The sequence below is a fragment of the Nicotiana attenuata genome, unplaced genomic scaffold (genome assembly GCF_001879085.1).
Source record: "Nicotiana attenuata strain UT unplaced genomic scaffold, NIATTr2, whole genome shotgun sequence".
Classification (NCBI taxonomy): Eukaryota; Viridiplantae; Streptophyta; class Magnoliopsida; order Solanales; family Solanaceae; genus Nicotiana; species Nicotiana attenuata.
The window spans coordinates 58986-129596 of NW_017670903.1; the positions used below are offsets into that span (position 1 = coordinate 58986).

The window sequence follows — 70611 nt, forward strand, 5'->3', positions numbered from 1 at the left end:
TTTAAGTTCTTATTCAACTGTGGTTGAAGTGCATCCTGTTCAAGGAGGACCCTCCTCCCAAGGCTGCTACTGTCTTATTCGTGTGGTTTGAATTTATTTTATCATACTTTGTTCTAATTGCAATTTAATTTATCGCCTTGCGTCAATTTAATCCGCGTATCCTTAAAATCACTTACAAATTTAATTGTTATCCAATTTTGAGGGTAAACAAATTTCTTTATGTATGTTGAACATTTCTAGTTATGTTACGTTCTATGATTTATTATGTCGAATATGACTTAATCTTATTTCACCTTTTTAAATCTATAAATCATATTCAGCTAAAATTAAACTTTCATATTTGCTAAGTTCATCTCAAAAGAAATATATGTTGAATTTTACAAGTGATGGCAAACAAGCAAAACACTATAGAATATACATTCGACGAGGAAAAATCATGGCGTCTTCCGTCAGCCATCATATGATGAACAATTTAGTATTTTAGTAGTTTTTGTTGTTGTAATTATTAGTATAAATATTTATTACAATAAATACCTCCTAAGCTCATATTTAACTATTTTATATACACATGAGTTGGTGACAATATTGCTTAGTTGGAAGTTCAACCAAACATGACAATGAGAATTACATTGTAATTACGTTTTGGAAAACAAACATACATTGTAATTACTATATTGTGTAATTACTACTCTAAAGGCTGCTATTTAAAAGTAGCCAGTACATCTTGAATTTCAATTTTTCGGGGTTTAAAATTTCAGAACAAAATAAGTATTGGCTAATCTCTAAATAGTATCCATGAGAGTGGCTATCTGTGCACTTGCCCTGAAAATATTCGTTGATAAATTGGGCTGACTTCACAGTCCGGTCCAATAATTTGAAGCTGGGAGGCCCAATAGGGCTTTCTGTATTTCGGCGCGAAAACAAAACCTTCCCGCCATTTATGTCATCATCATCTTCAACCTCATTTTCAGATCTCAAAGCGAGACAATTTCAGCTTACAGGGCACACACACACAAAAAAAAAATGTCGGAGGAGCAGCCAACAGTAGAAGGAAGGCGCTCGAGCAGGAAATCGAGCGGTGGTAAAAGAGCAGAGGCACTCGAGCGGATCAAAGCTCTCAGAAGCGGTGGTCGTCGGTCCACTGAAAACGGCGGTTTACAGGTTAAAATAGAAGAACCGATTTACGATATAGTTGAGGACGACGAGTACAATGACATAGTTGCTAAGCGCCGTGAAGCGGCTCAGGGATTTATCGTTGATGATAACGGTTTAGGGTACGGAGATGAAGGCCAGGAAGAGGATTGGTCAGTTTCCGGCGTTTTATCTTCCGACGGATCAGACGGAGAGAATGAGAAGCCGAAGAATAAGAGGAAGGCCTCGGAGAAGAAGCAGCAAATTACTAAAAAGCCATCGGCAGCTCTTTCAGCTGCTGCGGCATTGATGGGTAAGCAAAGAATTTCTAGTTTGTTTACCTCTTCAGTGTTCAAGAGAGACGATAAGGCGAGGAATTTGTCATGTGATAGCATCGTAGATGATGTTATAGCTGAATTCGCTCCTGATGAGGCTGATAGAGAGCGAAAGCGAAGGGTAAATTCTAACTCTAACTCATTGCAGGCTTCGAGGAGTTCAATTGTTAATTCCAACTCCTTGAATGTCAAAATTGAGAAGCCTGTAGTAGAAAATGTCGATTTCATGGTTAAGCAGGAAGTTAAGAGTGTTACTGTTCAAAATGATGAGACTATATCAGATTTAGCTAAAGATATTCGAGATAGTGAGGTTTTAGATGGTGAATTGAAGCGGGAGAAAGTGGTAGAATCAGGTGATTTGGTTAATGAAACTGTAGTAAATTGTGCTGAAGTGAAGTCGGAGCCCTTGGTGGAAGAGAAGGTGTTTGCACTCAATGCGAAAATTAAAGAGGTAAAGGATTCAGGCTTGAGTGCTACGGCTGGATGGCAGGCTTTAAGGAATGCTGGTAGTGGAGTTTCGAACTGCAATGACTCAGGGGCAAAACTTGTGGACACAGAAGAGAAAACAGATTTTGAGTTGGATTCTGATGGATCATTGCCTTTCTTCATACTTGATGCCCACGAGGAGCTGTATGGTGCAAATGCTGGGAATCTTTATCTCTTTGGGAAGGTACTTCCAAAACCTTTTGTTTATTTACTCTTTCTTTATACTGATTTACATATGCTTGATTCTACCTGAAGATTATACCACTATACAGTCAACTGTTGCTTGGAGGACTTTATTCAGTCTTGGGGCTTGGGAAGTTTGTATGATCAATCTGAAAGTAACAATTGAACAGTATAGCATATATTTTGATAGCTGACAGATGAAATCTGTTATTTGAGCTTAGGTGAAAGCTGGAGGTGCATACCATAGCTGCTGTATCGTTGTGAAGAACATGCAACGATGTGTTTATGCGATTCCAGATGGTTCTGTATTTTGTACTGACACAATCTCAAATCTCTCTAGAGATGTAGAAGAGTCTCGAATATCTCCCTCTGACTTCCGCAGTCAGTTGCACGTAATATCTTGAAGTGCCTTCTCCTTTCATGTGCTTGTATTTTTTCTACATATTGCTCATTTACTCACCCTTCCCCTCTCATATTCGCCTCCAGGAGATGGCATCAGGATTGAAGGCTGAATGTAGAAATAAGCTACTAGAACATAACATCTCAAGTTTTAGTATGGCACCAGTGAAGGTTTGAAGCATAATTACTTGCAAATTTGTTCTGTAAATTGCAACTGCAACTTGCAATATTCTTGTTTTCTTTTCTTTCTCTTCCTTTTTGTTATTCATTGCGTTCCTCTGCTACATTTGCAGAGAAATTATGCATTTGAACGATCTGATGTACCTCGCGGGGAGAATTTTGTCCTTAAGATAAACTATCCATTCAAGGTACATTTGTCATTTCTGAATGTTTTACTTAGTAGTTAGAATATTAAATAACTTACTCTAGCCAAAACATTATGGTTCTCTAATTCCAATTCAAACTATCTTCCAGATTTCCTCTGTTAAGTTACATTTTGGTGTAATGTCTTCGAGTTACCTGTTTTGAATTTTGTCATGCCATGCCTTCCAGGATCCACCACTTCCATCAGATCTCAAGGGAGAAAAATTTAGTGCTTTGCTTGGTACTCATTCCAGGTATGTTTCGGAGGACATTTCAAGTTTACAAGCTATGCATTCACGGTTTTCTAACGTGTATGATATCTGTCTTTACGAAGAGCTTCAATTGCAAAAAGTGACTACTTGTTATATCAATTCAACCGGGTGCTGCATTCTTTAGTGGAAAGTATTAATTGAAAGAGTTTAAGACCAATATTATTTTTTGCATTTTGCCTTAATTTCTCTATGGAGTGTGGTGTGCCTCCAGCTGTGCATCCATCAGTTATACATAAAGACCTCACACCCCTCTCTCTGTGGGCGTGCATCAATATTTGGATATTTCCTTGTTCACTTCTGCTTGCTTTGAATCTCTCGAGTCTATGTGATGTGATCCAACCAGCATTTACTATTTGCAGCGCAATGGAGCTGTTCCTGATCAAGAGGAAAATAAAAGGACCCTCATGGCTATCAATTTTGAAGTTCTCTGGTTGTCCTATTCCTCAACGTGTAAGGCCATCAAAGCGGTTTTAAATCCCCTAATTTGTCTTCAGGTGGTTCACCTGGTCTATACTTCTGAACTTCTTTTTGATCTGCACAGGTGAGCTGGTGTAAATTCGAGGTCATTGTAGATAGTCCAAAGGACATTCAAGTCTCCACGTCCTCTAAGAATGTTGCTGAGATTCCTCCAGTGGTTGTTACATCGATAAATCTGAAAACTATCATCAACGAGAAGCAAAACATAAATGAAATTGTCTCTGCATCTGTCATCTGCTGTCAGAATGCGAAGGTAAGGTCCATGAGGCTAATAACTTTTACCAATCACGGTCTGATCAAAGACATTTGCTTTTAGGATTTCAGAAGGCAAATTTTTCTTCTTTTTTATAGTAAAAGGAATTATTGGATCTTCTGATGGTATTGAACTCATGCCATGCATTTAAAAATGTAAATGGACCTCAACCATGTGTAATACCTGAGTTGCCATCTGTAAATTCTTTAGTGCATCATGTCTGGAAATTTAGTCTCTACATGAATATGAGTTATGAAGTAATTATGGTAAATCAGGTCGAGGGAAACGAGATTTAGGTTGCGGAGTATCTTTCAGCATAGGGTCTTTTTCCTAGGGGTAGTTAAATCTTTGCAGTTTACTGGGGATTTTTTGGCTTGGTCAATCTTGTATGACGCACATGATGGTAAATAGGGAGCCCTGCATCATTTACTTGTATGATGATCGGAGTGAAACAGTACTTGTATCATAATCACACACATGAGTTGCATTCTGATGTATTAGGGTGTGCTATCTTCTTTCACACCCAGATAATCAACTTGCAACACACATGCACATATTCATGAGGTAATTTTGAATTGCAATTCTGAAATTAATATCCTTGCTTGGTGATCAGTAAAATAAGAATGTTAGAGCGGGTACCGGGCCAAGGAAAAAAGACACTTTTAGTTTGCTTGATGTGGAAACTGCTTGACAAGAATTTCCTTGAAGTTTCACTAAAGAGAGCATATGTTGATTTTGCAGATTGATGCCCCCATGTTAACATCTGAATGGACAAAGCCTGGGATGCTTTCTCATTTTACTGTTGTGTGTAAGCTTGAGGGAGGCATATTTCCTATGGGATTTACAAAGGAAGCAGCAGAGAGAAATGCAAAAGCTGGATCAAATGTTATTAGTTCCGAGAGCAGGCAAGTTCATTGGGTAATCATGTTATTGTCTATACCTTTATCTGTTTCTCCCTTGAGTTACTTAAGTGTTGCTTTCTCTCTTTGAATACCAGTGAAAGAGCATTATTGAACCGGTTGATGATCGAGTTGCATAAACTGGACAGTGACGTGCTTATTGGCCATAATATATCTGGCTTTGACTTGGATGTTCTTCTTCACAGAGTTCAGGTTTGTATATATTTGATTGGCTCCACCTTTCATAGTAGTAATTTCTCAAAAACTATAGAAGACATGATTCAGCAGAATCTTCTGTTTCTATTTTGAATCTTCATAAATTACTCTCACTGAGTTCAAGTCAGCATTGGTAGGTAGCTTTTCTTCCTACTTATGCACAAAGGTATTGAAATTTTCAGATTAATGCTTAGCTTTAAATGCTATGAATTTGCAGTATTCTTGGAATAAGAAATTAAAGGTTTTCAGTAGTTCTTGATTCTGAGAATCAAACATGTAGGATATATCTGCCTGCTTATTGTTGCTTGGCTGCTATATATTATTTGATTTTCTGCAGGCCTGCAAAGTCCCAAGCAGTATGTGGTCAAAAATAGGTCGCCTTAAGCGTTCTGTCATGCCAAAACTTACCAAGGGCAATACAATTTTTGGCTCAGGAGCAAGTCCAGGGATCATGTCTTGTATTGCTGGGCGTCTCCTATGTGATACCTATTTATCTTCTCGTGAATTATTAAAAGAGGTAGAATTCCGATTTGTAAACTATATTTGGGATAACTGCCTATAACTTTTTGACTCACGTAACTTTTGGTTTAACTATATCCAATTTCAGGTTAGTTATTCATTGACACAACTTGCAAAGACTCAACTGAACAAGGATAGGAAGGAGATTTCTCCACACGATGTGCCTCGAATGTTTCAGGCTGCTGATTCACTTGTGGAACTTGTAGGTTCTGATTCTGGTTTATCAACTTTTCGAATCCTATTGCTCTCATTTTTATTAGCATAGCGATAGTGATCTGTTGTTTAGGTTTAGTATGGGATTTTCTGTCAACAATAAGAGAAGTATTAACCCATTGCATAACAGATTGGCGTGCTGCATTGTGCCATTTATTGTCTTGCTGAACGAAGTTTAGAATCCATTGTACCACTCCATAACCAACGAAAATTACTGCTCATGGGCTTTTCAACAGCTAGAAACAAAATAATAATGAAGTTCACTTGTCGAAGAAATATAACATAAGCACGCCTTTATGCGGTTTACATACCTGAATAAACTAGCAGAATGATCTTTTTACTAACAGATTGTCATGGATCAGTTGCTTTGCAGCTCTGGATTTTCTATTCATTTCTAGTTAATCTTTAAGCCTGTGCCTTGTCTCGTCCTTCTGAAATGAAGTGTTGACCTAATAATTTTCTCTAATACACACACAGAACTGATATCCTTTTGGGCATTTGTGATCTGCGCAGATTGAATGCGGAGAAACTGATGCATGGTTATCAATGGAACTCATGTTTCATTTAAGTGTACTTCCCCTAACTCGTCAGTTGACCAATATCAGTGGTAATCTTTGGGGGAAAACTCTACAGGTGAATTATTAAAAAACCTACTTCATGTTCATGAGACCAACTTTGTGGATGTTATTGTGGGTATAGTCAACGTTATCTTTTTATTTCAGGGTGCTAGGGCCCAAAGAGTAGAGTACCTCTTGTTGCATGCATTCCATGCCAAGAAGTTCATAGTGCCAGACAAATTTTCCTCTCATGCAAGAGAAGCTAAAATTACAAAACGAAAGTTGAACCACGGTGATGAGGGAAAAGAAACTGTTCCTGTTGATGCTGATGATCCAAATATTGAAAGTGGGATTCCAGATGTCCAACATGGGAAAACAAAAAAGGGGCCTTCCTATTCAGGTGGATTAGTTTTGGAGCCAAAAAGAGGTTTATATGATAAGTACATTCTGCTACTGGACTTCAACAGTCTATACCCTTCCATTATTCAGGTTAGTTATTTTTAATACATTTCTCTCATTCCCTCACTCATATTTACCCCTCATTCCTTCTCCTCCCCTGCCCTCTTTTCTTTTGAAAGGGGGAGCATTACCTGAACTTCTGCTACAATGTGAGCTACTAGGTTGGTTGGAAGGTTCAATTTTTTATTTATTTATTGCCAAGTGATGTCTATTGCTCGAACAAACCCTTGTATCTGATATTGCAAGTTTTATACTTTAATTTCCTCTTTATTTCTTTTCCTCTACAGGAATACAATATTTGTTTCACAACAGTTGAAAGGTCTCTGGACGGATCAGTTCCTCGCTTACCATCAAGTAAAAGGACGGGACTTCTACCAGAGGTAAGCACAGTCTATTGCATATTTTCGTAACTCCCTGAGTAGAATTTGGAAGAAAGCGCAAATTTTCCAAATTGGCTTCTGAGAAATAATTAAACTAAACGATTTTGCACCTCCTGATCTTCTATGATCATCAAGTGAATGCCTTGGATAATTCACCCCAAAAAAGTTAAGGGCTATTTGGTGCCTTAAGTTTTACTCTGAAGCACAATTTGACATACACGTACTCTGTGTATGCGAATTTTTGTTGGTTTTATTCAAAATACTGTTTCAATATTCCATCGCACTTTGAGCTGGTCTTTCTTCGGTTAAATCAAGACTTCTTTTAAGTCTATGGTTACTTGCAGATAGAAGTAATTATACAGCTCCAGACAAAATTTGAAGGTGATACATACTCACGACTTTTTGCGGTGAATCTTGCAGTTGCTTAAGAATTTGGTTGAGAGGAGAAGAATGGTCAAGTCATGGTTAAAAACAGCATCTGGCCTCAAGGCCCAACAGTTTGACATACAGCAACAAGCTCTGAAGCTTACAGCAAACAGGTCTTAGCCTGTTTTTGTTATATACACACGCACATTGTATATACTTGTGCTACTTGATGCATCATTATCATATTATTGGAGATATTTTTCCTGAGGTGATAAATTTTGCTGCAGTATGTATGGATGCCTAGGATTCTCCAATTCCAGATTCTATGCGATGTCGTTAGCCGAGCTTATAACCTCACAAGTAGGAAGCTCACTTTTCCTAAACTGTTGTATGTTTTATTTAAGCAGATTATGACTGCATGTCTGACATCTCTATTTTGTTTTGTAGGGAAGGGAAATTCTACAGAGTACTGTTGACCTAGTTCAGACTTCACTAAACCTGGAGGTTTTCTTCTTGTGCAATTTGCTTTATTTGCTTATCCTGCTTACATGTCAAAATTGGTCCTTGAACCCATTGTTCTTTTATGAATCAGGTTATCTATGGTGACACAGATTCAATTATGATTTATAGTGGACTTGATGACATTGGAAAAGCTAAAGCAATAGCAGCCAAAGTTATTCAAGAGGTTAGTATTGGCTGCATACTTTCTTTCTTTTGGGACTAATTCTGTATGTCGGGTGACTTCTTAAAGAAAAATAAAGAAACTTGTACTTTCTACCTCATGTACTGTGGAAGCCTACTTCTTGTCTCACTATTCTATGATAGCACTTGCACTTTTTTACCTTTCTTTTCTTTACGAGCAAAGCATTTTTCATTGCCTTATATTAGATATCTATTACTTAAGGATTTAAGATTGTACATACTGATATATTTGTAAGGAGACTTTGTCTAGTTGCAGTCTCACCATAGGGATATAATGTAGTAGTTATACTGACACTAGAACAATGAATTCGTCTATATATTTGTGTTAGGGAGATCCAATAAGCCTTTGTGCTTTTATTCACAGTTGTTAGACTCATTATATCACACAAATCAACATCGCAGGAAAAGGTATCCAACCAACTTGAAAGCAGAAATGGAATCCGCACATAATTTTACTGGCCAGAATGGCGTAAATTGTTCTAATTATTTTGTGCTCTACCATGAAATGATACGATATGCAAAACTGCATACTCTCTTGTATTTTGAGAAGATAGATTCTTGGAAATTGATCTGCTAGGTTTTAATTATCTTCTAAATCAATTAGAATTCATCACGTTAAGTTCCTCCTCTTTTATAGGTTAACAAGAAATATAGGTGCTTAGAGATTGATCTTGATGGTCTGTACAAGAGAATGCTGCTTCTCAAGAAAAAGAAATATGCAGCTGTAAAGGTGCAGTTTAAAGACGGGAGACCCTATGAGGTAGCTACTGCATGCTACTTAAAGTTGAAATCCTTTTGATATTCTTTCAAATAATTCCCTAACTACTCCATGTCACTGACTCTTTGGTGTAGGTCATTGAGAAAAAAGGTCTTGATATGGTGCGTCGTGACTGGAGTTTGCTGTCAAAGGAATTGGGAGATTTTTGCCTGAGCCAAATACTGTCCGGCGGGTACATTTTGTTGTGAACTTGTTTCTTTCTCCTATTCATATCCTCATATATGTGATTTGCTCAGTACTGAATGGTTTACGTGTCTTTAATGGTTGCAGGTCCTGTGAAGATGTTGTTGAATCAATACATAATGCACTTATGAAGGTAACATTCACGATGATATGGAAAATCATAAACCAGGAGCTGAATGGCTCCTTAAGTTTTCATAGTGAGCACGGTTTAGTTTATATTATAGGTTATACACTTTAGAATTGACACTATTTCCAGGAAGGCTCTGAGCTTGTGGCGTCTCTTTAGGGAGTTCCACCTTTATAAAGTAGGTTCCCCCTACCCTCTTTGCCTCAATCATTGAGCGGCGACTGCTTTCTACCATACATCCTCTGTGCATCTCAACTATTTTCTTGCTAGTGCATTGTTCCAAAATTTGATGTGCTGCCTGGAATCTATATCTACAGCCAGTCTTCATTCTAGTAGAGGGAAAATCCAGCTGCTACTGTTAGCAGCTTGAGAGGCAATCAGCACAATTTAGTTTTATTTTTGTGAACTGGTCCTAATACCAACTTACTGTGATTATCCTTGAATTTCTCTGTTCTACCGCAGGTACAAGAGGATATGAGGAATGGGCAAATTGAACTGGAAAAATACGTGATCACCAAATCGTTAACTAAACCACCTGAAGCCTATCCTGATGCTAAAAGTCAACCTCATGTTGAAGTAAGTACAAAAACTTCTTTGTCAATTCATGTGTCACCATTTAGCTTAATTTCAAACTAAGATTTAACATTGTCGTCCTCTACGTCTCCTGTAGGTAGCACTTAGGTTGAAGAAAAGTGGCTATGTCACTGGTTGCTCTGCTGGTGATACAGTACCATATGTCATCTGCTGTGAGCAGGTCTATTTCCTATTATTGGGTCAATGATTAAATCCTGCTTATTCTTTTCGCTTCTGTTGACTTAAAAATGCAGTTCTTTCACACATTTGCAGGGGAATGGTTCAAGTACCTCTGTGGGGATTGCTCAGCGGGCAAGACATCCTGATGAACTGAAAAGAGACAATGGAAACTGGATAGTTGACATTGACTATTACCTTGCACAACAGGTCTTTGCAGTCTACTTATATTGATCTTCAATTTTACTGGGTTTGTGTTGGTTTCTTATGCTGTGCATATTTCATCACTCCACCTAACTGTGAACCATTTTCAATGTCACAGATACATCCTGTAATATCTCGTCTATGTGCATCAATTCAGGGTACTAGCCCGGCACGTCTGGCTGATTGCTTAGGACTAGATTCATCCAGGGTAGGCAACTTTTCAATGACGTATTTCAACATGGCATAGTCTTGACAAATAGCTTACTGATTTGGCTTTCTTGGTCAGTTCCAAAATAAATCAAGTGAAGCCGTCAATGATGATCCCTCAAACTTGCTTTTGTGTGCAGCAGATGATGAAGAGAGGTATCAATTTCTTTCAGAGAAGTGTTCTAAACAATTTAATAAACTTGACGCATGATCATGCATTTGTTTTTTGAGAGATACATCACAAAATGCTTTTGGGGGGTGTAAGCGGCATTTTTTCTCAATCATCTTAAGTGTTTCACTAGTTATAATAAAATGAATTTTAGGCTTTAACAAGTTTACTTTTTCCTTTTATCTTTAGTACAGGTTGAAGATGTTTTCCTTTCACACTTTTTTTCCTGCTTCACCTCTCTCTCTCTCTCTCTCTCTCTCTCTCTCTCTCTCTCTCTCTCTTTCTCTCTCCCTAGTCTCACTCAGTTTTGAGTTTACATTTTAAAATGCTATCTTGTGTGCTATATGAACATTCAAGAAAGAAACATAATTTTCTTCGGACAATCCTAAATGCAGATATCGGGGTTGTGAGCCTTTGACTTTGACATGCCCCAGCTGCTCCGGCTCTTTTGAGTGCACACCTATATTTAGTTCTATATGTTCATCAATTAGTCAAAAGCCAGCAGACACGCAAGTAGGAGGGGCTCCCAGCAAGTTCTGGGAAAGATTTAGCTGTCCCAAATGCCCAGAGGAGAGTGAGGGGAATATATCAGCGGCGTTGATAGCAAACCAGGTACTTCTGTGGTTCTCTCTTGGTGTTATGTTAACTTTCCCCTGATTCCTTACTTGGTATCAGTCTCATTTTCTTGCATTATCTACCTTTCATTTCCATGATTTCCTCTCTTCTTTTGGCAATTGTCATCTTTTTTAAGTTATATCAGGGCGTTGAAAAAATGTCACTTGAAGGATATTTTTGCTTTGTTTTATTTGCTTGTTCATTTGACTGAAAAAGAAAAGAAATTCTATGTTGATTTACATATATACGCTATATAACTAGTAACAGGCCGATTGATACATCTATGCTGTAGACTGATGCTGTAGTGCCCATCATTGACAGGTTAAAAGGCAAGTAGAAGGCTTTGTCTCAACATACTATAAAGGAGTGATGATGGTATGTGCTTTTATATTTTATAACTATTGCTCTGACGAGCTTGCTAGACATCAATAGTCTAATTAGACCATTTTATTCTTTTCAGTGCGATGACGAAACTTGCAACTGCACAACTCGTAGCCTGAACCTGCGAGTAATTGGGGACTCTGAGAGGGGAACTGTTTGTCCAAATTATCCCCGTTGTAACGGGCATTTACAAAGACAGGTTTACTTTCTGATATATAGCTTGATTCCTCTGTTTAGTTAACCTGCAGTAATTTTTTAGCTGGTTCTGATAAACTTTTGCACATTGCACCCTGGCAGTATACTGAAGCAGATCTTTACAGACAACTTGCTTATTTCTGCTACGTCTTAGACACTGTTCGCTGCATAGATAAGGTTGTATCTAGCCCAGTCTGTGAATTCGTCAAAATGGTATTTCGTTTTTTGTTTTTTCCCCTCCGGCGAATAAGTTGCTAATCTAGAAATGGTCTTTTGAGTGGCAGGTAGAGAGTAACATGAGAATACAAGTAGAAAAGGAGCTTGCTAGGATACGCCCCGTGGTTGAAGCAGCAGCATCAACCGTACAGAAGTTCCGGGATAGATGTGCCTACGGGTGGGTGCAGCTTAAGGATTTGACTGTCTCATTCTAGCAAGTCTAATACTACCAATATTGTGATGTCTCGTGTAAATATTAAGAAAAATGTCTAGTTGGCATCGGAACAAGCAAACCAACTAGCAGAGCAATGAAATTCCATTATTATTTTTCATTAACTAAACTGAAACTCTTTGCAGTCACTGAATTAGCCACACTTACCTTAATCATAACAATATTCTGTGCTCATAGATTACGTATTCCGTTTTATCCCCTCATCTTTGAGAAAGTATTTCATTGAGGCAAAGAGCAAGCGGAAGAAAAACAACTGCACTTTTATTGACTTTTACAAATTTCAAAAGGCTTATACATTTGACTCGTAACAGCATCAGAAAGAAAAAGAAAAGTACTTTGCTTTGGTTGGTTTCTTTATGTAAAGTTTTAGACTACATGAGGAAAAAGATACACATTGCGGAAAGCCTAGAAAGACTCTTTTCAACCAACGGATGTTCCAGTTTAAGTCCTCAAACTATTCATTTATGGTCACTGCAACTCGCCCACAGGTGCTTCATTGAGCCAGAGGAAATGGATGAAATCATACAACTTTGCACTCACACTGACCTGCTCAACAAATATGCAATCAAAACCAGCAAAATGAAAAACAATGCTTCAGTCAAAAATTCATTAAATCTGAAGAATCTGCGGAAGTCGCTCATTTGCTTCTTACCTTATATGGTGTTGGGTTCAGCCTTCTCATGTGATCTGATCGCATTTTATCCAGTTGTTCAATACATCTTTCCCTGATCTCCTTCAACGGAGGAAGATCTTCTCTTGTTTTATCTTCAGAAATGACGAACCAATATCCGTTAGTCAACATTGTGTATAAACTGTAGGAGCATGGTAATCATCAAACCCTACTTAAAAGTAAATGGTTTGGTTGTTTTGAAGCTAAAACCAACGTGATTAAACAGGATATGTCGTAAGAAGTATGTTCTACCAGTTCTAAGCAGAAGTAGTCAATTTTCCATGTCTCGCTGGAACTTAATAATGTCGCCAACATAGGCTTCCAACACATAATTTGGAATTTACGGTAAAGTATGGTCATGCTTTTGCAGAAAATAAATAATTCAAACCAAAAAGTTAATACATTTGGAGAGATAACAACTCCTACCTGAATTTCCAGGCCAAAAGCACTTTAAAAGCTCCTCAACACGCTGGGGCACCACATATGCCCTTTTAGATTCACTAAATGGGTGGCGGCACAAAATTCGTTCACCTACCTGTCAAATTGCAGGAATTTTTTTTTGCCCATTATCTTTCTTTTGTACCCACAAACTAATTTCTAAATAAATATTGATAAAGGAAGAAATATCAGGAAGAGCTATTAGGAGCTTAACAAGGCAAGCCTCATAAATCACCTTAGGCTGTGGCTCATTTTCGCCAGTCATTATGTCTACCAGGGCGTATCCTTCCTTCCCATACAATCTATAACACCGCTTTTTGCATGGAATAGAGACCTAGAAACAAAAAAGTTATGAACTTCTGCACTGAATCTAAATGCCAAATGAATATCCATAGCTTCACCAGACCTTTGATACGTCTTCAGAAAGTTTGATTCTAGGCTGATTGTTTATTTCAACTAACTTGAAAACAACACCAAGAGCAGCTTGAGCATAACAGGTAACCAAATGAGTTCCAATACCAAATGCATCAACCTCATGACCCTGTTTAGCAAATAAGTTAGTTGATGCAGCTTTCCTGAGGGAGAAAACCGTAAGTCAACAGGTATGAGAACCAACATTCAAGCTATAAACTCAAATTAATTTGAGGGTTCTATAGTGAATAGACATCAAGTTAGGTAGAGTACTCACTGCTCATGCCTCCATAATCCAATGTAGGCAGATTTGGTCTTTAAACAATTCCATTAACCAGGAGTAAGTGGAGATGTGATTTTATCTACCAGTAATGAGGTTATTGATTTATTTCTACATGAATTGTTTGTGTCCACAAAATCACGAGGGGGCTATTTAAGCCAACTTCATACATTCAAGTTAGAGGATATTTCCTATTCATACTTCATTCACAGCTGATAGAAATATATGCGTTGAAATACATTTACTAGCACTTCGAGGGTATGTGTACCCTTAATCCAAATAATGGCACCAGATTAACAACAAAGTGAAGCATAAAAAGACAGGGAGGTGTCCACTAGACTACAAATTATTCAGAGACTAGACCATAAAAAATAGAATAACATAGCACAAGTAGTAGTCCTCATGATCTTACTTGTTTATTTAGTGCATCCAGAGTTTCCTCATTAAGGTCATTGCTAGCTGTGATGTTCATCTTTCCAAAACCAGGCAATCCAAATTCTTTCTCAATAGCACGGAAGAATTTCCTAGCTTCACATGACTGATAAGCAAGATCACCAGAGTCTAGTCTAATGCCCACAGCTTTATACCTGCATATTGTACGAAAATGCTAAAAAGCCTGAAAACAAAATATAGAAGGCATGGGTGCAAAAGAGCAAACAAATACACTAGAAAATTACCAACGGAAGGAAGAAACAGACAAGTTTAAACAAAGTAACATTTCAGGCTTAAAGAAATACATTGCTCAAAAAATAAATCTATTGATTAGAAGCAAGGGGAGATATGTCGAGCTCTATTCAAAAAATTGTAAAGCTCCGGAGAAATTATGAAATAGAACGGTCTGCACTACCAGTTGTAAATAAGTAAATAGCTTTCATTAATAGCACATGAATATGGTTTGAGAAAAAATATATGTACAAGTGATTGTGTGGTTCATAGCGGGAGCTTAGTGCACCGGGCTGTCTTTTTTTTTTTTTTGATTGTGTGGTTCATCAAATTAAGAGGTCCACATATATAAACCTTCTTTTAAATATGGACAATACCTCCCCTCTCCTAGAAACCCCTTCAACCCAGGAATCAATGATGGCCCATTCCTACTTCCCTCTCTTGGTAACTTGAACTCCAATCCAGGTTACATATATACACAACATAAATACATATCATCTTGAAAGTACGAAGAGGAAAGGCACATGTTTCTCAACCTAAGATGAAGTGCTCCCAGGCAAAAGGCCATAGTACCTTTAATAAACCTGGCCAAGGTTGCCTGTTTGTGCTTTTTGCTTTATAAAACGATATTTAGGCGGGGGGTTTCACATTTTCTATTTCAAAATCCTGTGTTTTCTTTCTAGGCTAGTTATTCTTTCACGTTCGTTAGTATAATAACACAAGCTTAAATATATCAGATAACCAAATAGCAAAATTAGAAATTCTGGTTGGCATATCCTTTTATAATCCATGAGAATATTATGACACTACACCATCCAACAAATTAAGCATCATACAAGAAGCAGAGACATGCAGAAAAGAAAGGCCCGTTTACAATCTAAATAGAATCATGCAAAGAGCTTACCCCAAATCATTAAGTGCAAGAGCAACTGCACAAAAATTTGGTATCCCACTTCTCATTACCTGTTAAAGTACATGCAAAAGTTATCAAAGGTCTAGACCAACCAAAAAGTTCGATCACCGTCGAAGAACATTGTAATCAAATAACAAAAACATAGCCAGATACTTTAATATCATGAGAAAGGTAGAGTTCTCTTTCAGGATAGATTTTGCTGTCTATGATACTAACTGAAATTAATGCAATTGTTGACTATGGTTTTTTGCTCTACCAGCTACATGTGCATAGTTCTAGATGGCAACGCAAACTATCTCAGAATCAGAGGAACAGCACAAGGAACTGCATAAGCCGACAAGTTGTACTTACATCATAAGTGTCTACAAGTGCCAAAAAGCTTCCAGGAAATGCGAGTGCATATGAGGTGAAAGCTGCTAACTCACTTTGGTTTGTCTCACTGAAAATTCCACCTAATAAGTGTGACCACTGAAAAGATCAAAGAGTCATCACATCAATGATATCCATGCTCAAAATGGAAGAGAAGCAGATTCTAGAGTAATGCCCTGTACTGATAGAGAACCAGTTGTTTTGATATATCAAAAAAAAAAACAGAAATACTCTAATGATGTAGATTTTTGAAATCTGTACAAGAATTAAGGAAGGCCTACATAAGATTCATGGTAGTTTTATTTTCCAGCATCACTGTCAGAGTACTAAGAGAAGACTCTCACAATTAATGATTTTTTTTTTGATAAGGACAATTAATGAAATTATTTCACCATAATCAACCATAAAAAACATATAGATTTTATTGTGTAATGGTATGCAACCTCTAAGTAGCATTATCTATTCATTTTGGGGGTCATGGGGCATTATTAGCTACCTCTGAGAGCACATATCACCTGAAAGGACACAGTTTGTCTCAGTGGAATCAAACCCTAGGGAGCACGCTTTAGGCACATATCCACAAAGCTGGCTATGAATTCAGCTATCTCTAGGGGTTAAGCAGAATTAGATATAAGAATATAGAAGTCTTACTACTTTTTGGCAATTAAATGGTACATAGGGAACATAGAGTCCATCAGGTTTTCTACATTAGGCCTACTTTGTTGAAGACTGACAAGCATTAACAGTCTGACATCAATTGAATTGGATCAAACTGTGATGGTTTGAATTTTGAGCAAGTGTTGTAGGGAAGATTAGGAGCGCTGATAGTGATGGAAGGGTGAAAATTGAAGTCAAAGCTAAATGATACTTTGAATTGAACGAGGTAATAACATTTTTTTTATGAATGAAAGACGTAACAACAAAATAGAGAACCAATTTGATTTATCATAAAGAACTACATGAAATGGTCAAAATCCAAGAATAGACCAAATGGAGAACTTTTACTGATCGAATCAAAAAAAGACCAAAAGGAAAACTTCTATTAAATTTTGATGATCCAGCTGGTAAATCAAAAGAATGAGATAAACAGCTGAATTTGAGTTAGGCAATACCTTTAATTTATTAAGCCATGTCTGCACCAGACTAACGAAATCTTCACAAACACTAGAACCATCACGATGTTGAAGTGATTTCTCTATGATCTCATCCGGGCTCTGCATTATAAGGATTAAGTTAGATAGCAGAGGACTTAAGCAAGTAGAAGATGTTGAGTGCACAATCCAGAGCAAAAAAAGTTCTAGGCATAAAGAAGCAACACGACAAACAATTTATAGTAACAAAACTTGAAATTAGCATCCACGAAGAAAACATGACTTGATGAGCTTACAAATTACAGCTCACTCATCTACTAAGAGGGTTCTGGCTGAAGTCTGGAGGAAAAATTATTATTTTTGTGTTGTTTTTTTTAAGACAGGATGGAAAATCATTTGATCGTATGCATACCAATAATTAGCTCTAAGCGGCAGTTCCAATGCACATAACTGAGTATGAGCTCGTAATCAAGCTATGAGTAATTATTATTTTTTACAAGGCAAATGATATTATTAATAATAGGAGAACTCCTGTGTACAAGAGGTATACCAAAAGGTAGAGAATCTACATCAAAACACAATTCTCTACAATAGACACCCAATCATCTACACAAGTACGGACCTCACGGGTGCACCAAAAAGCAATCAAAGACGAGACTATTCCTCAAATGTGCAAAATTAGTTCAGTCCCCTCGAGCTATGTGTAATTATGCATCGACTAATATAGTCAACTGATGCCACTCGATGACATCGAGGAAGAAAAGAAACTACAATTGTCACTTAACCAATTGAGTATACAAGCATTTATGTACTCTATCAATACATATGGGGCCATAAGAAGAAAAAAGAACAGTTGCATTCCACTCCAACAGCGAACGATTCTATTAGAGAGTTTAAGTAATTTGTTTAACAACCAAAATCGTCTTTACAGTATCTAACTCACAATATTGTCATCAGATATGTGTTACAGATAAAATGATTAGGTCCTCATCGAAATTGGCCAGAAAGCAAATAGATGTGGCAACTATACCTTCAAAACAACTGTAATAGACAAACGGTAATAATATAGATTGGTAACTGAAGACAAACTAACATTTGCTGAAAGGACTAAAATGGGGATTGAACGGAGCACTCTAAGACATGTTTCTTGCTATGCTCTGACTAAAGACCAGGTTTTTAAGTAATTATCATCTTGAATAGAGGCCAGACAAACTGTCAGAGCACTTTGACAGTACAGGTCTCACTTATTTCAAGGGTAGGCAAAGTTGTTCTGAAGGTTGCACCTACCAGAAATGAGCTAACAAAGGCATGGGAATGGGTGCCACGGAGTGGGATTCCAAACAGCTTTCCAGCTGCCACATTGCTGTCAAAACACAAAAAGACAGTGATCCTCCTGAATTGGTTATGATTAAAAGAAATAGAACATCAGAAGGAAATGAAGAAGCTGTATTTCTGTATCAATAAAATGACAATTGACAAACAAAACCAGAAAAAAAAAGAAATTTTCAAATGCAGACATGCACCACAGTTGTTTATCAAGTGAATGCATCCAAGTTAAGGATCAAATTCGTCCTTGAAAATTTGATTTTCTAGTTCTATCACCGGAAAAAGCAAAAGAATAATGTTAAAAGTTTATCTGACGTGCGCACCGACATGCAAATGTGCAATTTAATAATCTTTGTTGATGCTAAAACACTCATATCAAGCAGGGGCAAAATATGTTGCATATATAAGTAATATGCAAAACAAAATATTGTTATAAATATTAGAAAATGACACCACTTGTCAACAAATGTTGAAGGCTCGCTGGTGAAGTGCCTCAATTTTCTCAGAGAGGTCAAGGAATTAAATCTCACTATGTTAGCGTTTGTTTCAAAATATTTGAGCCTTGCTATGGTTAAACATACACGCCACCAGGGATTGAACTGCCGACTTCTAACCTAAAAGGAGTAACTAAACCAACTGAGCTGCAATCAATTTCGTTATTACTATTGACAAGAAATAATGTAGCAGTCCGGCATTAATCAAGCGAACTTAAAACCCTAACTTTGAAAATATTAATCGTTAAACTAGCCGCTTGCTGCTTTCTGCCTGCTCTTCCCAAAGGTAAGTTTTCATAATATTTTTCTCTTTCTTTTTTTTTTTTTTTAAATATGATGTTATAGTGATTTATTCATTTGTTTAATTCTTTAAATGTAGACACCGCCTATGAAAAATCCTGCATACGTCGTTGATATCAAGACCCTATTCTTTTTTCACTTGTGCAATCTTGTTCTTGAATAAGAATCAAACAACATGTGATTCACAATTGCAGTGATCCTTTCTAGTATGTCCTGCTTCGTTTTTGGAAGAACACTACAGGATGTTCTTTTACGTGTTGAAAGAAATTGAATCTAAAGGAACTTACTTTTCAAAAAGAAAGAAGTTAGTGGACTCAAGAGTTCTTCAAATTTTTAATTAAACCAATCGTACTAGCTCATGAATCTCTGAATTTTAAAGTAATAAACATACAACGAATTTAGAAATCCACATCGCATTTAATAAGACAAACAGATAATGCCACTATTTCATGGAAACACAGTGAGAAACACACGGAATCACCTTGTCGCGTCAAATCCACCCATGTAGCAATATTTAGATGCTGATATACCACCGTCAGGACCCTGCTCATGAAGAGACAAATGGTCTGTTCACAGTTTGTAAGTCATATAGACCTTCCTATCTAAAAATATCACAAGGAAAGATAGAGAACCTGTGCTCTCCGAAGCCCAAATTCAAGCAGTATCTTGGACCTTCCAGCTACGAAACGGTGTCTTGCAGCATTAGTAGTAACTAGTGATGCATAGTTAATGAGGTTTACAAATGGAGTTTCCAGCAGTTGAACCACCTTTGAGACATAAGTAATCATCAAGCATATTAAAAATGAACATAAAACTGAGAAGATGCAATAGCATCCCTGTTGAGAAGCTTAAAAAACCAGTGCTAATAAAGGATAGTGTTAATGGAACTCACAGCAATTGGTCCTTCAATCCTCATCAGCGGTACCTTCGGAAAGACTACTGATCCTTCAGTAACAGCATATATCTCAATATCTGAACAGTCAAGTTCCCGAAGGTACTCAAAGAAGCCATCCTACATAATCAATTTAAATATGCTTATGATCAAGCACTGACAATCAATATATATATCAAGCATAACGAATGAACTTAATCACACATTATGGCTCCATATTTACTTGTCCATAAAAACTTTACCTCACATGACGGGGGCAATGATGACCTGATAAAAGCTATCTCATCCTCAGTAAATTTGAAATTAGCAATAAACTTAATGCACTCTTCTAAACCAGCAAATATGGTATATTCACCACCAAAAGGATTCCTCCGAAAATACAAATCGAACCTGAAAATATTAACCAAATACTTAAATAATCCGCGTAATCCGCCAGCTCAGCAAACAAAATGCTTTGCCACACGGCTAAAATGTTAGAAATTGTTGATCGACCAGAAATAATTACATAAAAGAAATAAATTTAGCGAAACATAGAGAGAAAAAGAAGAGGAATTAGAGAGAAAATGAATACTTACACGGCTCGTTCATTGTGTTTCCCAGCTTTCCAATAAGCATAGGCCATAGTAAACTGATAGAGATCTGTTAAAATAGGAGTGACCATAGGATTGGTGGGTCCATCAATATTATTGGCAGACTGATCAGGCCGGCCATTAGCTATAGTGTCAGCCATAACTATCCTCAATCTCTACACAAATCCTAGGGTTAGCGCAGTTGAAATTGGGTTAATTCGCAAAAAGAAACAGCAAGGAGGTGATTCGTTGAGACCGTTACAAATAAAGTTGCGAAAAAAGAAGAATATATAAAGAGGAGAGCGCCAAAGACTGATGGGATTCTTCTTGCTTTTTGCTTGCCTTTAACGTTAAGAGAATATTGAAAAACGCCCACTTACTGGGTGGGGAAAGTCGGAAGTCTTTTTTCTTGTTTTTTGTCAAAGACTTGGGACTAACAAGTCCACACAACTACTAAGTAGTAGCTTATTGCCTGGCAAATATTTGGAAAGGAAGTACTTAAAAGAGAGGAATTTATCAAGTTTAAATTTTAGTGCTCTCTCACCTAATATATATGAGTTTCCATTTTTCATTGTTTTTCATTCTACTTTTTCTGAAAAATGTAGACCAGTAACTGTTTTTTTTTCTTTTCATTTATCATATATTCTTCCAATTGTACAAACTTATTGGATATATGCTGATCAACACCGTTACTTTTTCCCTTTCTTTTCATTTCTCGTCTGTTCTTTGGTTAGTGTCAACATTGAGCCAACAAGGGTTTATCCGTCCATAAATAATAATACACAAACTTGATTTGAATTGTCTTGAGACATTTTCTAAAAATCCCTTTTTAGAAACTCTTGCTCCCAAACGCACACTCAAATATATGTGGTCGTACAAGTAATAAAATGATAAGTCGAGTGTCGAACCTACAGAGACTTGTATTAACTACCCACTAGTTTCACCAAGATTATTATTCAGTCAAGTCAATCAGAGTTCTAATTAGTGATTATACTAAGCAATAATTCTAACAAGTAACTAATTTATCAAGCAGCTAAGTAGTTGTTGTGTATTCAGTAGAGACGAATATTCCAGGGTTGTGATCGATTCACCAATCCTATTATGCTCTAATTAACTCTCTCTTTCATACAATTCACTCATGTTTGCAAATCAATCGAACAATTGCTCTTGTAGTATTCTCCCGAATTCCTACTCGCCTATTCAAAATAGATTAACGCCACGGTGACTAGGTATATTCTTATCCTAACCACAAATCCGCCACCCACTCAGAGTTAAGATCATGCTCTTCAATTCTTCTCTAATCTAGACGTAGCTTTCTCAAGCATAGCATAGATAGTATATAGAACCTAACTGTTGCCAGACAATTAAGCAATTACTCACAGAATTGAAGAAATAACCATATATTAGTGAATTGTAATCAAGGTTAAGTCAACTTTCAACAACAATATTCATGGCTAAATCACAACCCCAGAACTATGGGTTTTAGCCACTCATGATAATATCAAAACAAATTCACAAGTGTTGAATAATTGAGAATACTAAGAAAAGATAAAGAAAACTGAGATATCCTCGCTCCCGGATGTTCCTCGTGTGTAATTTTTGCTCCAAAGTGACGTCTCCCCTCCCAAAATAGGCTTAGTCTTGCTTTTATACGCGTTGGATAGGTCTTGGATCGAAATAACCTTATCCCGGGCGAAGTAGGAGATATTTCCCATCGCCAACGCCCAGGGTAGCGTGGGGGCACTAGCCCTAGCGCTGGCTTATTTTAGATTTTGCTAAGTGTGCCACGGGTAGCGCCCAACGCTACCTGTGGTGCTACAAACGGCAATTTTCTAATGTTTCTCCTTTTTGGCTCCAATCTCGCACCTTTCGTCCCATATTACTTCCGGATGATTCCTACACATTAACATCACGGATTAGCATAAATTATTACATTTCACATCCGAAATCTACGAAATACGAGTAAAATGTAAGGTGCTATACAGATAAATATATATACTTTAATCTAAATATCAACACCTCACACTTAGACTCTTGCTCGTCCTCGAGCAATGAGACTATCAACTACACCCCAAACACGTACACATCTTAACTAGAGAGGAGCACTTTAATTTTTTAGCATACACTCTACCCTTGACTATGATCGATACCGGCAATCAAGCACGAACATACAAATTTTACAATCTTCCCTTTTTAAACATGCCCAAGTATAAAAATTTCAATTCAATCGATTCAAACAACCAATCCGTCATCACCCTACCTCAAGAGCTGACTCGTTACCACTAAGCACCCTCAACTCGCGCACTCACCCAACAAAAGAAGTTTACAACATTATCAATCCTTCATGAGATCAGGTGCCCTCACCAACAAACAAAAGAGTGAATATAGAGTAGTCCACACATTCAAGTATGCCTTTAAACATAATTTAAGGATATCACACAATTTGAACAAGAAAATCACTCACTCTCACAAAGAATTCATGTGCATCCCCTGGTCGTACCATAAGCTTCCCCGTAGTGTACATCTCTATTAATCTAAGCTAGCCAAATCTAGGATCAATTAGGACTTTAAGGTTGTAATGTAGGCTAAGGGACGGGTATGATACATTTAAGAATAGTGATTAACCCTCCTAAGCACTTTAATACACTACACTAAACAATAGAGCACATATTCTTCTCAACCAATTCACTCGCCACAAACCATATACAACATAGCCCTCTTTTCAATTAATCATTTCTATACTCCCACTAGCACGAATTAGTAAGATTAGGAGGTGTGTTTTTTTTTTACATTATTTGAACCATCATTTTTTCTTCTTCTTCTTCCTCTCTCTCTCTCTCTCTCTCTCTCTCTCTCTCTCTCTCTCTCTCTCTCTCTCTCTCCTTTTCTACACACCCTCCATACATTAAGGTTCGTCGGTTAGTGACCTTTTTTCACAACTTTAGTGTGCCTTAAGGACCCTTCCATGGATCTATTCGAAAGTTACCCCCAATCTCTCACCTTACTTCTTTTAGCGACTAAGTGATTTAGGAGGTAAAGGTTCAACAATCTCAAATTAAGAACAAAATAGGGATATGGCTTGTAATGTGGGTACCAAAGAAAAGGTCTATAGGCTCAAAGGGGCTAGCAATAGAAAATTTTATGTTTAAGTGACAAACACGTCTATGATCAAGCAAGAAACGCCTACGTCATCTCCTAGACTAGAAAAACTTAATAATTTCGCTTCGATTAACACACGGGGCAAGTTCTAGACTACACAGGATAGCACAGAAAATTACAAATCCTCACACACACAATTGCACATGACTCAATCAAGACGGTTCTGTTCAACTCTCAAATCAAACAAGCACATATAGTTAAGAAATTTTAAGCAATATTGCACTATGTGGCATACAAGCCAACCAACTGAGAAAAGGCGTCAGAAAGTAGGCTATTTATTTTACTCAAGCATCAAAATTCAAATCAAATATACGGGAAGACAGAGCGCATGCCATAACCAAATGTGCCAACACCAAACACGTCAATAGGCACCTCAGAGCAACTCAGTTTCTTCCTAACCTACTCCTAAAAGAAAATAAAAGTACCCAGTTCGAGCTAACCCCTAGAGAAGAACCGGCGCCTAAAGAAAAACCAAGGGTTACTACCTAACTATCCTAATAAAATAAATCTTTTTGGTATTTTTAATCGAACTTTATTCTGTGAGCACGTGATTTTTGCCCGACTAACAAATACTTCTACAAATTTACAAAAATAGATTTTTCTGATTATATTTATTTTTATAGAATTTTTAGGAATTTCTTGCTAATTGTTGTTTGCATTTAGTTGCATATTTAATATTTTAAATCATAGAAAAATATCAAAAAATGTCTCAAATATTCATTGCATAGCATTTGAGGTCGTAATTGCATTTAGGATTTAAATGCATGAGCTAATTACATTATTAAACAAAAATAAAAAAAATTGGTCATTTTTACATACTTAGCTTCTAGTTTTAAAATTAGTATTTTTTTTTATTAGTTTTAAGTTAATTAATTATTTTAATGTTAGAAATAGATAATTAATTTAATTCTACATATTAGGTTTTTTTCAGGACTTAGTTTATGTCTTTTATTAATTCTATAGGATTTAAAAATCAAGAAAAAGAAAGAAAAAGAAAAAAAGAGCTTGGTTTGATTTCGAATTGGGCCACAACCATTTTTCAGTGGCCCAATTGACCTAAAATCGCCCCAGCCCAACCCCCAAACCGGTCCAGTTTCCCAATTAAACCAAACGACCCCGTTTCTATAACTTCTAATCTCAGCTGTTGATCAATTACGATCTAACGGCTGGGAACTAAAATCCCTAATCCCTTTTAATTGTCGGACCATACCCCCTAACCCCAAAACCCTCACATAACTCACCTCTCTCACCCTTTCTAAACCTCCGCCAACAGACGCCATCGGAAATCGCCCACGGCGGTGGCACGTCGCCAAATAGCCACAAACCCACACCCTACAACCTCCAGCCTCCCCTCAGTCCAAATCCCTCATTAATTTTCCCAAAAAATCACCCAAACTCCATGAATTCCAAATCTAGAAATCGCAGAAAACCTAGAGTTTTCCTTTTGTTTGATTTGTCCTTAAATTTGGCTCATCTGGGATCGAAACCTACACTAATCGACTTCTCTTGAGAATTGCACGATTTTGCTGATTTCATGGCCACAAAACCTTGGTCATGCTCCTTTGGATCGCATGGTTCATCCTCGCCTTGCCTAGCTTCTTTTTATCGAGCCAGTAGGAGATATTTGCTGCATACCAACATTGTCTCGCATGGAGAAATTCGGCCAGTGTGTGTGGGGAAATTTCTCCAGCTTGCCGGAAATCCTTTTTCTTCTAACAATCCGCTGGAGCACTTAGGTATCTCTTCCTTCTGTTAATATGTCATTAGTTTAGATTAATTTGTATGTTAGTTGTAATTTTTCAAATTAGTTCATGTTCAGCAACATCACTTTATCATGCCTTCACTTTATTTTTATTTTTATTTTTATTTTCTTTCTGTTTTCTTTGTATTGTTGTCTGTTCTGTTGTCGTCAGTCAAGAGCATTTTTTAGCATCTTTGTTTGTTTGATTTAGGATTAATCGGAATAGTATAGTTCCTTATTAATTATAGTTTTGCATTCCTATTTCGTTAATTACTTAATTATATGTTTAAAGCCAATGATTAATTAGCATGATTAAGTGTTGGTTATTAATTTTGTTTGTGATGGATTAGTCTCATTTTTAGTTAATGGTAGAGATTTTGATTTCACTATCTGCCACAGAGTTTCCTCTTTAGCAGGTTTGGTTTATGAAATTGTGGGGTTTTAAGTTCAATGCAAAAAAGGTTTAGGGGTGAGAAGGGTAATAAACAAAACTTAAGGGGGCCAATTGGAAAGTGGGATTAGGGGAATTTCAGATAAGCATATAAGAAGCTTCTAGATACAGCTGTTCATTTTTTAGTTTTACAAGAGGCTGAAATTTGATAGAAAATGACAACTGTAGAGAATTAGTTAGAAAAGATGCTTTTTCTCCTTAATTTTAGGGAGAGCACATGGGAGGTGAGCCGAAACTTTTTTCCCTTATAAAAAGACTCCTATTCACATTCTTAGACATGGATTTTACAGGAGAAAACCCCTCAGAAATACATAGGCTCATTCTCTTGAGTGCTTTTCTGATTCTTTCTCTTTAAGTTCAAAGCTAGAAAACAAAAGGCAAAAAAAAAAAAGATTTCCAGCCTAATTTTCCTTTCCATTTTCTACTGGGTTACTCCATGTTGCTGGGATTTCTGATTTGAGTTTGAAGTTGCTGTGTTTTTGGTTTTCTACTGTTGTTTATTTGCTGCTTCTTCTTCCCAGTTTGTTAGAGATTTATTTTCTTCTTTTGCTTTGCTGCTTCAAGGTATTGATTTCAATCTCCTTTGATGTGTCAGCTGTTTAAATGTCAATGTCAAGAAATATGCAATCATGGGCTACTTATGTGTTTAATATATGCTCTTTGTAGCGATTAATCTTTTCTGTTTGAACCAATGTTCTTTTCTGTTCGAGTTTATGGATGAAGTTTGCATTGATCAGGCCATGTCTGCGTTTAATCTGGCAAGTTCAAATGTGTTTAACCGTTAAATCTGCTCGTATTTGCAGTAATTGGTTTGATTATTTATTTTTGAGTTGAATTTAAATTGGTCTTGCTCATTATGTTTGATTCTGTTGAAGCATACTATGGCTTATGTTAAGAAGTCATTGTGAAGTACTAGCTCATAGATTGAAATTGATGGTTTAGATCCTACTGATCTTCTGCTGTTTTGATTTGTTATGAAAAGGTCTGATTCGCAAGGATAACCCAGTGGCTATTCTCTTGCAAATTAAAGGCCATTTGGATGAACACTATGGCACAACCATCTTATGAAGAATTGCACATGAACTAGAAGCATAGACTTGTTTTAGATTTAGTCAAATCTTGTATAATTGCATATGTAGCAAAAACTTACATAATTAATTTCTCAGCTATGTATTTTAATTGAACTCAATTCACATGAGTTTTCTAGATATAAGCTAATAATTGTAAATTTTTTGAAAGTAGGAGGTATGCCTAACTTATTTGAATAGCCTTCATTTTCCTAATATTTTTTTAACTTGTTATGTCTCTTCTTCGTCAAGCTACAACCCACACGGTTTAAAAAATGAAAGGAGTTGTTATGATATTTTTCGTTCTGTATTGTTTTAATGTTAGCAATGGGTCATCAACGAGCTAATTATGTATGGCGAATTCCATTAATATCTTTTAGTTCTATAATTTGCTGAAAATTAAACCGTATTTCGCAACGTCTATGTGATGACCCAAAAGGTCATCTTGCATTTTACAACCCAATTCGGTGTTTCAAGGCCTTCAAAACTTCACTTTATTTCTCCTCGATTTACGTGCACAGTCCGGACGTATTTCCGTAAAGTCTTTATGTGGAAATTTGAGAAAATAATAATTTAAAAGTTGAATTTAGTTGACTTCGGTCAACATTTTGAGTAAACGGACCGGGATGGTCCCAGAGGGTCCGTAGTAAAATATGGGACCTGGGCGTATGCCCGGAATCGGATTCGGAGGTTCCTAGCCCGAGTAATAAATTTTTGTTAAAAATTGTTAAACTGAAAATCTAAGGATTTAAAGAAATCGATTAATGTTTGATCTCGTTGGTATCGGGCCCGTATCTTGGTTCCAGAGCCCTGTATAGGTTTAATATAATATTTAAGTCACGTCTGTAAAATTTGGTGAAAAACAGAGTTTATTTGACGTGATTCGGACCTTTGGTTGAGAAAATAGAAGTTTTGAACTTTCTTGAAAATTTCATGCAATTTGGTGTTAAATTCGTAGTTCTAGGTGTTATTTTGGCGATTTGATTGCGCGAGCAAGTTCGTATGTTGTTTTAAGACTTGTGTGCATGTTTGGTTTGGAGCCCCAAGGGCTCGGGTGAGTTTCGGATAGGCTACGGAGTGATTTGGACTTAAGAAAAATTGTTGGTATGTTGCAAGTCTGCAGACTTCGCAATTGCGAGGTCTGACTTGCAAATGCGAGCCTCGTACTTGCTATAAATGATCGCATTTGCAAAGCAGGGGAGGGGACTGGGGAGTTCGCATTTGCGAAGAACTGGCCACATTTGCGGAAAACCTTGTTTGCATTTGCGACCGGGACTTCGCATTTGCGAAGGCAGCAGAAATGCGAGGGGTTCGCATTTACGATACCTTTCTCGCATTTGCAAGCTTTGCAAATGCGAAGCTCAGGTCGCAAATGCGACATCTGCAGCTGATAAGTTTTGGACTTAGACGAGATTTTCATTCATTCACCTATTTTTCAAAACCTAAACCCCAAGAGGTGATTTTCCAAAGGCAATTTCTTCCCAAAATCATAGGTAAACAATTCTTCATCATTTCTTTCAATCTTTTGCATCTTTTACAAGATTTCATCATAGAATCTAGGGTTTTTCATGGTGGAATTGGGTGTTTTTGGGTAGAACATAGGAATTTCAAAATTTGGGGATTTAGACCTCAAATTGAGGTCGGATTCCAAAACCAATTGTATATCCGGGCTCGGGGGTGAATGGGTAATCGGGTTTTGGTCTGAACTTCGAGTTTTGACCAAGCGGGCCCGGGGTCGATTTTTTGACTTTTTGGGAAAAATGTTGGAAAACTTATAATTATGCATTGGAATCGATTTCTTTAGCGATAATTGGTGTTATTAAGTCAATGATGACTAGATACGAGTGGATTGGAGGTTGAATCTAGAGGAAAAGCCGTAATTGAGCTTTGAATTGGCCGTTGGATTGAGGTAGGTGTTTGGTCTAACCTTGACTCGAGGGATTAGGGATCCCCGACTTAATTACTATGTGAAATTCTATGTGTGTGGCGTTTAGGTGTGGTGACAAGTACCTACGCGCCGCCAAATTACTTGTTTAGCTTGTTCCCTTCCCCGTTCCTAATGTATTGTTTTTCCTATCTTAACTGCTACATGCTTATTGGTGCTTCCATGTTTAATTGCCTCTTGTTAGCTGTTGTTTTCTTATTTATTAATTGTTCCATAGTTCATGGTATCACAATATTGGTTTAAGTTGATTTATCGGTAAATCATGGTACATTTTGGTTAGTTTCGCCGGGTAGTATTAATTGATGAAACTTTCATAATTGTATAGACATCCGTCTGCTTTGGTTTGAGGCATAAATGTTGTGGAGGGTTTTGAGCTAAATTGTGAAATACTTGTTCTTATTGTGTGATTGGTGCTGATATGGTGGGATCGGGTGCACACCGCAACAGGTGGAATAAGGGTGATATATTAAGGAGAAATAAGGGTGAAATATGATTGTCTGGGGGGATCGGGTTGCGCCGCAACAGGAGTAATAAGGGTGGATAGGTGGGATCGGGTTGCACGCCACAACAGGAGGAATAAGGGTGGTATATATGAGGAGCAATAAGAGTGGACAGGTGAGATCGGGTTGCACGCTGCAACATGATTAATAAGGGTGAATATTCATATTGTCACTGATGATATAGTGGAATCGGGATGCGCGCCGCATCATTTGTTTTTTATGTACTCTTCTTCTGCTGTGATTTATTCATGTAGTATTGTAACTCTCTTAAGTATTGGTTATAGCTGAGTACTAGCAAGATATTTGGGTTTTGTATTTATTTTGCTGCAAGTTACTGTTCCAATTCGTTTCGTATTTCCTTTTTGCTTTATTATATACTGTTGTAGGTTATATTTTATATGCCCCACCGTAGCCTCGTCACTACCTCGCCGAGGTTAGGCTCGGTAGTTACCAGTATATGAGGTCGGTTGTACTGATACTGCACTCTGTACTTTCTGAGCAGATTTTGGAGCTGGTTGTGGCTGATCGAGAGGTCGGTTGCATGCATTCATCTAGGAGACCCAAAGTAGTCCTGCACACCCATACTTGTAGATATTCATAAAATGTTCGTGGATTGTGACACCGGTTTCTGGGTGGTAACTGTTTCGATATTGTTATTAGTATGAGGATGATCGGTTAATTATGTACTTCAGTATTTATTTCCGTTTAATTTAGCTTTGTTAGTTTTAACTATAAAATGTAAAGGAAAAAGGTAAATAGAACTCTAACGTTGGTTGCCTAGCGAGTGCGATGTTAGGCACCACCACGGTCCCGACAGTGGGAAATTCGGGTCGTGACAAGTTGGTATCAGAGTACTAGGTTGCCTAGGTCTCACAATTCACGAACAAGCTTAGTAGAGTCTGAAGGATCGATACGGAGACGTCTGTGCTTATCCCTAGAGGATACAGAGTTAGGAAAAATTTCACGTCTATTCTTCTCTGTCATGCGATTTGATCTTTCAATGCCAATTGAACTCTCTACTCTTGTCCCTTCGCAGATGGCGAGAACACGTACCGCTTCATCAACTGATCAGTAGCCCGAACCCCTAGTGGCAACTCCTACGAGGGGCAGAGGACGAGGCTGAGGCCATGCTAGAGGCCGAGGCAGCGGCAGGGCTTAGCCTAGAGCTCGAGCAGCAGCACCAGCGGTGGAGCCTCAGGTAGAGTTTGACGAGGAGGCTCCGGCCCAGACTGTTCTAACACGGCCAGCTCAGGTTCTAGAGGGGTTCATCGCTACCCCGGTACTTCAGGATGCTTTGGTCCGTCTAGTGGGCCTTATGGAGAGTATTACTCAGGCCGGCATACCTCCTGTAGCACCAGCCGTCTCTTGGGCCGGGTAGTTTCACAGACTCCCGCTACTCACACTCCGGAGCAGATGACTCCCAAGTTTCAAACTCCAGCAGCTCAGCCAATTAGGGTAGTTCCGCCGGGTGTTGTAGCACAGACCGGCGGTGGATCAGCGATGTCTTCTGAGGCCTTGTGGAGATTGGACAGGTTTACCAATCTTTTCACCACTACCTATGGCGGTACGTCTTCAGAGGATCCCCAGGACTATTTGGACAGTTGTCACGAGGTATTACGGAACACGGGGATAGTGGACACCAATGGGGTCGACTTTGCTACCTTTCGTCTGTCAGATTCCGCCAAGAAATAATGGAGGGATTATTATTTGGCCAGACCAGCTGGGTCACCAGATCTCACTTGGGACCAATTCTCTCAGCTATTTTGGAGAAGTATATTCCTATCACTGAGAGAGGACTATCGGAGGCAGTTTGAGCGCCTTCAAAAGGGTTTTATGACTGTCACCCAGCACGAGACTAGATTTGTGGATCTGGCCCGTCATGCTCTTCTTATACTTCGCACAGAGAGAGAGAGAGAGAGGGTGAGGAGGTTTATTGAGGTACTTGCTCAGCCTATCAGATTGCAGATGGCTAAGGAGACAGGGGGTGAGATTTCTTTCTAGGATGCGGCCAATGTGTCTAGACGAGTTGAGATGGTTTTAGCTTAGGGGAGTGGTCAGGGGTCTGACAAGAGGCCTCATCACTTCGGTGGATTCAGTGGGGCCTCATCTGGAGGTCGAGGTACCTTTGGTAGGGGCCATCTTCCCAGGCCGTTTCATTCAGCACTTCAGACATCCCATGGAGCTTCATGGGGTCGTGGTTCTTATGTAACTCCTTTAGGGAAGCCGCTTATAGTACATCGCCAGTTCCTATTAGAGCACCTACTCTTCAGAGTTATTATCGCGGTCAGCCGGCCCGTCAGGGTCAGTCTCAGTTTCCTCAACCGCAGTAGCAGGATGGATGTTTCGAGTGTGGTGTGTATGGGCATATCCGGAGGACCTGTCCGAGATTAGTGGGTGTTTAGTCTCAGCAGCAGGGTTCCCGTGCCATGATTCCAGCACCGCCTACTCAGCCAGCTAGAGGTAGGGGTCAGGGAGCCAAAGGTAGGGTCAGCCCGCTAGAGGTGGAGGTCAGGCCCCTAGAGGTGGAGGCCAACCAACAGGAGGTCATTCCAGAGATATGGTTCAGAGTGGTGGGGCCCAGTCCCGATGTTATGCTTTCCTAGCCAGGCCTGAGGTGGGCCCCGATGTTATGCTTTCCTAGCCAGGCCTGAGGCTGAATCATCCGATGCTGTTATCACAGGTACTGTTTCAGTTTGCAGTAGAGATGCTTCAGTTCTATTTGATCCAGGGTCTACATACTTTTATGTGTCATCTTATTTTGCTCCATATTTGGTTGTGCCTCGTGATTCGTTGAGTGCTCCCGTGTATGTGTCCACACCGGTGGGAGATTCTATTATTGAGATCGTGTATATCATTCGTGTGTGGCTATTATTGGGGGTCTTGAGACTAGCGTAGATCTCCTACTTCTCGTTATGGTTGATTTTGATGTCATTTTGAGGATGGATTGGCTGTCACCTTATCATGCTATATTGGACTGTCATGCCAAGACCGTGACCTTAGCATTGCCGAGGTTGCCTCAATTAGAGTAGAGAATGACTCCTGGTCATTCTACCAGCAGGGTTATCTCTTATATGAAGGCTCGTCGTATGGTCGAGAAGGGGTGTTTGGTTTATTTGGCTTATGTTCGTGATTCTAGTGCGGTGGTTCCTTCCATGGCTTTTGTACCAGTTGTTCGGGAGTTCCTAGATGTATTTCCTGCAGACCTTTCGGGGATACCACCCGACAGGGATATTGACTTTTGCATTGATTTGGCTTCGGGCACTCAGCACATTTATATTCCGCCGTACCACATGGCCCCACTAGAGTTGAAAGAATTGAAGGAGCAGTTGCAAGATTTGCTTGATAAGGGCTTTATTAGACCTAGTGTCTTGCCCTTGGGTGCGCCGATGTTGTTTGTAAAGAAGAAGGATGGGTCGATGAGGATGTGCATAGACGATAGGCAGTTGAACAAAGTCACCATCAAGGACAAGTATCCATTGCCGAGGATTGATGACTTATTTGATCAGCTTCGGGATGACAAGGTGTTTTCAAAGATCGATTTGAGGTCTGGCTACCATAAGTTAAGGATTATGGCATCCGATGTCCCTAAGACAGCTTTTCGGACTCGATACGGGCATTATGAGTTTCTAGTGATGTCATTTGGGTTGACAAATGCCCCAGCAACATTTATGGATTTGATGAACCGGGTGTTCAAGCCCTATCTGGATTCATTTGTGATTGTTTTTATTGATGATATCTTGATCTACTCCCGCAGCCGAGAGGAGCATGAGCAGTATCTTCGGATCGTTCTCCGGACTCTGAAAGACAGCCAGTTATATGCTAAGTTTTTGAAATGTGAGTTTTGGTTGAGTTCAGTTGCATTCTTGGGTCACGTTGTATCAGCAGAGGGTATTCAAGTGGATCCTAAGAAGATTGAGGCAGTCAAGGACTGGCCTAGACCCACATCAGCTACAGAGATCAGGAGTTTCTTGGGTTTGGCAGGTTATTACCATCGGTTTGTGGAGGGGTTTTCATCTATAGCAGCCCCGATGACCAGGTTGACCCAGAAGGGTGCCCCGTTCAGATGGTTGGACGAGTGTGAGGCGAGCTTTCAGAAGCTCAAGACAGCTTTGACTACGGCGCCGGTGTTGGTGTTGCCCACAGGTTTAGGGCCCTATACAGTATATTGTGAAGCATCTCGTACTGGACTTGGTGCGGTATTGATGTAGGGTGGCAATGTTATTGCATATGCTTCGCGACAGTTAAAGATTCACGAGAAGAATTATCCAGTTCATGACTTGGAGCTAGCAGCCATTGTTCACGCGCTGAAAATTTGGAGGCACTATCTATATGGCGTGTCGTGTGAGGTGTTCACTGATCATAAGAGTTTACAGTATTTGTTCAAGCAGAAGGAGCTCAATTTGAGGCAAAGGAGGTGGTTGGAGCTATTGAAAGACTATGATATCACCATCTTGTATCATCTCAGGACGGCCAATGTGGTGGCTGATGCTTTGAGTAGGAAGTCGGCTAGTATGGGTAGCCTTGCATATCTTCCAGTCGGTGAGAAACCGCTTGCTTTGGATGTTCAGGCTTTGGCCAATCAGTTCGTGAGGTTGGATGTTTCTGAGCCCGGCCGTGTTCTAGCTTGTACAGTTGCTCGGTCTTCATTATTTGAGCGTATCAGGGATCAGAAGTATGATAACCCTCATTTACTTGTCCTTAGAGACACAGTGCGGAACGGTGATGTCAAGCAGGTTACGGTTGGAGAGGATGGAGTTTTGAGGATGCAGGGTCGTGTTTGTGTGCCTAATGTGGATGGGATTCGTGAGTTGATTCTAGAGGAGGCCCACAGTTCCCAGTATTCTATTCATCCAGGCGCCGCGAAGATGTATCAGGACTTGCGACATCACTATTGGTGGAGGAGGATGAAGAAGGATATTGTTGCATATGTGGCTCGGTGTTTGAATTGTCAGCAAGTAAAGTACGAGCATCAGAGACCTGGGGGCTTGCTTCAGAAGATTGAGATTCCTGAGTGGAAGTGGGAGCGTATCACTATGGACTTCGTTGTTGGACTCCCACGGACGCAGAGGAAGTTCGATGCTGTATAGATTATTGTGGATAGGCTGACCAAGTCAGCGCATTTCATTCTTGTGGCAGTTTCCTATTCTTCGGAGCGGTTGGCAAAGATTTATATCCGTGAGATTGTTCGTCTGCATGGTGTGCCCGTGTCTATTATTTTTGATCGAGGTACGCAGTTTAACTCGCATTTTTGGAGGGCAGTACAAAGTGAGTTGGGTACGCGGGTCGAGTTGAGCACAACGTTTCATCCTCAAACGGACGGACAGGCCGAGCGTACTATTCAGATCTTGGAGGATATGCTCCGCGCCTGTGTTATTGACTTTGAAGGTTCTTGGGATCAGTTCTTACCGTTAGCAGAGTTCGCCTACAACAACATCTACCAATCGAGCATTCAGATGGCTCCCTATGAGGCATTATATGGTAGACGGTGTCGATCACCGGTTAGGTGGTTTGAGCCGGGTGGGTATGGATTTAGTGCAGGATGCTTTGGATAAGTTAAGATCATTTAGGATAGGCTTCGTACAGCTTAGTCCAGGCAAAAGTGTTATGCCGACCGAAAGGTTCGTGATGTGGCATTCATGGTCGGAGAGAGAGTGTTGCTTCGAGTGTCACCCATGAAGGGTGTGATGCGGTTTGGGAAGAAGGGCAAGTTAAGCCCTAGGTTTATCAGGCCTTTTGAGATCCTTGATTGAGGTGACCTACAAACTTGCGTTGCCCCCAGGCTTATCAGCGGTACATCCAGTGTTTCATGTGTCCATGCTTCGGAAGTATCACGGTGATCCATCCCACGTGTTAGATTTCAACACTGTCCAGTTGGACAATGATTTGACCTACGAGGAGGAGCCGGTAGCTATTTTAGACCGGCAGGTTTGTCAGTTGAGATCGAAGAGTTACCCTTCGGTTTATGTGCAGTGGAGAGGTCAACTTGTTGAGGCAGCTACCTGGGAGTCCGAGTCTGATATACAGAGCAGAAACCCCCATCTTCTCACCAGCTCAGGTACCTTTCTATGTCCGTTCGAGGACGAACGGTTGTTTTAGAGGTGGAGAATGTGATGACCCAAAAGGTCATCTTGCGTTTTAGAACCCAATCCGGTGTTCCGAGGCCTTCAAAACCTCACTTTATTTCTCCTCGATTTGCGTGCGCAGTCCGGCACGTTTCGGAAATCCTTTATCTGGAAATTTGAGAAAATAATAATTTTTGCCTTTAAAAGTTGAATTTAGTTGACTTCGGTCAATATTTTGAGTAAACAGATCCGGATCCGTGTTTTGACGGTCCCGGAGGGTCCGTAGTAAAATATGGGACCTGGGATATGCCCGGAATTGAATTCGGAGGTCCCTTGCCCGAGTAATGAATTTTTGTTAAAAATTGTTAAACGTAAAATCTAAGGATTTAAAGAAATCGATTAATGTTTGATATCGTTGGTATCGGGCCCGTATCTTGGTTCCGGAGCTCGGTACAGGTTTAATATTATATTTAAGTCATGTCTGTGAAATCTGGTGAAAAACAGAGTTTATTTGACGTGATTCGGACCTTTGGTTGAGAAAATAAAAGTTTTGAACTTTCTTGAAAATTTCATGCAATTTGGTGTTAAATTCGCAGTTCTAGGTGTTATTTTTGTGATTTGATCACACGAGCAAGTTCGTATGATGTTTTAAGACTTGTGTGCATGTTTTGTTTGGAGCCTCGAGGGCTCGGGTAAGTTTCGGATAGGCTACAGAGTGATTTGGACTTAAGAAAAATTGTTGGTATGTTGCAGGTCTGTAGACTTCGCAATTGCGAGGTCTGGCTCGCAAATGCGAGCCTTGCACTTGCGAGAAATGATCGCATTTGCGAAGCAGGGGAGGGGACTAGGGAGTTCGCATTTGCGAAGAACAGGCCGCATTTGCGGAAGTCCTTGTTCGCATTTGCGACCGGGACATCGCATTTGCGAAGGCAGCAGAAATGCGAGGGGTTCGCTTTTGCGATACCTTTCTCGCATTTGCGAGTTTCGCAAAATGTGAAGCTCAAGTCGCAAATGCGACATCTGCAGCTGATAAGTTTTGGACTTGGACAGGATTTTCATTCATTTACCCATTTTTCAAACCTAAACCTCAAGAGGTGATTTTCCAAAGGCAATTTCTTCCCCAAATCATAGGTAAACGATTCTTAACTCATTTCTTTCGATCTTTTGCATCTTTTTACAAGATTTCATCATAGAATATAGGGTTTTTCATGGTGGAATTGGGAGTTTTTGGGTAGAACTTAGGAATTTCGAAATTTGGGGATTTAGACCTCAAATTGAGGTCAGATTCCAAAACCAATTGTATATCCGGGCTCGGGGGTGAATGGGTAATCGGGTTTTGGTCCGAACTTCGAGTTTTGACCAAGCGGGCCCGGGGTCGATTTTTGACTTTGTGGAAAATGTTGGAAAACTTATAATTATGCATTGGAATTGATTTCTTTAGCGATAATTGGTGTTATTAAGTTAATTAAGACTAGATACGAGTGGATTGGAGGTGGAATCTTGAGGAAAAGCGGTAATTGAACTTTGAATTGGTCGTTGGATTGAGGTAAGTGTTTGGTCTAACCTTGACTCGAGGATTAGGGATCCCCGACTTAATTGCTATGTGAAATTCTATGTGTGTGGCGTATAGGTGTGGTGACGAGTACCTATGCACCGCCAAATTACTTTTTTAGCTTGTTCCCTTCCCCGTTCCTAATGTATTGTTTTCCTATCTTAACTGCTACATGCTTATTGGTGCTTCCATGTTTAATTGCCTCTTGTTAGCTGTTGTTTTCTTATTTATTAATTGTTTCGTAGTTCATGGTGTCACAGTATTGGTTTAAGTTTATTTATCGGTATTTCATGGTACATTTTGGTTGGTTTCGCTGGGTAGTATTAATTGATGAAGCTTTCATAATTGTATAGACCTCCGTCTAATTTGGTTTGAGGCATAAATGTTGTGGAGAGTTTTGAGCTAAATTGTGAAATACTTGTTCTTATTGTGTGATTGGTGTTGATATGGTGGGATCGGGTTGCACGCCGCAACAGGAGGAATAAGGGTGATATGTTGAGGAGGAATAAGGGTGAAATGTGATTGTCTGGTAGGATCGGGTTACGCGCCGCAACAGGAGTAGTAAGGGTGGACAGGTGGGATCGGGTTGCACGCTGCAACAGGAGGAATAAGGGTGGTATATATGAGGTACAATAAGGGTGGACAGGTGGGTTCGGATTGCATGCCGCAACAGGAGTAATAAGGGTGAATGTTCATATTGTTACTGATGATATAGTGGTATCGGGATGCGCACCGCATCATTTGTTGTTTATGTACTCTTCTTCTGTTGTGATTTATTCCTGTAGTATTGCAACTCTCTTAAGGATTGGTTATAGCTGAGTACTGGCATATTTGGGTTCCGTATTTATTTTGCTGCAAGTTACTATTCCAATTCGTTTCGTATTTCCTTTTTACTTTGTTATATACTGTTGCAGGTTATATTTTAAATGCCCCGCCGTAGGCTCGTCACTACGTCGTCGAGGTTAGGCTCGGCACTTACCAGTGCATGGGGTCGGTTGTACTGATACTGCACTCTGCACTTTCTGTGCAGATTTTGGAGTTGGTTGTGGTTGATCGAGAGGTCGGTTGCAGGCATTCATCTAGGAGACCCAAGGTAGTCCTGCAGGCGTCCGGAGGCCCTGGCGTCCCCTCCTATGTTCTACATTTCTGTTTTATTTTCTTTCGAGACAGATGTATTTTCCTTTCCGACCCATACTTGTAGATATTCATATAATGTCCGTGGATTGTGACACCAGTTTCTGGGTGGTAACTGTTTCGGTATTGTTATTAGTATGAGGATGATCGATAAATTATATACTTCCGTATTTATTTCCGTTTGATTTAGCTTTGTTAGTTTTAACTATAAAATGTAAAGGAAAAAGGTAAATAGAACTCTAACGTTGACTTGCCTAGCGAGTGCGATGTTAGGTGCCATCACGGTCCCGACGGTGGGAAATTCGGGTCGTGACCGTCTATTTGTTTGTGGATCGACAATGCGTATGTTTCAATCGTTAATTCTGCTGTAGGGATAAATTCGTGAAAGTGCTTATTTGGTTGGGAATAATGGATGTAATTTCTTCCACAATCATCTAGTCCTAAAACTTGAGATGAAACAAATTCACAAATTTGCATAGAAAAGCTTTTAGGCGCGCGCTTAATCGACTGACATGATTGTGTACACGTTCGCGTGACACGATTATGACTTCCAAAATTAAAACCAAGGTATGCTTTCGCGCAACTTTGGACGAAACAATCTTAATATTAATAAAGCATGATCAATTGTGTACACGTACGCGTGACATGATTTTAGCGCGCCAAATAAAACGGATTTACACATATGTAGTCCATTTCAAAGATTAATTCCATAACGCCAAAGAAGGTAAATGCACATAGGTTCTAAAATATGTAATTAAAACAATTTGATTAAGCCAGGTATGATTAAAGCAACCGTGCTAAAACCACAAAATCCGGAAGTGCCTAGCACCTTCTCCCGGGTTTACTGAATTCCTTACCCGGTCTTCTGGTTTTCGCAGACTTTAAATAGAGTCAAATCTCCTCGATTTGGGATTTAAAATAGGCAGAATGGCCTAAATGGCACTTGTACTTATACCACCTTGTCATGCCGGTCCCCAAACTTAGATATTTGCCAATTGAACACTTATACTCATTCAAAACGTGAATAATAAACGCTTATCCAAGGAGGCTACCAGTGCGTGTATGACAATCGCCTACACGTAGGACGCCACGTCAATAAAATAAAACCACGTAGGCTCCAAGTCACATATGATGGCCAAATAGGATAAAAAATCGGCAAAGGATTATTTAACCCCCCCCCCCCCCAAACCACATTTTCCCCTCATTTTACAATTACCCGCGTACTTAGGGCTTAGATAGTATCGAACAACAGTGAGTCTCTCCTCTCTTCTCCGTCGTTGTTTCCGGGATTTTCATCTGTACAGTTGTTATCGAAGTTTGTGGGGTAAGTTTCTTCATTTGTTTTTCATATTTTGTCTTTATTGTTCTTCATTTCCCTCTATTTATGGGGCTTTTGCTCTGTTTAGGTTTTTTTAGGGGAAGGTTGGGTTAGGTCGTAATTGCTGTTTAATCCCCCTTAATATATAGGGCTTTCGTTGTGTTTTGCTACATGTTAGAGTGAAAGCCCTTTTTAATGTAGTGTCATGCATGTAATGGCATATTTGATTATTCCGTTTAGTGTTTTGGGTTTTTGTTGTCAAAGCAGAATTTCATCTTATGTTTATGCATTTTTTTGTGATGTTTTTTGGGTCTCCTTCTTGTTAGTGGTCCACCACAGTATTTCTGAATATTATAAGGCATTGTGGGGACGAAAAAGGAATCTTGGAAGCTTTTTTACTTTAAAAATCTATCTTTTTTGTTGGTTTGTTTATGGAGTTGTGTAAAGGTGCAACTTTTGATAACAAATAGTCATTGATAACACTGTTTTTTTTTGTTACTTTTCAGGTATGAAAAGAAAATGGCTTCAACCCTAGTTAACCTACAAATCCACCACAGTGGTAATTTTGTATCCGACCCTGACCTAAGGTATGCAAATGGACTAACTTGTCCTCAATTAGCTACTGTTGATGTTGATGAGCTACATATTATGTTGTTTCACAAGTTTGCTAGTGACTTAGGATTTTTAGAAGTTGATTTGTTTGGATGCAAAGTTAACAAAAGGGGTGACTATTACATTTTAAAAACAGATGTTGATGTGTTAAAGCTTCTTAATACATTGAAAGGTGGTGACTTTGTTGATGTTTGTATTGTCCATAAAATTAGTGAGCCTATTCTTGTTGAGGACATAACTGAACTAGACCCCACTATACAAACAGATGGGCATGACAGTGGGTTAAATGCTAGGGCTGTTGTGTCACCTCCCAACTATGATATAAATAGGACTGAAAATGACAAAAATAAGGGTAAGGGGGCAGATATAAATGAAGAGATAGAAGAATCAGATGAACGTAAAGGTAATAACTTCTCATCCTATCACCTTCAAACATCAGAATCTGATTTTGATGAGGACCTTGATGATTCTGAAGGGTCTGACTCACTGTTTGATATAGATAAGAACATTGAAGAGTGTAGTGATTTGGAAGATGATTTAGCTGAAATTAGACAGTCTAAACTCAACAAAAAGAAGGATTCCCAAGTAAATGTAGATGAGATACCATTTGGTCCAGTTGGTATAGATGCTGGTTTTGAAGATATGCATAAGAACAAAAGGGGAAAATATGAAGGGAAACTAGGAGGGGATGACCAGTATTTTGATAGCTCAGATCCAGGTTGTGAGTGTAGTGATGATGAAAGAGAACTTGTTGGCCCTGATGAAGTAAGGGATGCACCAGCTAGGAATCCAAGTAAGAAGGTCTACTTTGACACAACTTGCAAAAAAATATTTTTTGAATTGTATATGATATTTGAGAATGCTGTACAGTTTAGGGAGGCATTGCAGACATATTCTATTAAAAAAGGTGTGAACCTTAAGTTGAAACCTAATGAGAAGGAAAGGGTTAGGGCAAAGTGCACAAAGAAAGGCTGTCCATGGCATATCCTTGGTAGCATAGAAGGCAGCACCAGTAATTTTAGGGTGATTACATAATACCCTGTCCATAAATGCTACAAGAAAACAAGGAACAAGATGTGTAACCCACCATGGATTGCAAAAAAATTCAAAGACAGAATAATTAGTGAGCCTCAAATTAAGCTTCATCAGATTCAAGCCTTACTTAGGAAATCATATGGCTTGTATGTGAGTAAAACTTCATGTAGAAGAGCAAAAATGATAGTTATGAAGGAGAATACGGGTGATTACAAGAAAGAATTTGCTAGGCTTCATGATTATACAGAAATGCTAAAGTCTACTAATCCTGGCACTACTGTAGTGATAAGGACATCTAAGGATTCAATTCCTGGCAAGGAGGTGTTTATGGGCATTTATGTCTGTCTTGAAGCATTAAAAACTGGATGGTTAGAAGGGTGCAGAAACATAATTGGCTTTGATGGTGCATTCCTAAAGGGGACATGTAAAGGTGAACTGCTTTCCTGCATTTCCAAGGATGGAAATAATCAAATGTTCCCTGTGGCTTGGGCATTAGTTGAAAAGGAATCAAAGGATACATGGTCTTGGTTTATCAGATGTCTCAAGCATGATCTAAATTTGACAGAAACTGAAGGAGAATGGCTGACAGTCATGTCTGATACGTAGAAGGTATGATTTCTAATACTCTTTGTTTAAAGTGTAATGTTTTCATTTATGTTTAAGTTATAACAATATAGTTTTTATGATTGTAGGGTCTTCATCTAGCAATAACTCAGTTATTGCCAAATGCTGAGATGAGATGGTGTGTTAGACATATCTGGGCTAATTGGAAGCAAACTTGGCCTGGTGAGGAAAGAAGGAAAAAATTCTGGCAGTGTGCAAGAGCTACATTTGAAGTTTACTTTAGCAAGAAGTTGGATGAAACGGACCAGCTGGGGGGAGATGTTGTTCAAGAATTACTGAAATACAACAAGGAAATATGGTGTAGGGCATACTTCAAAGAACATAGTAAGTGTGATGTAGTGGAGAACAACATGTGTGAGACATTCAATAGTTGGATATTGGCAGCTAGGCACAAGTCTCTCATTACTATGTTAGAGGAAATTAGAATCAAGTGTATGGAGAGGATGAATAGCATGAGAGAGTTTTCTGAAAAATGGGTAGGTGATATATCACCCATGGCTATGGAAATACTTGAAGAGAATGCTCAAAGGGCAGCCAAATGTGAAGTCAAATTTAATGGTGAAACAGGGTATGAGATCCAGGATGGGCCATATAAACATGTTGTTGACTTTAGGATATGTTCCTGTACTTGTAGATCATGGCAACTCAAAGGAATTCCATGTGCACATGCAATTACAGCAATGCATTATAAGAACTATGAGGTTGAGCCATATGTTGACCATTGGTATAGAAAGGATACCTACCTTAAAGCATATAGCAGATTCATTCAACCTTTAACTAGTATGAATTTGTGGCCAAAAAGCACACTGCCAGCTATTGAGCCACCTGTTATAACTGCAATGCCAGGAAAGCCAAAGGAAAAAAGGAGAAAAGCTGCTGATGAACCAAAGAAGAAGTTTGGGAAGGGTACAAGGATAGGGAGACAAATGAGACGTTCTTTGTGCAAGACTCTAGGACATAACAAGAAAGGATGCCCATCAGCAGTAAGTATTAATGTTTGTTTTGTTACTAATATTGAAAGAATTCAACTACTAGTGATAGTTTTGTTATGTGTATGCAGAGAAACCAAGGGGGAAAGGCTGGGACTAGTTCAGTTGGAGGTGAAACTGCTCAAAGTGGAACTGCAGCAACAGCAGCAGCTGGAAGTGCATCAGTACCAGCAGCTGGATCATCAGCAGCGGCTGGATCAACAGCAGCACCTTCAACTATGGAAAGTGGCACCTTCACTCCACCAATCATTGATCCAAGCACACAACAATCAACTAATATTGCAGGAGGTCCAAAAAGGAAGACCAATGAGCCTAGAAGAGGTGGTGCAAATGCAGGCTCTAAGAGACCAAAGACAGTAGGATATAGTGTGCTATTTGATTCAAGTGGCACTGTTATACAGAGGGTAAATATTTCCACTCAATTACACAATGGTTTACTACATAATCCCTCACTCACAACCTTTTATTTTTGTGCAGTCTGGAACTACTGACAGAGTGGTACACAATCCTTCTACACTCATAAGTTCTGCTCCTACCAACATTGAACTTAGGTTCAAACCACCTGGACTAAAGTGGAACGGTCGAGCAGCAGCTACACAAAGGCAGCTGCAAGAACAGAGTTACAGAAGAGCAAAGTCTGCTACAACCACTCAAGCCACACCAGTTACACAATCCACACCAAGCAGCCAAGCCACAACAGACATTAATTGAAGTGCTCAACTGATATTTACATATGTATGTTTTTATTGACTGTGGTAGACAATATTTTGTAAAGCTACTTCATTATGTATGTTTTTGTTGACTGCCTATCGTTGGCAATATTTTGTAAACCAACTCCCTTATTTTGGATGTTTTATTAACTGCCTATAACACATGCCATTATATTAGTACTTGTTGCTGTAATGGAGCCTTTGTCAATATATTCCATGAACAAAATTTTACATCAACACAAAATATGTAGCCTAAGCCCAGGAAATAAGAAAGTGCACTATCAATCCTAAACAAAAAACATAATAGCTAACATTAGAACAACTACAACCACAATTATAATAGCAGCAACTTTGAACTTCGACCTTCCTTGTCTTCTTTGACAATGGCATCGATCACTCTTCTTAATAAGAGCCGCAAGAAGAGTCTTGTAGTGTTCTTCCTCAATCGCAGGATCAACCCATCTGAAAAAGCCACAACCTTCACCAATCTCATATCTTCGGCAGCCCAGGAACCTCCTTCCAGGATTGGTAGGTGTTCGTGACATTTTAAGATCTGCAGCAACTCCACAATAACACAAAGGTTTCTTCTTCATTGTTGAAGGAGAAGAGGCGGCAATAGCTTATTTGTTGCAGGAGAAGCAGAAAAAAATCGTCTTTCAAAACAAAAGGAGATGGCAAAAATTGATGGGCAACGAAGAATCACAGGAAAATAAAATTTTATATTTCACTGTTGAAGCTAACAAAAAAAGAAGAAGGCATCAGATTTGGATAGAAATTAGCTTCTATAATGTTCAACAATGGAGAATAAGGTAGAAAGAAGAAGATGGCTGTTAAATAGGCTAAATTATTACCGTTAGGGCTTTTTAACTGTCTTCACGCCCCTTACAGGCGTGTGAATCACGCACTGAAGCCACATATGACACATAGGATAAGCCATGTTGGATAAGCGTTTATTATTCACGTTTTGAATGAGTATAAGTGTTCAATTGGCAAATATCTAAGTTTGGGGATCGGCATGACAAAGTGGTTGAAGTACAGGTACCATTTAGGCTATTCTGCCTTTAAAATAAACCGGTGACTTGGGACACCATAAATTATCCCAAGTGGCGACTCTGAATCTAATAAATTAATCCCATTTCTATTATTGTCACTTTAATTGAAAAAACTCCCTATCCCCCTCGGGAAAAAGGAGGTGTGACATAATCCCTCAAGAAAATTGTCCAAAAGATCAATCGTCTGGAAAAGTTTGAGCTTTTTCTGATTTTTTTTTCTTTTTTCTTTTTTTGTATTTTTTCCTTCTAATACTAGACTAAGTCTACTACGGGTTCTTAAAAAAAACTAATAAAAAGAAACAGATTTATACAATTTACATCACAAGAAGTAGTTCCCCCACCCCACCATTAGCATATGCATAGTCCCTGATGCATGTAAGAATGTAAAGCAAAGTAGGGTGGGAACAAAACTCCCTGCTAGTCGGATTCCTCCTCCTCAGAATGCCCGCCAGTCGCAGCTCCGAGCTCATCATCATCATCAGCTCCCAGGGGCACCAAAGCCATGGGCCCCGTGACTTCATCACCAATCTTATCCTCTGTGTCGGAGCCTTTGTGAGTGTTCTCATCCTCTAAAGGGTGAACGGGACTCCAGGTTCAATCCCCAAATCTTTTTGGAAGAACTGGACAAATCATTGTGTAGATGCATACGCTCCTCGTCCGATACACCTAACCTACTCATGATCACATTTAGGGAGCTATAGAGATACCTGTTGAACTTCTCATCCCTCTCATTTTGTGCCACCTGGCTAAGATTAGATGTAGTCTCCAACAAATATGTGATGTCCATCAACCCCGTAGGAGCCTCCACAACCTCGTCATAACCGGGATATTCAGGCACCTCCCCGGAAAGCATGTACTACGTGAGCAAGTTGCCAAAGAAGAATCTCTTGATTTTCCACCCAAATCGTGTGCGGGACATCTACCCTAGCATGATCTCACCCACATTGATGGGTTGCCCAGTCATCAGAAAAAATATCACACACACTCGAGCTCGAGTGCATTCACTGTTGTGCTCAACTAGCATGAGTCTGGCCTGCACGAAATTTTGCCACACCTTGGCGGTCTTGTTGAAATCGAAGTGGATCATCTCAAGATGGGAATAGCCCTTAGTTCTGATCCACTTGGCATTCGAATCGAAGGCACAAAGAGTGTGACATGTCGCCTGGTAGCTTGGGCGTTTGACAATTTTTTGTAGCCTCCGCAGGTTCGGACTATCAACTCCCAAAAATTCACATAAAGACCGCCTATCCATTGGCACCTCTTTTCTATGGACCCATGACGTGAAAAGTCCGCATTCCAATTGGCATACAATTCTCGCACCATGCTTAAATTTGCATGGCCAGGGCATTCGAGGAACTTATCCATCTTCATTTCTTGCAAGCGGGCAAGCGGGCAAGCACCCCCGGGAAGTTCTTTTCCAAAGTTTTCACATTAATACCTATCTCGGAGACGTACCTCCCATACAACACAAAGTTATTATGCCATTGGATGGCATCATCACGAACTAGATCCAAGCGAGGCCTTGGTCCCAAGGGTGCCTTCTTCGATCCGTTGGCAAGTTGTTTCCCTTTCGCTTGCCGCGACGATCCTTCCCCTTGCTTGCGCTTTTTAGGAGCGGGATTCAAAGATGGCCCCACACTTAAAACCGAAGGCTCAATGTACTATACTCACAATCTTGGTTTAAAACGTACAAGTGTTGCACCACAAGGCAATGGGTACTCAAGACTTCCCCATGCCACACAAGTCAAGTGGTTGATCATGGCGCAATGATTTAGCCTTAATGCAAGCAAGTAGCACATGATCCGTAATCTCTACCACTAATGCACTACACTAGCTACTCCTAACAAAGTATTACAACCTACATACTACAAGATACATGGTGTGGCTACATGTGCACCTTAAAGCTAAGCTCTGAATTATGTAAAACCACCCCCAAACACCCCACACTTAGCCCGATATCACATACAACTACACTCAGTTACTCAGACTTCACTCGTGCACAAAGTACTCATTCAAACATTTTATCAAACACATTGTGGGATGAAGTGTGTGCAACTTAGTTCAACAATGGTGGCGCTTGGTGGCCCTCCATAATTTCAATGAAGTAGAGGGAATTCTAGTATACTACTCCGTATATAATATGACACCAAGTTGTCACAACCAAGTTTGTTCACATTCGGGCCACCCACCATAGAACAAGTTCTAAGAAGCAACTTATGGGGAATTTGGGGATTGGGGCATTTGGGAGGGGGAGGTTTATTATTATCTACCAAATAAAAGAAAAAAGAAGAATAAGAGAAACATTCCTGGAGGATTTAGGATGAGAGAAAGAGAACAAGTTGAAAACTTGAGAGAAAAAGAGAGAGAGAGAGAGAGAGAGAGAGAGAGAGAGAGAGAGAGAGAGAGAGAATTACGGGTGAGAGGGGAGGGTTAGAGTTATGTTAAACTTGTTTTTTTTGTGGAGATGGGTTGGGTGATTGGGTATGGGTTATAATGTGAGGGTAGATGGGTATATGGGTCGGGTTTTATGGGTATGGGTAATAATACAATAAAATAAAAACAAACAAAACAAAAAAGAAAAAGAATATAATACTTACCTGCCCCTAGCCCAGCGCTCCACGCTAGGTTTGGCGCTGGGGGAATTGAAAACACTGTAAAGTGCGCCAAGTAGCGCTGAGCGCTAGCTTGGGGGCTGTTCTGCCGATTTTTTTTTGAATGAAATCCCCGATCCCCCCCCCCCAGCACTATATATATCCAATTTACATACCCCACAATATTCTACCTATAATTTCAATGTCTACAAAGAAAACAAAAACTCTATTCTACTCTAACAAAAAAAAAATTAAAAAGCTAAGCTATGAAAGCAATAAAAAAATGGGTTGCCTCCCAACAAGCGCCTGATTTAACGTTGTGGCACGACGTAGGGCCTTGCTCACTCATCAGCGAGTACCACTTTGGTCTTCTCACGATTAATGATTCCACCCCAATAGTGCTTGACTCTTTGCCCATTTACTAAAAATTTTCTTTCACCATTTAAAGCGTGCAACTCAATTGCACCATAAGGAGTAACCTCACCACCTCAAATGGACCTGACCACCTCGATTTTAACTTCCCAGGAACAGCTTGAGTCTAGAATTGAACAATAGTACCTGTTGGCCCGGTTCGAAGTGACGTGGCTTGATACGCTTGTCATGCCATCTTTTTGTCTTCTCCTTATAAAGCTTAGCATTTTCATAAGAGTGCAGCCTAAAGTCATCTAACTCATTCAACTGCAAGAGCCTCCCGCAGCTTCAAAGTCCATATTCAACTTTTTAATTGCCGAGTACGCCATGTGTTCAAGTTCAACATGCAAGTGACATGCCCTCCCATAAACAAGTTTATACGGCGACGCCCCAATTGGTGTTTTGTATGCAGTTCTATATGCCCATAAGGCATCATCTAACTTTGCAGCCCAATCCTTCCTATTCACACTCACTGATTTCTCTAATATTTGCTTTATCTCTCTGTTGGAAACCTCAGCTTGTCCACTTGTTTGCGGATGATATGTCGTGGCTACTCTATGGCGGACCCCATATTTAGCTAGAAGGTTATTCAACAACCGATTGCAAAAATGTGTCTCTTTGCCACTAATCAAAGCACGTGGAGTCCCATACCTCGAGAATATGCTCTTCTTCACAAAAGCAGCTACCACCTTGGCATCATTTGTTGGCAATGCGATCGCCTCTACCCATTTTGACACGTAGTCAACTGCTAGCAAGATATATTTGTTTCCTCTAGACAATGGGAATGTTCCCACAAAGTCTATAGCCCACACATCAAAAATCTCTACCTCCAGGATGTTATTCAAAGGCATCTCATGCCTCTTTGTGATTATCCCTATTCTTTGACACTAGTCACACTTCTTAACAAATGCATGGGCATCCTTGAACAATGTTGGCCAAAAGAACCTAGATTGTAGCACCTTTGCAACTGTCTTATAGCCTTCATGATGGCCCCCATAAGGCGAGGCATGGAAATCATACAACACTAATTCCACCTCCCTTTCTAGAATGCACCTCCTCATCAACTAACCAGCACAGTGTTTGTAAAAGAATGGCTCATCCCAGTAGTAGAAGTTCACATCATGTAGAAACTTCTTTCTAGCTTCAGATTCAATTTCAGGAGGAAGTACAAGATAATTCACATAGTCGGCTTACCATGGGAGGGTCTTGGATGATAGCAAACAATTTCTTATAAGGGAATGCCTCCTTAATTTTTCCACCTTCCTCCACGTGCTTATGATTTTCCAGCCTTGATAGACGGTCGGCTACTTGATTTTTTGTGCCCTTTCGATCTCGTATTTCCACATCAAATTCCTGCAACAATAAAACCCAGCGCATCAATCTAGCTTTGGATACTTTTTTTATAAATAGATACCTGATTGCTGCATGATCTGTATGGACTATGACTTTTGTTCCCACCAAGTATGCCCGAAATTTCTCAAAAAGCCCACACAACAGCCAACAACTCCTTTTTGTGGTGGTGTAATTCAGCTGTGCATGATCAAGAGTCTTACTCGCATAGTATATGGAGTAAAAGATCTTATCCTTCCTCTGGCCTAGCACTGCCCCAATAGCATGGTCACTTGCAATGCACATAAGTTCAAATGGTAAGGACCAACCCGGTGCTGCAATAATGGGGGCAGCCACCAACTTCTTTTTGAGCTCCTCGAATGCCTTCAGACAGGCTTCATCAAAATTGAAGGTTACATCATTTTCAAGCAACCTACACAAAGGAGTAGCAATTTTTGAAAAATCTTTAATAAAGCGTCTATAGAAACCCGCGTGTCCCAAGAAACTCCGGACACCCTTCACAAAAATTGGTGGAGGTAATTTTTCAACCACCTCCACTTTCGCCTTAGCAACTTCAATGTTGCTCCTTGATACTATATGCCTAACACGGTTCCTTCTTGTACTGTAAAATGGTAGTTTTCCCAATTTAGCACTAGATTCGTCTCTTCACAACGGGCTAACACCTTGCCTAAATTCTTCAAATAGTCATCATAAGAAGACCCAAAGATTGAAAAATCATCCATGAAAACTTTCACAAATTTTTCCACCATATTAGTTAAAATAGCCATCATGCATCTTTGGAAAGTGACCGATGCACTACAAAGACCAAACGACATTCGCTTGAAAGAAAAAGTGTCATAAGGACATGTAAAAGTGGTCTTTTCCTGATCCTCTGGGCATATGACAATCTGGTTGTACCCCAAGTAACCATCAAGAAAGCAATAATATTCATGCCCCGCCAATCTGTCCAACATTTGGTCAATGAATGGAAGTGGGAAGTGGTCCTTGCGGGTTTCTTTGTTGAACCTTCTGTGATCAATGCAAACTCTCCACCCCATCACGACGCGAGTAGGATTATCTCATTCTTCTCATTCTCTACAACAATCATCCCCCTTTTTAGGCACACATTGCACTGAGATTACCCAGTTGCTGTCAGAAATGGGGAAGATGATGCCTGCATCGAGCCACTTAATTACTTCCTTCTTTACGACCTCTTTCATAACGGAAATTAATCTCCTTTGTTGCTCAACACTAGGGCGGTGTTCATCTTCCAGAAAATTTTTATGCATGCAGAATGATGGACTGATCCCTTTGATGTCAGCAATTGTCCACCCGATAGCCTTTTTATGCTCACGAAGCACTTTGAGCAATTTTTCTTCTTGCACATCATTCAAGCTGGATGAGATAATCACTAGCAATGTCTCAGTGTTCCCCAAATAAGCATAGCGCAGATGCGCTGAAAGGGGCTTAAGCTCTAGCTTTGAGCTTCTTCAATTGATGGCTTAGGAGGGGTCAGAGTAACATGCCTGTGCAACTCCTCAAATCTCCCAAACCCATGGACATAATTGCAAGACATGTTAAGTACTTGCTCAATTTCTTCTATCATCTCATCCTCACTATCGTCTTCATCCCCAATCAAGGCTCGTTCAAGAGGATCTATGGGGCTAATATAAGGTACCAATGACGTCACATCACTTTCCACCATAGAAATCATGGATAGCTCTTCATAGTGGGCTGGTAATCTGAGTGCTTTATACACATTGAACACCTCTACTCGATCATCCACTCTCATCGTCATCTTTCCTTCACGTACATCAATAATAGCTCGGCTCGGGCTAAGAATGGATGCCCCAAAATAAATAGGACTTCCTGATCGGGCTTATAGTCCAAGATAATAAAATCAACAGGGAATATGAAAGAACCCACTTGAACTAACACATCTTCAATCACTCCTTCAAGATGAGCAAGGGAGCGATCAGCCAACTGTAAAATCACTATGGTTGGGCGAGGCTCACCCAACCCTAACTGTTTGAACGCAGATAGCGACATCAAATTGATGCTTGCCCCAAGATCACACAAAGCTCGCCCGATTGCATGTTTACCAATCAAGATTTGGATAGTGAAGCTACCTGGATCCTTCAATTTATGAGGTAGCTTGCTTTAAATTCTTGACCTACCTTCTTCAGTGAGTGCCACAGTCTTGAACTCTGTCAACCTCCTCTTATTTGACACAATGTCCTTGATGTATTTGGCAACTTCTTGCAAAATGTCTACCAGCGGAATATTGATTTACACCTGCTTCAAAATATCAAGAAACTTTTTATAGGCCGCATTATCCTTCACTTTCTACAATCTTTGAGGGAACGAAGGTGGTGGCCTCACAACTAATGGTGGGGGTTGCTTAGCCACCGCCTCTTTAGTTGGCTTCTCTGACTCCTTTGCTTTTTCTGATTCTGCTTCTATGGTGGCTGGTTTCTCATGAAAGGTCACTTGCTTCCTCTTTTTTCGACGGGACTTCTTCTAACTGACTACCATTCCTCAATGACACAACATTAATAGATGCTTTAGGATTAGCCTCAGTATCTCTTGGAAGAGCTCCAACTGGTCGAGTATTTTGAGCACTGGCAAGTTGCCCCACTTGTCTCTCTAGATTTCAAATCGCTGCAGCATGGGCTGCTGCTTGAGCCTATTGATCAGCCATCAATTTCTTTAGCATCTCCTCAATGTGAATCACTGGGTTTGTAGGTTGTTCAGCCTGAGGTGGTCTATACTGTTGTTGAGGAGCTTGTGGCCTATACTGATTCTGATCACCTTTGGTTTCCACCCTAACAGAAGTTTGGGTGGTTCCTCCAGTTAGGATTGTAAGTCTTCCCATATTGATTTATCTGGTCCTTATTTGCATTACCCACAAAACAGACATACTATAGATTAGCTAGGCATAAGTCGCTCGTATGACCCTCTCTACATGCTTCACAAAATAATTTAACCTGTTGCACTGGCTGAGCTTGTTGCTTGTTAATAACCAAGGTCATCTTATTGTCTTGGTTGGCCAATGTGGAAACCTGCGCTGGTAATGCAAAGACGATATCTAACTCGAGAACCTCTGCAGATTTTTGTATTGTGTGTCTGCCCATCTCTCCTTGCCAATCAGGATTGCTTTTGGAGAATTTGTTCAATAATGCATTATCTCATCGAAGCTTTTCTCCAATACTTGACCTCCCGCTGCAGCATCCACCACAATCTTTATCTCAGGATGTAGCCCTTCTATGAAAGTGTGAGCTAACACTTCATTTGTCTGATTGTGATGAGGACAGTCTCTGAGCAGTCCCTTAAACCTTTCCCAAGCCGAGTATAAAGACTCCCCCGATTTCTGTTTGAAGGCGACTATCTTGCTTCTGATCTTTGCATTTTTGCCTGAAGGAAACAACCCTGCCAATTTTTTTTTCGCCAGATCATTCCATGATGTTAGGGAATTAGCCGGATCCGCCTTCAATCACCGCTTAGATTCACCCAACAGAGAAAACGGGAACAGTGTGAGCCTCACATAGTCTAGAATGACTCCGTTAGTGATATAAGTATCACTAATCAATAGGAAGTTCAGGATGTGCTGTTGTGGATCCTCGTGTGAAGACCCATAAACTGCCCATTCGCATGTAGTAGCTGGATCATGCTTTGTTTCAGTTCAACGTGCCTAGTGATTCTGGGCTTCACAATGCTGGAGGTGACATTAGCAATGCTGGGCATCGCCACCTTTTGAACAACCAAATGTTGCTCCTCTGCCATGTCCACAAGAAATTGAACAAGTGCCTGAACATTATCTTTATCCCTTGCTTCCCTCAACCTCCTGTGAAATCATGTTCGGGGTCAAAGTCTTGAAGTTTATCCTGGCCTCTAACCCTTCTCATTCAATCCAAGTTCCTGAGAGCAGAGCAACTAATAAGAAATGCTAGACTTGACGAAATAAACCACTAAAGTAAAAACTAGAAAGTAGTCAATATTCAAGTCCCAGGCAATGGCGCCAAAAACTTGTTGCTCCCAAACGCACACACAAGTATACGTGGTCATACATGATAAGTCGAGTGTTGAACCCACAGAGACTTATATTAACTACCCACTAGTTTCATCCAGATTATTATTTAGTCAAGTCAATCCGAGTTCAAAAGAGTGATTATACTAAGCAATAATTCTAACAAGTAACTATTTTAAACAAGCAGCAAAGTAGTTGTTGTGTATTCAGTAGAGACGAATATTCCAGGGTTGTGATCGATTCACCAATCCTATTGTGCTCTAATTAACTCTCCCTTTCATACAATTCACTTATGGTTGCTAATTAATCGAACAATTGCTCTCGTAGTTTTCTCCCGAATTCCTACTCGCCTATTCAAAATAGATTAACGCCTATATTCCTATGGAATCAATCTATTAAGAACGCATTGAGATTATGATATTTAATTAAGCACGGTGACTAGGTATATTCCTATCCTAACCACAAATCTGCCCCCATTCAGAGTTAAGATCATGCTCTCTTCAATTCTTCTCTAATCTAGACGTAGCTTTCCCAAGCATAGCATAGATAGTATATAGAACCTAATTGTTGGCCAGACAATTAAGTAATTAATCATATAATTGAAGAAATAATCATATATTAGTGAATTGTAATCAAGGTTAAGTCAACTTTAAACAATAATATTTATGGCTAAATCACAACCCCAGAACTATGGGTTTTAGCCACTCATGATAATATCAAAACAAATTCACAAGTGTTGAATAAGTGAGAATACTAAGAAAAGATGAAGAAAACTGAGATATCCTCGCTCCCGGATGTTCCTCGTGTGTATTTTTTGCTTCACAGTGGCGTCTCCCCTCCCAAAATAGGCTTAGTCTTGCTTTTATACGTGTTGGGTAGATATTGGGCCGAAATAACCTTGTCTTAGGCGAAGTAGGAGAGACGCGAACCACTTTTCTACATCATACAGGAATATAATGAAGAGACCGTTCTAAGTTTGATTCACTTGACTTCTAGTTCTTAAACATTTTTTATTTGTTGACGTCAATACGTTTTACTAAAACTTGTGAGTAAACTTCCCTCTGTCAAATTTTACTCGTAGCCTCCTAGATTGGAATTTTACAGGTAGAAGTTTTGGGTTATACTTGGTCTCAATGTTCATTTCTTACACGCACGACCAAAGAAGAACTAGAAAAGTGTTGGGCACATGCCCATGTTGTCCAGCCAAAGGCCTTATGGCCTAATCCTATTCTCTTTTGGTGTCCATTCCTATTCGGAATTGGATTCGGTGTTTATTCTTATTTTGAGTGGGTTTTGTCTTTAAGAGAAAGCACCACTCATGATCTATAAATAGGACAACCTTGGAGAATTATTCGATGCTCATTGATACAAGTCTTTGAAAGACTTAAGACATAAGAGTGGTTTTTTTAGAGAGCTTTCATCAAGAGAGAAGAGAGAAGAAAAGTATTTGTTTTGCTGCATATTTTTATTCCGACCAGCCAACTTCAAATCACATTTTCCGATTCGTTAACCGTTGGATCGGGCTAATATTTTGATTGAGTGTTCGTAACATCCTGGTCTTTGATTTGAACGGTGAGATCGGATTTGGAGGCCCATAGCATCTGATTTCAAGCCTCGAACAACAGTTTCATTTTTGTAGATTTTCCTCTTTCTTCAATTGATTAGTTGTTGCTCTTGTTGCTATTGTTGCTCCGTGTTTGACACTTGTTGTGTAGTCATTTTTGAGAACTTTTGTAACCCCCTTATTGTTATAGTGGAGCTTTTTGGATCTTTGTGATCCCGTGGTTTTTACCTTCGATTTGAAGGGTTTTCCACGTTAAAATTTGGTGTTCTTTATCTCCTTTAATTATTTTCGGGTTTGCCTCTTCCTCGACATAACAGTGGTATCAGAGCCTTGGTTATTTATCCAGGTTGTTACGGAATGGAGGCAAATATGAGCAAGATGGAATGTTTAAATGGGAGAAATTATAAAGTTTGGAGAAGCAAGATGAAAGACTTGTTGTTCGTGAAGAAGATGCATCTACCCGTTTTTTCAGCTCATAAACCCGAGAGTGTATCTGATGAAGATTGGGATTTTGAGCACCAACAAGTATGTGGATATATACGAAAATGGGTTGAAGATAATGTTCGCAACCATATTGTGCACGAGACACATGCGAGATAATTGTGGAAAAAGCTAGAGACTCTTTATGCTTCAAAATTGGGAACCACAAGTTGTTCCTGCTAAAGCAATTGATGACCTTTAAATATAAGGAAGGCAGCCCTATCCTTGATCACATAAATATTTTCAGGGCGTCCTTGATCAGTTGTCTGGAATGGGAGTTAATTTTGATGATGAGATACAAGGACTTTGGCTTCTTAATATTTTACCGGATTCTTGGCAAACTCTTCGTGTTTCTTTGACAAATTCAGCTCCTGGAGGTAAGGTGACCATGGAATATGGTGTGTTGAACGAGGAAGTAAGGAGAAAATCTCAAGGTTCGTCCTCACAAGCAGTTATCTTGGTTATAGAAGATTGGGGGAGAGATAGAATAAGAGGCTCAAGGAATAGAGGTAAAAGTAGAAGTAAGTCAAGGTCCAAATACTATAATATTACATGCAACCACTGTGGCAAGAAAGGACATATCAAAAGGTTTTGCCGCAAGTTGTTACAAGACATTAGAGAAGGAAAAAAAGTTGAAAATAACGAGAACAATGTTGCTGCTATTGTTCGAGATGACCTTATTTTTGCTTATGATGAAAACGTCATCAATTTGGTATCTCATGAGACGAGCTGGATAGTAGATTTTGGAGCTACCTCACATGTCACACCAAGAAAAGATTTTTTCTCATCTTATACTCTTGTTGATTCTGGAGTGTTAAAGATGGGCAATGACAGTGAAGTTAAGGTGTTTAATGTTGGCACAATTTGTTTGAAAACTAATAATGGTTCAACGTTAGTTCTTCAAGATTTCAAGCATGCTCCAGACTTTCCTTTCAATTTGATCTCCGCAAGAAGATTAGACGATGAAGGTTACCATAATGCCCTCTTTAATGGACAATGGAAGCTCACCAAGGGCTCGTTAGTAGTGGCTCGAGGAGTCAAGTCTAGTCAATTATATGTGACACAAGGCTCTATTCTTAATGACTCCATAAATCTGGTGGAAAGTGATACTTTATCAGAATTGTGGCACAGAAGATTAAGTCATATGAGGGAGAGGGAGATTACGTGTTTGGCTAAGAAAAGTTTGCTTTCTAGAGTGACACAGCCAAAGTTGAAAAGGTGTATCCATTGTTTAGCTGGCAAACAGAAAAGGGTTTCCTTTCATAGCCATCCTCCCTCAAGAAAGCCCGATTTATTAGAGCTAGTACACTCTGATTTGTGTGGTCCTTTTAAAGTAAAGTCAAAAGGTGGTGTACTTTACTTTGTGACCTTTATTGATGATCATCCTCGTAAGCTCTGGGTGTATCCTTTGAAATCTAAAGATCAAGCACTTGGCCCATTTAAATAATTTCAGGCCTTAGCTGAGAGACAGAAGGCCAAGAAATTAAAATGTATTCGCACTGACAATGGTGGTGAATATTGTGGTCTCTTTGATTACTATTGCAAGGAACAAGGAATTCGTCATCAGAAAACTCCGCCCAAGATGCCTCAATTGAATGGTTTGGCAGAGAGGATAAATAAAACTCTAGTTGAGAGAGTTAGATGCTTGCTTTCAGAAGCTAAACTTCCAAATACATTTTGGGCGGAAGCACTTAACATTGTTGCCTATGTTATTAATTTGTCTCCTACTGTTGCTTTGGATGGTGATTCCCCAGACAGAGTTTGGTTTGCCAAAGATGTTTCTTATGATCACCTGAGAGTTTTTAGGTGTAAAGCTTGTGTGCATGTTCCTAAAGATGAGAGATCAAAACTGGATGCCAAAACTAAGCAGTGCATCTTTATCGGTTTTGGTCAAGATGAATTCGGGTATCGTTTTTATGATCCAGTTGACAATAAACTTATTAGAAGTCGTGATGCAATATTCTTTGAAGACCAGACTATTGAAGATATTGGCAAAGCTGAGAAGATAGATTCTCAGAGTAATGAGAGCTTAGTTGATAATGACCCAGTTTCTATTGCTAAGGCACCTATTGCACATCAAGGAACCCAAGACAGTGATGGAGATAGTGATCAAGATCAAATGATCATCATGGTATAGATGTTATCGATGCTTCAGTTGATGAAGTTGTGGTTGACCAGCAACCAATTTCTGCTCAGGTCTATTTCGAATTCTCCTGAAACCTCTCTTAGAAGATCTACAAGGGAGAAGCAAAAATCCATGCGCTATCCTCCTGATGAGTATGTACTTTTGACTGACACGGGAGAACCTGAGAGCTATGCTGAAGCCATGCAAGGTACTCACAAAGAATAGTGTATCGAAGCCATGGAAGATGAGATGAAGTCACTCCATGAGAATGGCAAATATGAGTTAGTGAAATTGCCGAAAGGTAAGAGAGCTTTATCTAACAAATTGATATTCAGAATAAAGCAAGATAACCATAACTCTGCGCCTAGATACAAGGCGAGGTTAGTTGTTAAAGGTTTTGGCCAGAAGAAGGGAGTTGACTTTGATGAAATTTTCTCCCCTGTTGTGAAGATGTCTTCTATTCGTGTGGTTCTAGGCTTTGCTGCAAGTCTAGATTTAGAGGTTGAGCAGATGGATGTCAAGACTGCTTTTCTCCATGGTGATTTAAATGAGGAGATTTATATGGATCAGCCTGAGGACTTCGTAGTTAAGCTTACAGATAAGCATGCGTTTTGCAAAAAAATTAGCAGGCATGAAGCATGTCAAGTTCCCCTACTTGAACACATATTTGGCCCCTTGACTGGAGGGGGAGTTTGTTGGGCACATGCCCATGTTGTCCAGCCAAAGGCCCAATGGCCTAATCCTATTCTCTTTTGGTTTCCACTCCTATTCGGAATTGGATTCGGTGTTTATCCCTATTTTGAGTGAGTTTTGGCTTTAAGAGAAAGCACCACTCATGATCTATAAATAGGACAACCTTGGAGAATTATTTGATGCTCATTGATACAAGTCTTTGAAATACTTAAGCACATAAGAGTGGTTTTTGAGAGAGCTTTCATCAAGAGAAAAGAGAGAAGAAAAGTATTTGTTTTGCTGTATATTTTTATTCCCACCAGCCAACTTCAAATCACGTTTCTCGATTCGTTAACCGTTGGATCGGGCTGATATTTTGACGAAGTGTTCGTAACATCTTCATCTTTGATTTGAACGGTGGAGATCGGATTTGGAGGCCCGTAGCATCTGATTTCGAGCCTCGAACAGCAGCTTCATTTTTGTGGATTCTCCTCTTTCTTCAATTGATTAATTGTTGCTCTTGTTGCTATTATTGCTCCGTGTTTGGCACTTGTTGTGTAGCCTTTTTGAGAACTTTTGTAACCCTATTATTGTTATAGTGAAGCTTTTTGGATCTTTGTGATCCCGTGGTTTTTACCTTCAATTTGAAGGGTTTTCCACGTTAAAATTTGGTGTTCTTTATCTTCTTTATTTTCGGGTTTGCCTCTTCCTCGACATAACAAAAAGAAACAAGGCGAAGATGAAGATATATAGTTACCTGAAAATTAGCTATTGATATGGAATAAGATTTTAATATACTTGAAACGACATATTAACTTGTCACAAGTTGCATAAATACATGGAATTAAACATTTTCAACAAATAAAACACTGTTTGAGAAAATATTTCTTATAAGGTGAAAGAAGTTTTTTCCTATATGCCGAAAACACCACAATGGAGGATGCAAGTTGTGATTCTTGCATCAACACAAAAGGTACTCCCTTTTACCCTTTACATCATATTCTTTATGATGTAACGGGTTTGAAGTATAAACGAGCTTCACAAGCAATGAACTTGATTCAAACAAACTACACGATGTTTTGTTTTGAGCACTGTTAAATTATCATAGAGATCTCTACATTTCCTCATTGCTCAAGAAGAAAAGAAAACCTTTGATCTTATGTGTAGTGATTCTTCTTGTTTCTTTTGATTAGTAGTTTACAGTTCATCCACTAACTGAACTACGTGTATGAAGCTTGTCTAATCAGCTTTAGATTAGTCGGACAAAGCTGAGTATATGCTACTTACTCGTCTTAACAAGATAGAATATAGTGCAGTCTTTACATTTATATGCCAAATTTTACATGAAACAACAGTACAAGCAATGCAGACATGATTCGCTCCATAGAATCGCGTTTGAACCCATAAATTAGCTTACATTAAACTTTATCCTAAGCAGCAAGATACATGTCATTTTTTCGATAATTTCCAGCAGGATGATGCAAATAAAATTTCAGAAGTTGCTGCATTCGGTTTTGATGATAGTGTCAACAGATGTACTTCTCCCAGCATGGCTGACAGTAGAATTAGGAAAATTAGTAATACAAATTTTTTTTTAAAAAAATCTTTGTGGAAAGCTCTTGTGCCAGGTACTAATTACCTATACAATTGTGGGGCAAGAAATTGGTCGCAATCCATATTGGTTTCACTCATAGCTCCAAATTGATATCGACGCAAGCATGCTTCAAGAGTATTTCTCTTCAACTCAGATGCATCAAAGGGAACTGAGGATGCCACATTTTCTCCTATTACACAATGAAACAACAATGATAAAGAGAACAGGATCCAAGGCAAAAAACTGTAAAATAGGTAAGGATGTTAAGCAAACAACTTACCAATTGAAACAGTTTTGGTCTGTCGCTCACCCATTTCATGTAAAGGTAACCAATCCTCCCTCAAAGTTCCCTATGCAACAAACAGAAAGTGAATGTCAAATAGTTATATACTGATTCCTTAATCTGCATTCCAATAGGTCACATTCAACTAACGTTACTCGTAGATCTTGACAGCTGAAAGGGATCAAGGTGAACATTGATCGATGACTCTGATTCAAAAGCATTGTTTGAATGGTTTACATTTGACATAGTTGCCACTGGTGTTAGCTTTGTCTCTGTACGATTATCCCCTGAACAAAAAATGGCATTTAACGATGTGTCTTGGTTTACATGGAGAGCCCCAGCCGCTTTAGCATTTGTGTATCCATTCCCCTCGCATAAACCCATACTTAGCTGGGAGACTTGATTTTGCTGTAACACTCGTGGTAGGCCCAGAGGATACATGCTTAACCCATTTCTCATTGTCAGCATCTGATATTTCAAGCACATTATCACGCTACAAATCATAACTTAAAACAAACTCCAGATCTAGTACCAATCTAGGAAATATACTGAGTTATAGATTAGCCAAAAGAATTTTCGATGACAAAGGAGGTAGAGAACATGTTAATAACCATCCAAAGCATCTTGAATTGAATATTGATGTATGCAGTTTCATTTCTCTCTAATCTTTCCATTATAAGTTATCAATATGAAACAAACTTTCCGGGTATGGAACAGGAAATTTATTAGTTTTTTCATTCAAAATTTTCCAGATAAACATTTTCAAGCCAATGTGTCACTTATGACGCCAATGTCATTTCACAATTCCCCAGTTCGTACAATTGATTATCCATAGGAGAAAGAAGTCCACAACCTACTGAACGATTATAATAACACATAACACTAGCTCCTATTAAACATTACAATAAAGAAAGCCAACATTATTCAGATGAGTGTGAAAGGTGAATAAGATATTTGATCATGTTCTGGACTTCTGGCTGAGCTACTTAAGTAGTGCTTTAACTATTCTTCCAACCTTTTTTGCTGTACCATCATTTAAGAAACCAACAAAAACACGGTGGTGCACCGGTGGAGGAAATTTGATCCCAAACAAAAACAGTAAGATCAAGGTGTTCAGTACTTTAGAACCAGAAGTAGGAAAGGAACGGTCATCAAACACAGGATTAAAAGGCAAATCCATCTAACGTTGTTAGCTGTCATCAAACACAGAAATAACCAAAACATGCAGAAAATTTAAAATAGAATCCCTTGGGAAAAAGCTAGAACCAGCAAATTTAAAATAAAAAGCAGAGACCTGTACTTGGAGCTGAAGCTGCTTGAGGTACTCAATGGCTTCATCAAGCATTGAAGCCTTGTCGGTCTGTCCAGAAATCCATTAGAAAATAATCAACTCACTATCAATCTTTAACTATGCTGATAAATCATTTTCTAGTTTCAAAATTAAATACTCACCTTGTTAGAATTTGGAATAAGATTTTGCAATGCTTTCATCTTCTCATTAATTCTGCCTCTCCTCCTCTGCCAAGTACATACCCATAACATCAGTGATAAGTAGAGGATTTAAACTTAGCAGGTTCGATTTTTAAGACTTCTAGTACAGAATTTATTAGTACTATAACTTTTGAAATTGTACGTTCAAATAACATACTAGTAACCATAAAACTAGATAAAAGAAACAACCTTTTCAGACAAATTGTGGACTTCAGCTGCTCTGCTTCTCTTGGAATTAGTGTTACTAGGTGGTGGTGGTTGTGCTGAAACTTCCACCCCCAAGTCCTCCGTACCACCCTGTAGCATAAAGAATCAGGGCCAGGGCCTTAATAAAAACACCAAATTCGGAACTTATTAAATTGATAAACTAATGAAAAACGAAAAAGGAAGTGTGTACAAATACCTCACTTTCACATTCATACTCATCTGGGTCGTTGTCCATAGTCCCAACAGATGAAGAAGAAACATTTGCTACACTTGCTGGGACATTATAAGCCCCATAAGAAGACGAGAAAACGCCACCACCCGACGAATTCAATACGGAAGATAACTCGCCATCCGATATACCAAGGCAATGTTGATTTTTAGGCAGAAGATGAGGTAGCGACGAGGTATCTTGCATTTCATGGGTCATAAAATTAGATGAAGGATGGAGAATATGACGAAGAAAAACAGAAATATCGTCAGGTTCAGGGTCAGGCTCGGTGAAAGAAAAACAAGTATTAGCATTGTGATGATAAATATTGTTGTTGGCCATTAGTATCGAGATACAGAAACAAGACAGTTTTTTATCACAGCATTAAAAAGTGAGAAAGATCAACTGCAGCTTGAGCAGCAGAAGTAGAGATAAAGCCAATTCCCAAAGGCGTGCAATTTTTTCTCTTGGGCAAAGACTTGTCTTGTTAATTTCCATTATCTGCAAAACCCACTAGCACACTCTTATTACATGAGTCTAGGAGTAAGTGACATTTTGGGTAATTGCCCCGAACGAGCGGAGGAGCGTGTATTTATTAGCCAACCATGCTGAAGTAACTTAACAGGAGAGACAGACATAGGCCTGAAAGAGATTGTGGGCGGATTTGCATTAAAGTGAATAAACCATTTGAATTAACGTCTTAGAATATACTTAGAATATACGGTCCACAATAAATGATCAATTTACTTTTTTATTTTGATCCAAAATAAGTGTTCATTTATATAATCAAGAAAAAATCAATGTATTTTTCCAAAATTACCCTTATTACATATCCCTAAAAAGTCATTTACTCATTACATTTGAGAAGAGAAGTAAGTACTACTATAACTATGGTGCAATATTTAATGAAGGGTGGCTTAGCCACGCTAACTATTTTCGTTTAGAATTTAGTATTTCCTTACTGAATATACCAAAAGCAAATTGGTAACTTATTGTGGACCGGAGGGAGTATACTCTGTCATGTTTTTTTTTCTTGATCAAAGTATGTTCAAATATAGGTTGTATATACTTTGTCATATGCACCTATTTTACTACAGAAAGAAAACGGAGTGATATTGTTTCAGTGTAGGTGATTATATCTTTTTAGTGTGCATTTGGACTTAAAAATTTGTGAAATTCGAAAAAAAATCAAGTGAAATGGTGTTTGAAAATTAGAGTTGTGTTTGACATAATATAATTTGGAATTGTTTTTTATTTTTTGTGAGTGATTTGAAGTGACATTTTGAAAAATAGTTTTTTGGAATTTTTAAATTTCTGAAAAGTTTCGAAATTTAATTTCAAGTGAAATTTGAAATTTTCATGACCAAACACTGATTCCGAAAAAAAGTGAAAAAAGTAATTCTTTTAATGGCCAAACGGGCCCTTAGGCTACTTTAAAAAAGAACTACTTTTCCCAAATTTCGAAAATAACCTCAACTTAGGCCCCGTTTGGCCATGAGTTTTCCCAAAATAAATTTGGGATTTAATTTCAAAACCGGAAAAGGGCCAAAACTATCCCTATCGTTTGATAAATGGTTTATAAATACCCTCCGTCCATCTATCCGTTCAAAAAAATACACTCGGTCCATCTATCCGTTCGAAAAAACACACGAAGTTAATTCTATTAACAAAAATACACCCGCGACTAACGGCAGAACTGATGGAGTGTGTTTTTTTGAACGGATAAATGGACGGAGGGTATTTATAAACCACTTAGCAAACGATAGGGATTTTTAATTGGGCCACGTGGAAATCTAAAAAAATGGATATTATTTCAACCCATTTACCTTATCCGACCCATTTACAAAAATGGGTAGTATCTATCACACCCATTCCCACTCATCTGATCTCCCCCTTTCTTCTTCTCCACACAATAACAAATTAATTAAAGAATAGATAAAACCCAAAATCAAATAACCCGAAATTCAAACCAGATTCTGAAATTTCTCCAATCAATCTCAAGATAAGTATTGAAACTCATAAATGGAAAATCAACAGATACATTTGGGTTGTTTAGTAAGAAGACAAGGATCAAAACAAACCAAAAATTTGAAACCAAAAAATTGAGCCCAAATGCTAAAAATTTCCAAATTTATCAATCAAATCTAGGAGAAATATTGAAACTTTGAAAGGGACAAGTAATGGAAATCTTTGGATTGTTCGTAAGAAAACAAAAGAGCCACGAAATAACAGAGAAAAAACAACTACATATAACTGATACAAGCACACAAGAAAATTGAAACCAAGGTTCTAAAAAGGTTGAAATTATCACATTCTAGGATAAAGATTGAATCTATAAAAGGTAAAAAAAAAAAAAAAGTAAAGGGTTACCTTTGGGATGTTCATAAGAAGAAGAGGAGGAGGACAAAGAGCCATGAATTGCAGATGAAGTGAAAGCCAAAGCCATATTTTCAAACACAAAGAAAGATTTGTTTCAACAAAGAAACGCTAAAAATTCTTTGTGAGATGAGAGTGGGTGTGCTGGGTGATAAGGAAAAAGAGAGGGAAAAAAAAAGCAAAGAAAAAGAAAGAAAATAATTAGGCGGGTCAAATAAATAGGGTCGGACAAGGTAAATGGGTAAAAATAAGACCCATATTTGATTCTTGGTCAATAATCCCTATCGTTTGCTCAATGGTTTATAAATATCCTCCGTTCATCTATCCGTTCAAAAAAAAAAACACTCCATCAGTTCTGCCGTTAGTCGCGGGAGTATTTTTGTTAATAGAATTAACTTCGTGTGTTTTTTTGAACGGATAGATGGACTGAGTGTATTTTTTTGAACGGATAGATGGACGGAGGGTATTTATAAACCATTTAGCAAACGATAGGGATACTTTTGGCCCTTTTCCGGTTTCAAAACTCATGTTTGGCCATAAATTTTGCTCATATTTTGGCCAAATCCCAAATTTCAAATCCCAAAATCAGCTATTGAGCTGATTTTGGGCCAAAATCTCAAAACTTGGGAATTATATACATGTTTTTCCAAAATAAAGTTGGAAAATATGTTTTGAAAACGTATGTCCAAACACATTTTCATCTTCAAACCAAACTTCACCCAAATCAGATTTTTCAAAATAAATTTGGGATCAATGGCCAAACGCTAGCTTAGATCTTTCATTTTATCTTTAATGACTAATATTTATAGCAACACAAATATTTTATTTTATTTAAGACTATAAATTTTAAATTTTTTATAGTCGTACAAATGTAATGACATACATAAGACCATAAAGTTAAAAAAGTTATTTTTCCTTAAACCTTTATCTGATTAAACAGGATCACATAAAATAAAATAATGGTAATATTAGAATAGATGAGTAGGAGCAACCGGCAAGTGGTAAAAGCTTTGACCAAACAATGGTTATGATGAAATGATAGATGTACTTCTTTACCTTTAATAGTAAGAGTTTTTAGGTTCGATCTCTTATGGAAGAGTCCGGAATTAGTATGTGGTTCTTTTGGATTCAAAGGATAAAAATATGTGGAGAACAAATATAGTGACCAAAATATATATAGCATTTTTTCGCGCTATACCTTAAGGGCCGTTTGGCCAGTTAAGTATAGCGTCTTTCAAAAAGACGCTATATATATATATATATATGGCCGACAAATAATTCTTTTGTACTTAACTGACACAATAATAATTCAACTGGTATGGCGTTTTAAGCTAAGACGTTATACCTCAAATAATGGAACCCCCGGACTAGTTTTTGCCTTATTTAAAGAGGTGAAAGATTTTGTAAAAATCAATTCATAAACATTTTCAAGTCTTCTGAAATTTTTCTTTATTAAGTTGTTTTGCATTTTGTCATAATGTCTGAAGAGCGAAGAATTAGGATTTCATTATATTGGGGGGGGGGGGGTGAGGTTGTGATGGCGAATAACTCAGTAAGCTATAGTTTATCTCCACAGTCTCATGTTAAGTTGCCACTTACAATGGAGTATGATAAATTGGTATCGTTGATATGTACAAAAATGAGTGTGAGCAAATGTTCGATGAATCTTAAAATAACCGAAAGATATCCGTATTCTGTGACTCCGCAAGGGGTAGCTTGTTATGCTGAGTTTAACATCGAAGACGATGAAACTCTGAGAGATTTTTTGGGGACTCCGGATGAATACCGGGAATTTATTGTAATAAAACTGTTGGAAATGTACGTTAAGGCTGAAGACGTTCGTAATAATGAGGTTGCACAAAGTAGGAAAATCCCTCAATCATCGGGTGGTTATTTTGGAGCAATTTTAGCCGAACATGTTCCGGCTGAAAGAGTTTGGCCGGATCTAAACTTATCTCCACATGTGAATGAGGAGCGAGAAAATAATTTCTCCCTTAGTATACGTAATCCACAAACCGAGTGGTAAACTTTAATTTTCCTTTGTGTTACGATGTATAGTTTTGTGTATTCTATTTGTATTAACACTCATATATTTCACATGGGGTACCGACCAGTTATGAATTTTACAAGTTATGAACCAATGGCTAGTTGGTATATGCCTAGTTTTGGTGTGTTGGATCATGGTGGTCCATCCGAGAGTAAGCATCAACAAGATAATGTGTATCATGGGATATCAACACATTATGATTTGTAAGTGAATATATAAAGTTATATGTATTTGTTTGGACCAATTTTAGTAACTCATTATTTCTTTGGTTGTGCAGTGAAAACGAGCAACTTGATGGTCCTGTCCTTACTCAATTGTCCAAAGACGTCGTATTTACTCGGGATCTGACAGATGCGCAGAGTCAGAAAGAGAATAGTGATTATGACAACAATGCCGGTGAGTTTGGAGATGACACACCCTTCCCTAACGGGGGTGATTGTGATGACCCGGCCGGTCGTCTTAAGAATTTACGCCCCGATCCCCCATTAACTGCTTCGCCTAAGTTCATTTCTGCTATTTTGGTTTGCCGGGACGTTCGGTGTTGAGTTTCGGAGAGCTTTGGGACACTTAGTCCCTAAATGAGAGCTTAAGTGTTGAAAAGTGGTCCGTAGTCGGAACAGTGTGAAGACGACCTCGGAATGGAAATCCGATGGTTCGGTTAGCTCCGTTAGGTGATTTCGGGGTTGGGAGCATGTTCGGAATGTATTTTGGAAGTCCGTAGCTCATTTAGGCTTGAAAGGCCGAAGTTTAAATTTTATAAGTTTCCGGTCCGATAGTGAGTTTTTGATCCGAGGGTCGGATTGGAATTTCGGAAGTTACAGTAGTTCCGTCATGTCATTTGGGGTGTGTGTGCAAAATTTCAGGTCATTCGGACGAGGTTCGGGTAGGTTTTTGATCGAAAGCGTGTTTTGTTGGAATTTGAAGTTCTTAGGCTTGAATCTTTGATTAATTTTCCAGCGTTGTTTTAGGTGTTTTTAAGATTGGTACAAGTTTGAACAAGGTATTAGGTGGTATTGGTGCTTTTGGTTGAGGTCCCAGGGGCCTCGGGATGATTTCGGGTGGTTAACGGATGAATTTTGAAGTTATTGCAGCAGCTGAATGTCCTTCTTCTGGTATTTTTGCAGCGCCACAGAAGCGGCTGTGTGGCCGCAGAAGCGGCTTGTCTCCTTTTTCCTCAGAAACCGCAGAAGCGGTGCCATTTCCGCAAAAGTGGCTTAGGCATCGCAGAAGCGGCCCAGCTATCGCAGATGCGGCCCTGTTCCTTTTAGTGAAAACCGTAGAAGCGACTTGATTTCCGCAGAAGCGGTCCCTTGTCCGCAGAAGCGGATATCCCTGGGCAGAAATAGAAATTTCGAGGGTTTGAGTTCATAAGTTACAAAAATCAATTGAGAGCTCGGGAGAGGGAGGTTTTTCAGAGGGTTTTGAAGAGAAGACCATTGAGTAATATTTCTTCGATCCCTCCTAGCTATATTTCATCATTTTCTAGTTAAATCCATCACTAGAATTCGAATTTAGGGTCAAAAATTAGATAGTTTGGGGGAAACTTCTTAGACCTAACTTTTGGATTTTGAGTAGGCATTTGACCTCCGATTTGGGAGATTTTTATATGGTTGGACTCTTGAGAGTACGAGGGTTCTGAAAATGTGAAAATTATTCGATTCCGAGACGTTGGCCTGAGGGGCGTTTTGGTCATTTTACCTATTTTCGCGCCTTAGCTTTAAATTTAATAGTGGAATCAGTTGTTTGCAATATTACTTACGATATGTAATTGAATTGAATAGATTTGGACCATTTGGAGTCGGATACTCGTGGCAAAAGTGTGATTTCGAGTTGATTTTGGTGCCGATTCGAGGTAAGTGGTTTGTCTAACCTTGTGTGGGGGACCTTTCCCCTTAGGATTGTTACTTGATATTTGAGTGCCTTGTACGTGAGGTGACAAGCGCGTACTTGAGCCGATTGATGGAAAATCTGGTTTTACTTAAGTTATTGAGATTTAGTTTCTTTCTTACTTGCCTTATTCTACTTGAAATTATAACCGGTGCTAGATTAGGAAAAACATGTTTAGTTGACTTGATTGCCTAATTGCTTAAGTTGTTTGACTATTCTCCATGAAGCATGCTAGGCTAGTTCTATCTGTGTTGTATTTCGTACTTCATTCCTTGGTATATTTCTGGCTGTGGTTGCGCATTTACATTGGGACTACGGATGTGGGATTCCGGTAGCTCCCCCCCTTGTCTGTTTATTTTGGGACTACGGGTTCGATCCCCGGTAGATCCCCCTGCACTTTTACTTTGGGACTGCCGGTTAGATTCCCGATAGATCCCCCCTGCATATTGATAGTTGGACTACGGGATGGTATCCCGGGAAATCCTTTGGTTTGTCACATGAGTTGGACTACGGGACGGTATCCTGGGAGATCCACTAGACGGTTGAGGAAGGGCTACAGGACGGTATCCTGGGAGACCCTCATTGTTGTTCTTGGTATTGAGCTGTAGTCATTCTGTGTCCATTTTGTTCTTTGTGTAGTTGTTATTATTTCCTTAGCCTGTCTTATCTCACTGCTGTACTCATTATTTCTGTCAGATTTTCATACTATTAATTAAAATTATATTTTACCTCAGTAGGGCCCTGACCTTCCTCGTCACTACCCAACCGAGGTTAGGCTTGACACTTACTGAGTACCGCTGTGGTGTACTCATGCCCTTCCTGCGCATGTTTCTCATGTGCAGATCCAGGTACCTCTTCTCAGGCGCACTATCCTTGAGGCGAGGAGACACACGGAGACTTCGAGGTATATCTGCAGCGTCCGCAGACCGAAGAGTCTTCTTCCTTATTCTAGTTGTAGAGTTGTTATCCTATCATACTTTTGATGTAGATATTCTGGAGATTAGAGTACTTATGGTAATTCTATTAGCCTGTGTTTCCTGTGAGTTTCTGGGATTTGGGTTTGAGTTGTAGACTTCCGCATATCTTTAGAGTTGTATAGGCCGGGCGACCTTATATTCAGTTGTTATTTTTCATATGTTCAGTTTTAATTGATTATTCCTCAAGTTAAATTGTTATTTCCGCACTGTTAGGCTTACCTAGTTGTAGGAACTAGGTGCCATCACGACATGTTCATGGAGGGTGAACGGGGGTCGTGACAAGTTGGTATCAGAGCTCTAGGTTCATAGGAGTAACGGAACACAGGCCGGTTTATTAGAGTCTCGCTGATCGGTACGGAGACATCTGTACTTATCTACGAGGGGCTATGTAACTGTTTAGGAAAAATCTTCATTTCATTTGAATTCCTCGTCGTGCGATATTTTGGGACATCAATTCTAAACTTCTGACTTCTATTCTCTAACAGATGGTGAGGACACGTGCTACTCGAGATGATCAGGCACTCGCGCCCCCTACTGCAGCCGCCAGAGGCTGGGGCCGGGGAAGAGGTCGAGGACGCGCACGTGGTGCAGCCAGAGCACCTGTGCAAGCTGCCGCCGAGGTACCACCAGCAGATCCAGCCAGAGCCCAGGCACCTGGCACACCTACTACTGCCACTACTACTCCAGCGCTCCAGGAGACTTTGGCTCAGTTCATGAGCATGTACACCACCTTGGCTCAGGCAGGGTTGCTTCCCATTGCTGCAGCCACATCCCAGGCCGGGGAAGGAGAGCACAGACTCCCGCCGTCCGCACTCCTGAGCAGCGAGTGCAGGTTGAGCAGGCTCTCGAGATTATTCTGGCACCACCTACAGCGCCAGTTCAGCCCGAGGATGGGTCAGCTGCCTCAGAGGACGAGCAGCAGAGACTTGAGAGGTTCAAGAAGTATGATCCCCCAGTGTTCAGTGGATTAGCATCGGACGATGCCTTGGGATTTCTAGAGGAGTGTCATCGTATTCTTCGCACTATGGGCATAGTAGAGTCCAGCGGGGTTTCTTTCACTGCTTTTCAGCTTCGGGGAGCCGCCTATGATTGGTGGCGGACTTATGAGATAGACAGTCCAGTTGAGGCTGCTACACTGACTTGGACCCAGTTCTCGGTTATGTTTATGAGAGAGTTTGTCCCCCAGAGTCTCAGGGATGCATGGCGTGCAGAGTTTGAGCATTTGCGCCAGGGTGCTATGACCGTTTCGGAGTATGCTATCCGTTATACCAGGTTGGCCAGGCATGCACCGGCTTTGGTTGCTACAGTTCGGGAGAGAGTTCGCAGGTTCATTGAGGGTCTTATCCCACCCATCAGATCTAGCATGGCTCGAGAGTTGGAGACGGACGTTCCTTATCAGCAGGTAGTGAGCATTGCTAGGAGGATTGAGGGTATGCTCTCCAGGGTGCAAGGGGAGAAGGAGGCCAAGAGGTCTCGAGAGTCGGGTCACTACTCTGGTGCCCGTACCCCATCAGCAGGTCGTTATGGTAGGGGTTATTCGGGTGCCCTGTTCATTCAGCTCTTCCAGCAGCCGGCAGTGCTCCAGCTCCACCTGCACCTCAGGAGCCTTACTATGCACCTCCAGTTTCTAGCGCGCCTCCTGCGCGGGGTGTTTCTAGAGGTCAGTCCGGCAGGCTTAGTCCCAGCCAGTCACAGCCACCGCGTCCTC

The 70611-nt window shown here is 39.4% G+C and overlaps 5 protein-coding genes and 1 long non-coding RNA gene across 6 annotated transcripts; 3 read left to right on the forward strand and 3 right to left on the reverse strand.

Moving 5' to 3' along the window:
• The first annotated feature begins 954 nt into the window (after positions 1 to 954).
• Positions 955 to 12395, forward strand: LOC109244376 (DNA polymerase alpha catalytic subunit). Its single transcript, XM_019411458.1, has 31 exons — positions 955 to 2136; positions 2357 to 2527; positions 2622 to 2705; positions 2828 to 2902; positions 3087 to 3151; positions 3529 to 3619; positions 3711 to 3899; positions 4641 to 4804; positions 4897 to 5011; positions 5352 to 5531; positions 5622 to 5735; positions 6260 to 6379; positions 6469 to 6792; positions 7050 to 7142; positions 7563 to 7681; positions 7796 to 7868; positions 7956 to 8012; positions 8101 to 8193; positions 8848 to 8970; positions 9063 to 9160; positions 9259 to 9304; positions 9761 to 9874; positions 9969 to 10052; positions 10145 to 10258; positions 10371 to 10460; positions 10539 to 10615; positions 11024 to 11240; positions 11565 to 11618; positions 11704 to 11823; positions 11922 to 11996; positions 12104 to 12395. Exons 1-31 carry the CDS (start codon positions 1024 to 1026, stop codon positions 12248 to 12250), a joined length of 4599 nt encoding a protein of 1532 aa, XP_019267003.1. The 5' UTR covers positions 955 to 1023; the 3' UTR covers positions 12251 to 12395.
• Positions 12396 to 12508: 113 nt separating this feature from the next.
• Positions 12509 to 21176, reverse strand: LOC109244377 (nicotinate phosphoribosyltransferase 2-like). Its single transcript, XM_019411459.1, has 15 exons — positions 20690 to 21176; positions 20357 to 20504; positions 20115 to 20234; positions 19855 to 19989; positions 19704 to 19765; positions 18390 to 18465; positions 17124 to 17225; positions 15994 to 16110; positions 15634 to 15692; positions 14479 to 14653; positions 13782 to 13916; positions 13611 to 13709; positions 13364 to 13472; positions 12920 to 13032; positions 12509 to 12813 (listed from the first exon to the last, which is right to left on the reverse strand). Exons 1-15 carry the CDS (start codon positions 20842 to 20844, stop codon positions 12736 to 12738), a joined length of 1683 nt encoding a protein of 560 aa, XP_019267004.1. The 5' UTR covers positions 20845 to 21176; the 3' UTR covers positions 12509 to 12735.
• Positions 21177 to 26317: 5141 nt separating this feature from the next.
• On the forward strand, positions 26318 to 27293 carry LOC109244373. Its single transcript, XR_002070688.1, has 2 exons — positions 26318 to 26598; positions 27017 to 27293. It is a non-coding gene; the product is annotated as an uncharacterized LOC109244373 (long non-coding RNA).
• A 14146-nt stretch (positions 27294 to 41439) lies between these two features.
• Positions 41440 to 43232, forward strand: LOC109244369. The gene is made up of 2 exons (XM_019411452.1): positions 41440 to 41847; positions 41952 to 43232. The coding sequence occupies exons 1-2, from the start codon at positions 41440 to 41442 to the stop codon at positions 43230 to 43232; spliced, it is 1689 nt and encodes a 562-aa protein (XP_019266997.1).
• A 5291-nt stretch (positions 43233 to 48523) lies between these two features.
• On the reverse strand, positions 48524 to 50763 carry LOC109244370. The gene is made up of 6 exons (XM_019411453.1): positions 50492 to 50763; positions 50108 to 50360; positions 49647 to 49873; positions 49095 to 49587; positions 48831 to 48989; positions 48524 to 48700 (listed from the first exon to the last, which is right to left on the reverse strand). Exons 1-6 carry the CDS (start codon positions 50761 to 50763, stop codon positions 48524 to 48526), a joined length of 1581 nt encoding a protein of 526 aa, XP_019266998.1.
• Positions 50764 to 59106: 8343 nt separating this feature from the next.
• Positions 59107 to 62206, reverse strand: LOC109244378 (transcription factor SPATULA-like). Its single transcript, XM_019411460.1, has 8 exons — positions 61605 to 62206; positions 61391 to 61498; positions 61163 to 61228; positions 61005 to 61070; positions 59861 to 60178; positions 59708 to 59777; positions 59473 to 59617; positions 59107 to 59386 (listed from the first exon to the last, which is right to left on the reverse strand). The coding sequence occupies exons 1-8, from the start codon at positions 61956 to 61958 to the stop codon at positions 59326 to 59328; spliced, it is 1188 nt and encodes a 395-aa protein (XP_019267005.1). The 5' UTR covers positions 61959 to 62206; the 3' UTR covers positions 59107 to 59325.
• Between the last annotated feature and the right edge of the window lie 8405 nt (positions 62207 to 70611).

Coding starts and splice junctions, on each gene's coding strand:
- LOC109244370 (XM_019411453.1), bottom strand. CDS start 50,763: ATGACGATGAGAGTGGATGATCGAGTAGAGGTGTTCAATGTGTATAAA. Junction 48,990..49,094: donor AGAAATTTCGGGCATACTTG/GTGGGAACAAAA, acceptor TTATTGTTGCAG/GAATTTGATGTGGAAATACG. Junction 48,701..48,830: donor TCATCCAAGACCCTCCCATG/GTAAGCCGACTA, acceptor TGTGCTGGTTAG/TTGATGAGGAGGTGCATTCT.
- LOC109244369 (XM_019411452.1), top strand. CDS start 41,440: ATGATAGTTATGAAGGAGAATACGGGTGATTACAAGAAAGAATTTGCT. Junction 41,848..41,951: donor CTGAAGGAGAATGGCTGACA/GTCATGTCTGAT, acceptor TTATGATTGTAG/GGTCTTCATCTAGCAATAAC.
- LOC109244377 (XM_019411459.1), bottom strand. CDS start 20,844: ATGGCTGACACTATAGCTAATGGCCGGCCTGATCAGTCTGCCAATAAT. Junction 20,235..20,356: donor CATTGCCCCCGTCATGTGAG/GTAAAGTTTTTA, acceptor TTGATTATGTAG/GATGGCTTCTTTGAGTACCT. Junction 16,111..17,123: donor CATGGCTTAATAAATTAAAG/GTATTGCCTAAC, acceptor TGATCTTTTCAG/TGGTCACACTTATTAGGTGG.
- LOC109244376 (XM_019411458.1), top strand. CDS start 1,024: ATGTCGGAGGAGCAGCCAACAGTAGAAGGAAGGCGCTCGAGCAGGAAA. Junction 8,013..8,100: donor AGACTTCACTAAACCTGGAG/GTTTTCTTCTTG, acceptor TTTATGAATCAG/GTTATCTATGGTGACACAGA. Junction 8,194..8,847: donor CAGCCAAAGTTATTCAAGAG/GTTAGTATTGGC, acceptor CCTCTTTTATAG/GTTAACAAGAAATATAGGTG.
- LOC109244378 (XM_019411460.1), bottom strand. CDS start 61,958: ATGGCCAACAACAATATTTATCATCACAATGCTAATACTTGTTTTTCT. Junction 59,778..59,860: donor TGTCAAGATCTACGAGTAAC/GTTAGTTGAATG, acceptor TTTGTTGCATAG/GGAACTTTGAGGGAGGATTG. Junction 59,618..59,707: donor GACCAAAACTGTTTCAATTG/GTAAGTTGTTTG, acceptor ATTGTGTAATAG/GAGAAAATGTGGCATCCTCA.